This window comes from Triticum aestivum, chromosome 4A, assembly GCF_018294505.1.
Source record: "Triticum aestivum cultivar Chinese Spring chromosome 4A, IWGSC CS RefSeq v2.1, whole genome shotgun sequence".
In the NCBI taxonomy this organism is placed as follows: domain Eukaryota; kingdom Viridiplantae; phylum Streptophyta; class Magnoliopsida; order Poales; family Poaceae; genus Triticum; species Triticum aestivum.
The window spans coordinates 259,293,775-259,365,863 of NC_057803.1; positions in this window are offsets into that span (position 1 = coordinate 259,293,775).

The window sequence follows — 72,089 nt, forward strand, 5'->3', positions numbered from 1 at the left end:
AGCGAGCAAAAAGTTGCGTGGTTTGAAGACGAGGGACTAATCTTGATAAAAGAAATCACGGATAGGTCCCTGGTTGAAAATAAAATAAAAAGAAAAAACCTATCGAATGAACGTTCGCTAACATAACCAAATGAATAACGTGTTCGTTAAAACGAACTAAACATAGAACGTTCGCTACTTAGAACCGACCAGAAATAACTTAGAAAAACCGAGAAAACCGAAATAAACCGGCGAAACCCTAAAAGACCGATCTAGATTTTTACCTAAAAACTGGCGGGTCGGCGATGGGTTTTCCGGCGAGACGGCGGCTCCAGTGGACGGTGGCGCGGGGCTGCCATGCGGCGGCGCGACATTGGGCGGTGGCAGCGGCGTAGTGTGGCGGCGGGCGGCGGCGCGGCAGCGGCAGCAGCAGGCGGCGGCGGGCGGCGGCACGGCAGCGGCGAGGAGGCGGCGACTGCGGCGGCTGGGTGAGGTGAGCAGGAGGGGCGGCGGCGGCTCCGCCTTATAAAGGCCGGGGGTGTGTCTTGCGGGAGGAGGCGCCGGAGTGGCTCGGGAGTCGTGCCCCGGCCGGACTCGGATGGTGGCAGCGGGGTCTCTCCCGCGCGGGAGGAAGGCGGCGGCGCTGCAGGCCTGCCTGCTCGGCTGGGCCTTCGGCCCAGTCGGGCGGGAAGTTTTTTTTTTAAATAAAATTTTGCGCGAAGAAAATCCTAATGAAATAAAAAAAATTCTAAAAATACCAGAAACAATTTTCGCCGTCTAAACCTAATATTTACAACAAAGTGAACATTTTTCTGTCCTAAAATACAATTTTCAAAAATGCATATTTTTTTCTAATTCAAATAAAATAGCAAAAAAATTCAAATAAAATGTAAATTTGATTTTAAAATTTCTTCTCCAATATTCCTCTCTTTTGAAGAAGTCATTTCATCTTCTCTCTTTTTTTATTGGAAATAATTGGAGAGAAAAATATTAAAACCAAATTGATCGTCTTTCCAAATTTGAGAAAATTCAAATATGAAAATATGTGAAACCTCCAACTCTCTCCTTGGGTCCTTGAGTTGCTTAAGATTTCTAGGATCACAACCAAAATGCAAATAAAACATGATATGCATATGATGACCTATGTATAACATCCAAATTGAAAATTGGGATGTTACAAAAAACAAACAAACTATGCATTGAAAACAGAATCTGTCAAAAACAGAACAGTCTGTAATGATCTGGACAACAACCATATTTCTGCTACACCAAAAATTCTGAAAAATTAGGAAAACGTAGGGGATTTATATATCAATCATATGTAAAAAAATCAGAATTTTATCCCGTTCCAGTGAATTTGAACAATTGCGTTATTGGAAGCAAAAGTTTTTGTTTTTGCACAGAATTATGTCAACTATCGTCCACACTATCCCAAAGTGTTTACTTTGCACTTTATTGAAAAAGAAGCTATAAAACATGATTACTACATTAGCTTAATCATGTGAAGACACAAAAACAATAGGGGTAAATGTTGGGTTGTCTCCCAACAAGCGCTTTTCTTTAATGCCTTTTAGTTAGACATGAAGATTTTAATGAAATGCAATCGATACTAGCGGGTGTTCAGTGCTATGTATCCACGAAACTAAGCGTGAATCGTTCGCTTTAGCTTTTATAAAAACTATCTGTCCCAAGCGTTTTGATAAGTTTGCGTTTGCACTTCCATGGGTGCTTTGGGTGGCATTATCACAGTTTGGAACAGTTCTCTATTTGTGGGCACGACGTGGTTTACTGATTCCTTTGCTGTGGGTGTTTCTTTTGTTTCAACGCAATCTAATGAGGCTTGGAACTTAGTCAATGTTTATGGCCCTTGCTCTGGCTAGCGTCGGGCGGATTTTAGTTCCTGGCTTTTCGATCTCAATATACCCAGCAATGAAAATTGGTTGTTATTGGAGACATCAACTTCATTCTTTCCACAACTAATAGAAACAAACCTAGTGGTGATGCTGCTGATATGCTTCTGTTTAATGAAATGATATGCTTCTATTCAATGAAATCATACGTGCACAATCTCTGATGGAGCTGCTTGTCAAGGGAAAATCGTATACTTGGAGCAACATGTAGGATGACCCCTTTCTTGAGCAGATTGACTGGTTTTTCTCGTCATCTAATTGGACTACTGCCTTCCCGAACACGATGGTCTTACTTCTTGGCAAGCCAGTATCTGATCACATCCCGTGTGTTGTAGCCATTGAGTCCAAAATCCCCAAGTCGAAGCTCTTCAAATTTGAAAACTACTGGGTCAATCATGAGGGCTTCTCTGACATAGTTCAGTGGTCCTGGTCCAAGCCATGCCATACTCCCAACTCCGCGGCGCTTATTTGCAAAAAGATGAAAAATCTGTGCTATGAACTTAAGCGTTGGAGTCGGGGGATCTCCAAGCTGAAAATCATGATTCGGAACATCAATGAAGCTCTCTCTCAGTTGGATCTTCTTGAAGACAAACATGCTCTATTCATACAGGAAAAAAACTTCAGGAGAATCTTGAAACTGCACCTGAATATGCTACTGAAATATCAAAATGAGTATTGGAGAAAACGAAGCACTGTTAGATATTTCAGATTTGCGGATGAAAATACTAAACTCTTTCAATCCCTAGCGACTGAGAGGTTTAGGCTGAATTCGGTTGCGAACTTACGAGACGGAGACGGGGTTGTTAGTGATCACATTAGCAAAGAAGGGGTTTGTACAGCACATATAAGGAACGATTGGGCACCTCCAAACCAACTACCATGTGTTTCGACCTTCCCCGGATCATCAGACGGATCCCTGGTTTGGAAGAGCTATCAGTTCCCTTCTCTATGGAGGAAATTGATGCAGTGATAAAGGAGATGCTGGCAGACCGGGCACTGGGCCCCGATGGTTTTAATGGTTGTTTTCTTAAGAGTTGTTGGCATATTATTAAGGAGGACTTCTACAAGATGTGTCAGGATTTGCATGAGGGCAACCTTGATATCACCAGCATTAGTGAGGGATACATTACATTGATACCAAAAACCTCATCTCCTGAAATTGCAAATGACTACATGCCAATAACTCTGCTAAACTGTTGTCTGAAAATTGTCACAAAGATCCTGGCCAATCGTCTGCAGAAACTTATCCTGAAAATCATACACAGGAACCAGTATGGGTTCATTAAGGGGCAAACCATCCAAGACTGTCTTGCATGGTCGTTTGAATATATTCACCAATGCTAGAGGTCGTCGCGTGAGATTATTCTGCTCAAGCTAGACTTCGCCAAAGCTTTCGACACCATAGAGCACATCCCAATGATGGATATCATGAGGCACATGGGGTTTGATGACAAATGGCTGGGATGGATGGAAACAATCTTTGGATCTAGAGTGTTGTCTGTCCTCCTTAATGGGGTCCCTGGCAGAAAGTTTCAGTGCAAATGTGGGGTTCGACAAGGCGACCCCCTCTCTCCACTGATTTTTGTCCTCGCTGCTGATCTCCTCCAAGCCGCGGTCAATGATGCGTTTGCTCGTGGGATGATCGAGCTTCCCATCCCATGCAATCGTGACAGTGACTACCCAGTGGTGCAATATGAGGACGACACCATCCCGGTGATGCCAGCCTGCCATGATCAAGTTACTCGCATCAAAACAATCCTTAAGCACTATGCAACATCGGTTGGTCTGAAGATCAACTTCCACAAATCCACCCTCATCCCTATCAATCTTGATCAATAGCATGCATTGCAACTGGCTCAGGTGCTTGGCTGCTCGGTTGGCTCAATGCCGTTCACCTATCTTGGCCTCCCCATGGGCATGACCAGGCCAACATTGCTCGAGCTCATGCAACTTGTGCATGGGGTTGAGAGGAAAATGTCCACGGCTCTGTCTTTGTTGTCCTCTGGGGCAAAACTCACTTTGGCTAACTCGGCACTGACGTCGATGTTAATTTATGCCATGTGTACAATCAAGCTTCACCCCAAAGTGATTGAGCACCTTGATAAGCTGCGCAGGTACTGTCTTTGGGTGAAGAACTCTGAAGATGGTGTCAAAAACAACTCCCTAGCAGCCTAGGAGTTGGTCTGTAGACCCAAATGCAAAGGTGAGCTTGGGATCATCGATATAACGACATAGAATGTAGCATTGCTTCTGAAGCATCTGTTTAAGTTTTATAATCACCATGACGTCCCCTGGGTGACTGTGATCTGGGATACTTACTACACGGATAGAGTACCGCATGCGATGGACCATGTTTGCTCTTTCTGGTGGCATGATGTAATGCAGCTCGGCGATGTTTTCCATGGGATCACCAAAGTCACTCTGGGCAACGGATCCTCCTCCCTGTTCTGGAAAGACGTCTGGTTTGACGACGGTGACACCTCATTAATGGAGATTTACCCCAGAGCTTTCTCTTTTTGCTTAAACGAAGATGAGCTGGTTGCAAAAAATTTCACTGCCACGGACCCGAGCTTGATCTTCCACCTGCCGCTGTCCACACAAGCTCACGAGGAAGTCAGAGAAATTCAGCAAGGAACGATGCATGTGCTTCTTGACGAGGGGTGCACCGATGCCTGGGAATGCAACCTTGGTGGGGCTTTGTCCTCCAAGCGATATTACAATCACTGCTTTAGAGATACAGTTGCTGATGATGCCTTCCGCTGGCTATGGAAAGCTAAAAGCCCGATCAAATTCAAAATGTTTGGCTGGCTGTTGTTTGTTGATCGCCTTAGCACTAGGAACATGCTGAGATGCAGGCACTTTGTCGTGGCGGGCAACACTTACACTTGCATGCTTTACCAGAACCCCCCCTGAGGAAACGGTGGAACACCTCTTCTTCACTTGCCCGTTCGGCCAACAATGCTGGGCTAATGTTGGGATGCTTTGGCCAAGCACTGGGAACAGACTCGCTCTACTGCATGCTGGCAGACAACACTGGCGGCGACCACTTTTATGGACATCTTCTTGATGGCTGCATGGAGCTTATGGAAGGAGAGAAATAATCAACATTTCAGAGGGATTCCACACTCTTTTGGTTCATGGCTGGCTAGATTCAAAGAGCTTTTGACCCTGTTGGTTCACAGTTGTAGGGATGAGTTGCGTCCTTTCCTAGACTCATACATACAACAATTGTAATACTTGCCTTCGTAGCCTCATAGGAGTTTTGGTCGGGGGGCCACAAAACCCACTTGTAGCAATGATGTAACTGGTTTCTTTGTGAGTAATACAAAAGTTAGTGGGAGCCTCTCCCACTGTCGTTGATCTTAAAAAAAGATTTTAATGATGCTCACATAAAAGTAAAGAATGGAAACATAACAAGAGCATCATGAATCATAAGTTCCTCTCTCATAATAATTTTAGTAGCATCATGAATGGATTCTTCAATATAACTATCACACAAATTATTCCTTTCATGATCCACAAGCATACTATTTTTATTACTCTCCACACAAGCAATTTTATTCTCATTCATAATAGTGGGAGTATCATTGATGCGGACATCAATACCATTGTTACACCCACAGCCCATGCTGCTATACATACTGGACCAATTACTAGAGCTCGCGCACACCAATTGAATTATCAGGTACTTTTGTTTCTTGGTAACGATTCTAATGTTCATGAGAATATGATGCTGCCTAAATTGGATACATTTGTTTTGCTTACAAATGAAGGGCCTAGCTTGGACAAGAAAGATGAACCTTGGATCAAGTTCAAGCATGGAGATGATGGCATGCGCAAGGGGATCAAGAACGGAGTTACAAGTGATGATTTCAGGACTTTGAAGCCACCATAAGGAGTGGATGAAGCCTTGGACGAAATATACAAGATGCCACTTCATAAATTTCATCCAGAGGCTATTCTAGGTGTCGCGTCACCTTATTATTGGGCCAGGCCCATGTATTTTTGAAATACTTAAGTATAGGCTATTTTTAGAGTTTGTATGTGTGGGGAAACAAGCTTAGGGCGTCATTTAGGCTTTGGGTTTTGTTTAGATTAAAAGTTCGCCATAGGTGCAACTTCGCATACTTCGTTTGTGTCCAACGACCAGACCAATATGTCACAGAACCCCACCTTGATCAATAAAGCTTTCCTCTTATATTCGCAATATCCAGATTGCAATGTCAGTTTCTTGCTTGTTTTTCATTTGCCTGCAGGAAATAGAACTTCGTGGTCAGGTTGATCGTGCTCTGGCGTGGTCAATAACCTCACGGAGTTGGTTTAGTGATTGCTAAGGCGCGACATCCTCGCACGTTCGTAGTCAGATCGTCAAAGTCGACTTCCTCCAAAGCGATAGCCACCATCTCATCGAAAGACGGGACACCTTTGCCTCTATCAAGTGGTATCAGATTTTTAGGTTGCTCGGTGAGATTTTACAGTTTTTCGTAGTTTAGATCGAGTCTGTTCATCATACCTACAGTCCATGAAAAAGCCACACAAAAAATAGGGTTAGTTCATCATATCGGAACCAATCTGAGCCTTTGCATAATCTTTTTAGGGTTTTGCATTGTTGAGTTTACGGTTGCATCGTCGTGTCTAGTTGCTAGTCTTAGTGTCTAGTCCTTTAGAGTTTCAAGTTCTGTTCACAAGTAGTAACACCGCCACCGCATCCTCATCATCACCGCTGCCATATACCACCATCGTCGTCACCGCTGCCATATACCACCATCGTCATCACCGCTGCCACATACCACCGTCCTCATCGATGTTGCCATATACCACATATCCACCGCCTTCAGATAATCCGAGTCCACCTCCATCACAGATTCGCCACCAGTCTGTGTTCCACCGCCCTACATATATTCGCCACTAGTCCGAGTTCCACCAGATTCATCTCCGCCACCAGTCCTAGTCCCACCAGATTCATCTCCGCCACCAGTCCTAGTCCGAGTCCAGAATTTGTTGCTTTGCTTTCGAGTTCCAGATCACGCGATACTTTGAGTCGTGACAAAGTAGGACTCCCGAGATTCCGTGCTACCCGTAGTAGAAAAAATAGTTCCAGTTTAAAAAAAAACTAAGTCCGGAAAATTCTGGCTAGGCAGTTTTTAGACCATCTAGGAGAATCGCCGAAAAGAACTGGCCCGTAGACTTTTTCAAAAAAAAATTGTTGCAGAGCAAATAAAAAGAGGAAAAAAAGTGCAAAAAAGTGAAAAAAGAAAAAGGAAAAAAAATCAGAGCGTGCTCCTCCCTTGTTTACGTGCAGCGCCGTGATTTTGTTAGTGTTCTAGGCTCGCGTCTCTAGCACGGTCTAGCCTAGGACCGGTACAGTACCGTCGTTGAGCGTTTATTCAACTTTGCATCTCTGAATTGATTATTGCTGACCCTTTTTGCTACCATATTATAAGCCTTCCCAGCTCCACATACATCTACGTCGTGCGCTTGACTCTCCCTGGTAATCGCTCTATCCAAGCTTTGAGAGTTTTGACTATGACGGTTGCCGATCACCGCCTGCTACTGGGTAAGAACTGGTAAGAATTTGAGATTTGCTTGACGGATTTGTGACACCCACCACCACCTCTTATTAGTAGTCTGTAGGTTCATATTCTTGTGTGTTTCTATTGCTGCTAACCATGGCAGGATCACAAGCCGACGAGACTGACTGGGAGAACATGACGAATAAAGAGTTGCATGATAAATTTTAGCAAATGATGAGTGGACAGGTGCAAGATGTGCTAAACAGATTTGAAGAGGCCATGGAGAAGATAGATGGCATGGAGAAGTCGTTCGAAACAAAGCTCGATAACAAGTTTAATGAATTTCTCGCGCGTCTTCCACCACCACCATCGGCTACACCTAACGCACCTCTACAACAACAACAACAACAACAACAACAACAACAACAACAACAACAACAACAACAACAACAACAACAACAACAACAACAACAACAACAACAACAACAACAACAACAACGACGACGACGACGACGACGACGACAACGACACCTCCATGTCGCGAAATAGCCCTCCGCCGAGCGAGCCGTGTCCCTCTTGCGGCTGGTCAAACTGTTGGTGCTGCTGTTGATTCTTCTGTGGCTCCTGCTGTTGACGTGGAGCAGGATGATTATGTGGGAGATTACGAGGATGAGGTTGATCAAAATCATAACTACGTGCAACCACCAGCACCACAACCACCAGGTCATCCACATGCAAATAATGGCAATGGTAGGGCTCCCCCTCAGGTATGAGATCATGACCATCTCCCTAAACTGAAATTGAATATTCCACCATTTGAGGGTAGATATGTTCCTGATATATATCTTACTTGGGAGTTAGAAACTGAACAACGATTTACATGTTTACAATATCCTGAGGAGAGATGTGTTCCTGCTGCTGTTTGTGCTTTCACTAGCTTTGCATGTGTTTGGTGGTCTGAACATTGTAGATTATATCCTATTCCAGCTACTTGGGCTGCTTTGAAAACTGCTATGCGTACTCATTGGGTTCCACCATATTATCAACGTGAATTACTTCGAAAATTGCAGTGTTTAAGACAAGGAAAAAACTCTGTAGAAGAATATTATCAGGAATTACAAACTGGCATGATTAGATGTGGTATTGTTGAGGAGAATGAAGCTATGCTTGCACGTTTTATGGGTGGATTAAATAGAGAGATTCAGACCACTCTAGAGTATAAGGAGTATACTAATATCACTCGTTTATTCCATCTTGCTTGTAAAGCTGAATGTGAAGTGCGGGATCGACAGGCATTGGCGCGAACTAACTTTACTGCACGTCGATCTTCATCATGGACACCACGTGCATTCTCTACTTCCACTGGACCAGCACGTCCATCAGGTGCCACCTCCAGCCGTGATACAAGAAAACAAGCACAACCACCACTATCTGCCAAGAGCACACCTGCTGGCCCTACGCAGAGCTCTTCTTCTTCCATGGCATCAACAGGGCACACAAGTGATATTATTTGTCGTCATTGTAAGGGAAGAGGACATTTGCAAGAGAATGCAAATCTCAGCGTGTGATTATTGTTACTGAGGATGGTGGGTATGAGTCCGCTAGTGACTATGATGAGGAGACTTTGGCTCTTATTACACATGAGGAACACGGTGGAGATGATTCTGATCATGAGACGCAATACATGGTTGCTGAAGATGCTGACAGGTATGAATGTTTAGTTGCTCAACGTGTTTTGAGTGTGCAGGTTACACAACCTGAGCAAAATCAGAGGCATGATTTGTTCCATACAAAGGGAGTTGTGAAGGAACGTTCTGTTCGCGTCATCATAGATGGAGGGAGCTGCAATAACTTGGCTAGCATGGAGATGGTGGAGAAGCTATCTCTCACCACAAGACCACATCCACATCCTTACTATATCCAATGGTTCAACAACAGCGACAAGGTTAAGGTAACATGTACTGTTCGTGTGCATTTTAGTATCTCTACATATGCTGATTATGTTGATTGTGATGTGGTACATATGCAAGCATGTTCCTTATTACTTGGTAGACCATGGCAATTTGATAAAAATTCTGTACACCATGGTAGAAACAATCAGTATACTCTTGTTCATAAGGATAAAAATATTACTTTGCTTCCTATGACTCCTGATTCCATTTTGAAAGATGATATTAATAGAGCTAATAAAGCAAAACAGGAGAAAAATAAGAGTGAAATCAGATTGTGGCCAAAGAATTTGAGCAGCAAATGAAGCCTAATAATAAACCATCTAGTGTTTCTTCTGAAATTAAATGTAAAAGTGCATGTTTACTTGCCACCAAATATGATATTGATGATCTAGATTTTAGCAAATCTGTTTGCTATGCTTTTGTGTGCAAAGAGGCATTATTTTCATTCGAGGACGTGCCTTCCTCTTTGCCTCCTACTATCACTAACATTTTGCAGGAGTTCGCTGGCATTTTTCCACAAGATGTGCCACCTTGATTACCACCTATTCGAGGGATTGAGCATCAAATTGACTTAATTCCCGGTGCATCATTACCCAACCGTGCACCATATCGTACCAATCCAGAGGAGACGAAGGAGAATATGCGTCAAGTACAAGAATTGCTCGACAAAGGTTATATACGCGAATCACTTAGTCCTTGTGCTATTCCTATCATTTTAGTGCCGAAAAAGGATGGTACGTCACGTATATGTGCGTTGATTGTAGAGGCATTAATAATATTACTATTCGTTATCGTCATCCTATTCCTCGGCTAGATGATATGCTTCATGAATTTAGTGGCTCTACAATATTCTCCAAAGTTGATTTGCGTAGTGGATACCATCAAATTCCTATGAAATTGGGAGATGAATGGAAAACAACATTTAAAACTAAGTTTGGATTATATGAGTGGTTAGTTATGCCTTTTGGGTTAACTAATACACCTAGTACTTTCACGAGATTAATGAACGAGATTTTACGTGCTTTCATTGGACGATTTGTGGTAGTTTACTTTCATGACATATTGATTTATAGCAAATCTTTGGAGGAACATTTGGAACATTTACGTGTTGTTTTTATTGCTCTACGTGATGCACATTTGTTTGGTAACCTTGGAAAGTGCACCTTTTGCATGACCGAGTATCTTTTCTTGGCTATGTTGTTACTCCACAGGGAATTGAAGTTGATAAAGCCAAGATTGAAGCTATTGAGAGTTGGCCGCAGCCCAAAACGGTCACACAAGTGAGGAGTTTCCTTGTCCTCGCTGGTTTCTATAGGAGTTTTGTGAGAGATTTGAGCACCATTGCTGCACCTCTCAACGAGCTTACAAAGAAGGATGTGCCTTTTGTTTGGGGTACCGCACAGGAAGAAGCCTTCACGGTATTGAAAGATAAGTTGACACATGCTCCTTTACTCCAACTTCCTGATTTTAATAAGACTTTTGAGCTTGAATATGATGCTAGTGGAATTGGATTAGGAGGTGTGTTATTACAAGATGGCAAACCTGTTGCATACTTTTCTGAAAATTGAGTGGGCCTAGTCTGAACTATTCTACTTATGATAAAGAATTATATGCTCTTGTTCGGACCTTAGAAACGTACATGGCAACATTATTTATGGCCTAAGGAATTTGTTATACATTCTAATCATGAATCTATGAAACACATTAAAAGTCAAGCAAAACTGAACCATAGACATGCTAAACGGGTTGAATTCATTGAGACTTTCCCTTATGTCATTAAACACAAGAAGGGTAAAGAAAATGTTATTGCCGATGCATTATCTCGTCGTTATACTATGCTTTCACAACTTGACTTTAAAATATTTGGTTTGGAGACCATCAAAGATCAATATGTGCATGATGCTGAATTTAAAGATGTATTGCATAATTTTAAGGAAGGGAGAACTTGGAACAAGTTCGTTCTTAACGATGGATTTGTGTTTCGTGCTAACAAGCTATGCATTCCAGCTAGCTCCGTTCATCTTTTGTTGTTGCAGGAGGCGCATGGAGGAGGATTAATGTGACACTTTGACATCAAGAAGACAGAGGATATACTTGCTACACATTTGTTTTGGCCAAAGATGAGACGGGATGTTGAGTGTTTTGTTGCTCGCTGCACAACATGTCAAAAAGCTAAGTCACGACTCAACCCTCACGGTTTATATATGCCTTTGCCTGTACCTAGTGTTCCTTGGGAGGATATATCTATGGACTTTGTTTTAGGTTTACCTCAAACAAAGAAGGGGAGGGATAGCATATTTGTTGTCATAGATAGGTTCTCGAAAATTGCACACTTTATACCATGTCATAAAAGCGATGATGCTGTTAATGTTGCTGATTTGTTCTTTCGTGAAATTATTCGCTTGTATGGTGTGCCAAATACTATTGTTTCATATCGTGATACTAAATTTCTTATCCACTTTTGGAGATGTTTATGGGCTAAGTTGGGGACTAAACTGCTTTTTAGTACTACTTGTCACCCCCAAACTGATGGACAAACTGAAGTAGTCAATAGAACATTGTCTACTATGCTTAGGGCTGTTTGAAGAATAATAAGAAAATGTGGGAAGAATTCTTGCCTCATATTGAATTTGCTTACAATCTTTCATTGCATTCTACTACTAAGATGTGCCCTTTTGAAATTGTGTATGGTTTCCTACCTCGTGCACCTATTGATTTGTTGCCTCTTCCATCTTCGGAGAAGGTTAATTTTGATGCTAAAGAACGTGCTGAATTGATTTTAAAAATGCATGAGTTAAGTAAGGAAAACATTGAGCGTATGAATGCTAAATATAAACTTGCTGGAGATAAGGGTAGAAAACATGTCGTGTTTGCACCTGGAGATCTTGTTTGGTTACATTTGCGTAAGGATAGATTTCCTAATTTTCGCAAATCAAAGCTAATGCCACGTGTTAATGGTCCTTTTAAGGTGTTAGAGAAAATAAATGATAATGCATATAAACTTGAGCTACCTGCAGATTTTGGGGTTAGTCCCACTTTTAACATTGCAGATTTGAAGCCTTATTTGGGTGAGGAAGATGAACTTTCGTCGAGGACGACTTCATTTCAAGAAGGGGACGATGATGAGGACATCAATATCATTGTTACACCCACAGCCCCTACTGCTATACATACTGGACCAATTACTAGAGCTCGCGCACACCAATTGAATTATCAGGTACTTTCGTTTCTTGGTAACGATTCTAATGTTCATGAGAATATGTTGTTGCCTAAATTGGATACATTTGTTTTTCTTAGAAATGAAGGGCCTAGCTTGGACAAGAAAGAGGAACCTTGGAGCAAGTTCAAGCATGGAGATGATGGCATGCGCAAGGGATCAAGAATGGAGTTACAAGTGATGATTTCAGGACTTTGAAGCCACCATAAGGAGTGCATGAAGCCTTGGATGAAATATACTAGATGCCACTTCATAAATTTCATCCAGAGGCTATTCTAGGTGCCGCGTCACCTTATTATTGGGCCAGGCCCATGTATTTTCGAAATACTCAAGTATAGGCTGTTTTTAGAGTCCGTATGTGTGGGGAAACAAGAGTTAGCTTTGGTTTCAGACCCCTCCTCCAAGGGCCACGAAATTCCCCCCTCTTCCTCCATATATACAGCCCTTAGGGTGTCGTTTAGACTTTGGGGTTTGTTTAGATTAAAAGTTTGCCATAGCTGAACTTCGCGTACTTTGTTTGTGTCCAACGACCAGACCAAGATGTCATAGAACCCCACCTTGATCAATAAAGCTTTCCTCTTATATTCGCAATATCCAGATTGCAAACTCAGTTTCTTGCTTGTTCTTCGTTTGCCTGTAGGAAACAGACCTTTGTGGTCAGGTTGATTGTGCTCCGGCGTGGTCAATAACCTCTCGGAGTTGGTTTAGCGATTGCTAAGGCGCGACGTCCTCGCACGTTCGTAGTCAGATCGTCAAAGTCGACTTCCTCCAAAGCGATAGCCACCATCTCATCGAAAGACGGGACACCTTTGCCTCTATCAATCATATGATACCCGAATACTATAAATTGTTTCCACATTAAATGAGTAATGTTCAGTAAAAGGATATTCGAAATTATGACAGTAATTATCACTACTTTTTATAACATAAGTATCATCACAATAATCATCATAAGTAGCAACTTTGTTCTAATCATAGTCAATTGAAACCTCTTCCAAAATAGTGGAATCATTACTAAATAAAGTCATGAGCTCTCCAAATCCACTTTTATCATTATAATAAAATTCAACACCCTCCAAAATAGTGAGATAATTATTATCTAAAGTTGATACTCTTCCAAACCCACTTTCATCAATATAATCATCATAAATAGGAGGCATGCAGTCATCATAATAAATTTTCTCATCATAACTTGGGGGACTAAATATATCATCTTCATCAAATATAGCATCCCCAAGCTTATGGCTTTGCATATCGTTAGCATCATGGATATTGAAAGAGTTGATACCAACAACATTGCAATCATGCTCATCATTCAAAGATTTTTTGTCAAACATTTTATAGAATTCTTCCTCCATCAATTGAGCATAGTTTTCCTTTCCATCATTTTCATGAAAGAAATTATAAAGATGAATAATCTGACGCAACCTCAATTCCATTTTTTTGTAGTTTTTCTTTGTAAACCAAACAAGTGATAAAACAAGAAACTAAAAGATTCAATTGCAAGATCTAAAGATATACCTTCAAGCACTCACCTCCCCGGCAACAGCGCCAGAAAAGAGCTTGATGTCTACTACACAACTTCTTGTAGACTCGTGTTGGGCCTCCAAGGGAAGAGTTTTGTAGGACATTAGTAATTTTCCCTCAAGTGGATGACCTAAGGTTTATCAATCCGTGGGAGGCGTCGGATGAAGATCGTCTCTCTCAAACAACCCCGCAACCAGATAACAAAAAGTCTCTTGTGTGTCCCCAACACACCAAATACAATGGTAATTTGTATAGGTGCACTAGTTCAGCAAAGAGATGGTAATAAAAACTTAGTAATGGTAGTAGATATTGATTTTTGTAATAGTAACAATAAAAAATAGCAAGGTAGCAATTGATAAAACGGAGCACAAATGGTATTGCAATGCTTGAAAATGAGGCCTAGGGTCCCTACTTTCGCTAGTGCCATTTCTCAACAATGCTAGTATAATTGGATCATATAACCATCCTCAACGTGCGATGAAAAATCACTCCAAAGTTCTTATCTAGCAGAGAACATAAGAAGAAATTGCTTGTAGGGAACGAAACCACCTCAAAGCTATTCTTTCTGATCAATCTATCCTGGAGTTCGTACTAAAATAACACCAAGCTATTTTTTCCGATCGATCTATCCAAGAGTTCGTACTGAAATAACACCATATGATACACATCAACCAACTCTAATGTCACCTAGATACTCCAATGTCACCGCGAGTATCCATGAGTTGATTATACGATATGCATCAAACAATTTCAGATTCATAATACTCAATCCAAACAAAGAACCTCAAAGAGTGCCCCAAGATTTCTACCGGAGAAACAAAGACGAGAACATGCATCAACCCCTATGCATAGATTACCCCAATGTCACCTCAGAAATACGCGAGTTGAGTGCAAAACACATATCAAGTGAATCAGTATGATACCCCATTGTCACCGCTGGTATTCATAGCAAGACATACATCAAGTGTTCTCAAATCCATAGAAGTATTCAATCCGATAAGAATGAAATCTTAATGGGAAAACTCAATTCACAACAAGATAGAGAGGGGAAAAGACTATATGATCCAACTATATTAACAAAGCCCGCGATACATCAAATTGTGACATCTCAAGAACATGAGGGAGGGAGATTAAAGACATAGCTACTGGTACAAACCCTCATCCTTGTGGGTGGACTACTCCCTCCTCATCATGGTGGCCGCCGGGATGATGAAGATGGCCACTGGTGATTATATTCCCCTCCGACGGAGTGCCGAAACGGGGTCTGATGTCTGCTAGAACTACATCGGTATTTCCCCAAAGAGGAAGGGTTGATGCATCACAACAATAGTAGGTATTTCCCTCTGTGATGAGACCAAGGTTATCGAACTAGTAGGAGAACCAAGCAACACTACGTAAACAACACCTGCACACAAATAACAAGTACTCGCAACCCGACGTGTAAAAGGGGTTGTCAATCCCTTTTGGGTAACGTCGCCAGAAATTGGCAAATGGACGTGAGAGAGTTGTAAATATTGACAGATCGAACGCCAAATAAAATAAATTGCATCAAGGTATTTTTATATTTATGGGTTTAATAGATTTGAAAATAGATTGCAAAGGTAAATAATATGAGAAATAGACCTGGGGCCGTAGGTTTCACTAATGGCTTCTCTCGAGAAAAATAGCAAATGGTGGGTAAACGAATTACTGTTGGGCAATAGATAGGATTTCAAATAATCATGACGATATCCAGGCAGTGATCATTATATAGGCATCACGTCCAACATTAGTACACCGACTCCTACCTGCATCTACTACTATTACTCCACACATCGACCGCAATCCAGCATGCATCTAGTGTATTAAGTTCATGGAGAAACAGAGTAATGCAATAAGAACAATGACATGATGTAGACAAAATCTATTTATGTATAAATAGACCCCATCGTTTTATCCTTCATAGTAACGATACATACGTGTCCGTTCCCCTTCTGTCACTGGGATCAAGCACCGTAAGATCGAACTCACTACAAAGCACCTCTTCCCAATTGCAAGATAAATAGATCAAGTTGGCCAACCAAAACCCAAATATCGGAGAAGAAATACGAGGCTATAAGCAATTATGCATATAAGAGATCAAAGAAACTCAAATAACTTTCATGGATAAAAAGAGATAGATCTGATCATAAACTCAAAGTTCATGAGATCCCAACAAACACACCACAAAAAGAATTACATCATATGGATCTCCAAGTGACCATTGTATTGAGAATCAAATGAGAGAGAGGAAGACATCTAGATACTAACTACAGACCCGAAGGTCTACAAAGAACTACTCACGCATCATCGGAGATTTACCAATGGAAGTGGTGAACCCCTCCGTGATGGTGTCTAGATTGGATCTGGTGGTTCTAGACTCTACGGCGACTAAAATTGATTTTCGTCGACTCCCCTAGGGTTTATGGAATATTGGGGTATTTATAGAGCAAAGAGGCGGTCCAGGGGGCACCCGAGGTGGGCACAACCCACCAGGGCGCGCCGCGCCCTCGTGGGTTGTTCTCCCCTCAGAGCACCCCCCAGGCGCTTCTTCGGTCCATTGTATGTCTTTTGGTCCAAAAAAATTGATAAAAAGTTTCACTGTGTTTGGACTCCATTTGGTATTGATTACCTGCGATGTAAAGAAACATGCAAAAAATAGCAACTGGCACTTGGCACTATGTCAATAGGTTAGTACCAAGAAATGATATAAAATGATTATAAAACATCCAAGAATGATAATATAATAACAACGTTGGATATGTATCACCATCCCCAAGCTTAATTCCTGCTCGTCCTCGAGTAGGTAAATGATAAAAACAGAATTTTTTATGTGGAATGCTCCCTAACATGTCATCTCATATTCTTTTCTTTAAAGCATGGACATTTGGACTTTTATATTGTTCAAAGCAATAGTCTAGTTTTGACATGATAATTTAGATACTCAAGCATACCAACAAGCAACCATGTCTTTCAAAATATTGACGCTAAAATAAGTTATCCCTAGCCCATCATGCTCAATCATTAATCCATTCATGAAACTCACTCGCATATTAGTTATACCCAATGCTCAAGTACGATCATAGTGCCCCCTAGTTGGTGCTTTTTAAGAGAAGATGGAGAATCAAAATAAAAGTTGCATAAAGTAAAGGAAAGGCCCTTTGCAGAGGGAAGTAGGGATTTGTATAGGTGCCAGAGCTCAAAGCGAAAATTGAGAGATAAAAACATTTTGAGAGGCATACTTTTCCCACCAACGAAAATGACTTAGAGTTCCCAATACTCTCCATGTTAGATATATCATAGATGGTTTCCAAACAAAAAATAAAGTTTATTTCTTTTTCCACCATTCACTTTCCATGGCTAACCGTATCCACTGGTGTCTTCCACACCAACACTTTCCACGGAATTTATTATTTGACAACATAAAGTAAATTCATTTTTTCATTTCAGGACTGGGAATCCCTAATACCTTTGCCTTACTCTCGTGCAATGACAAGTGCATAAACACTCATCGTGAGAATAACACATCTAGCATGGAAAATATTAGCCACCCCTCACTGCCTCGCGAGCAGTACGAGCACACAAAAGAGAAATTCATTTTGAATATTAGAGATGGCACATACAAATTTGCTTAGAACAGCAAAATAATACCGCATATAGGTAGGTATAGTGGACTCATGTGGCAAAACTAGTTTAAATGATTTTGGATGCACAAGTAGTGATCATACTTAGTGCAAAATGAAGGCTAGCAAAAGATTGAGAAGCAACCAACCAAGAAACGAATAATCTTATAAGCAAGCATTAAGCATAATTATGCACCAGAAGTAGGATGTAATTTCATTGCATGACTATTGACTTTCATGCTTGCATAGGGAATCACAAACCTTAACACCAATATTCTTACTAAAGCATAATTACTCATCAACATGACTCACATATCACATCATCATATCTCAAAACTATTACAAGTAATCAAGTTTATTTTGTCCATTGATCGTCATGAAAGTTTTTATTATATCCTTCTTGGATATCTATCACTTTGGGACTAATATTCATGTGTTGCTTTTGATAAGCTCAAACAAATATATGTGAAGATCATGAGCATAATATTTCTTTCTCTGAAATTAATTTAAGTGAAGCACGAGAGAATTTCTTGAAAATTTTACAAACTCTCAAATAAATCTAAGTGAAGCAAGAGAGCATTTCTTCAAAAATACTAAAGAACACCATGCTAAAAAGATATAAGTGAAGCACTAGAGCAATTTCATAGCTCATAAAAATTTAAGTGAAGCATAGAGAGCAATTCTAACAAGTCATGACATAATTTTGGCTCTCTCAAATAGGTGTGTCCAGCAAGGGATCAAGACTAAAAACACAAAGAAAAACAAGCAAATACTCATATCATACAAGACGCTACAAGCAAAACACATAGTATGTGACGAATAAAAATATAGCTTCGACTAATAGACCGATGGTCGTTAGAAGAAAGAGGGGATGCCACTCGGGGCATCCGCAAGCTTAGTTGCTTGCTTCTCTTTGGATAATAGCTTGGGGTTCCATGGGCATCCCAAGCTTAGGCTCTTCTTACTCCTTATTCCTTCATCCATCGTAAGATCACCCAAAACTTGAAAACTTCAATCACACAAAACTCAACAAAACCTTCATGAGATCCATTAGTACAAGAAAATAAATCACTACTATAAGTGCTATTGCAAACCAATTCATATTTTATTCTTGCATTATATCTACTGTATTCTAACTTTTCTATGGCAAAAACTCATCAAAGAAAAACATAGAATCATCAAAACAAGCACACAATGCAAAGAAAACATAATCTGTCAAAAATAGAACAGTCTGTAGCAATCTGGATATTTCGAATACTTATGTAACTCCAAAAACTATGAAAAATTAGGACGATCGGAGAAATTTGTATATTAATCTTCTGCAAAGAGAATTGGTATTTTATCACTCCCTGGTTACAAATGAGAATTTTTATCGTGAGCGTGAAAGTTTCTGTTTTTCAGCAAGATCAAACAACTATCACCCAAGAAGATCCTAAAGGATTTACTTGGCACAAGCACTAACTAAAACATAAAAAATACAATCATAATAGTAGCATAATTGTGCAAACACTCAAGAACAGAAAGATAAGGACAAAAATAATTTTATTCATTGGGTTGCCTCCCAACAAGCGCTATCGTTTTATGCCCCTAGCTAGGCATAAGATTTCAACGATGCTCGCACGAAAGATAGGAATTGAAACACAAAGAGAGCATCATGAAACATATGACAAACACATTTAAGTCCAACATACTTCCTATGCAAAGGAGTTTTGTAAGCAAACAAATTATCAAGACAAGAAACATCTAACATATGCAAAAAAAGGAATAAAACATTGACAATCTCAACATAACAAGAGATATTTTAGTAACATGAAAATTTCTACAACCATATTTTCCCCTCTCGAAATAATTACATGTGGGATCACACTCAAATTCAACAATATAGCTATCACATAACATATTCTCTACATGATCCACATGCATACAAAGTTGACACTCTTTCAAAATAGTGGGATTATTTTTACTTAAAGGTGACACTCTTCCAAACCCACTTTCAGTATTATTGCAAGCATATTAATCATGAGGTTTAAATAAATTTTCAAGATCATGAGAATCATTATCACCCCAATCATGATCGTAGCAATAAGTAGTGGACATAGCAATATTAGCATCCCCAAACTTGGGGTTTTGCATATTATTAGCACAATTGACATTAATAGAATTTGTAATAACATCATTACAATCATGCTTTTCATCTAAGGAGCTATCATGAATCACATTATAAATTCCTTCTTTTAACACTTCATCACAATTTTTAGATTCATGAATCTCAAGCAAAACTTCATAAAGATAATCTAGTGATCTCAATTCTCTAGCAATGGGTTCATCATAATTGGACCTATTGAAAAGATTAGCAAGTGGATGAGGCTCCATATCAATTGATTTTTAGCAAGCGAAGATGCAAGCAAATAGAAGACACATGGCAATAGAAGCAAACATGAGATCTGACGAGAAAACGGCGAAATAAAAAGAAGGGCGAATAAAACGGCAAATATTTGTGAAGTGGGGGAGAGGAAAATGAGTGGAAAATGGCAAATAATGTAAGTTGCGAGGAGATGAGATTTTTGATTAGGAACCTGGTAGATGTAGATGATCCTCCCTGGCAACGGCACTAGAAATTCCTTTTCATGTATGCTAGAACTACGTCGATATTTCCCCAAAGAGGAAGGGATGATGCAACACATCAACGGCAGGTATTTTCCTCAGTGATAAGACCAAGGTTATCAAACCAGTAGGAGAACCAAGCAACACTATGTAAAGAACACCCGTACACAAATAACAAATACTCGCAACCCGACGTGTAAATGGGGTTGTCAATCCCTTTCGGGTAACGGTGCCAGAAATTGGCAAACAGACGTGAGAGAGTTGTAAATATTGATAGATCGAACGCCAAATAAAATAAATTGCAGCAAGGTATTTTTGTATTTTTTGGTTTAATAGATCTGAAAATAAAAGGCAAATAAAAAAGATCGCAAAGGCAAATAATATGAGAAAGAGACCCGGGGGCTGTAGGTTTCACTAGTGGCTTCTCTCGAGAAAAATAGCAAATGGTGGGTAAACGAATTACTGTTGGGCAATTGATAGGACTTCAAATAATCATGACGATATCCAGGCAATGATCATTATATAGGCATCACGTCCAAGATTAGGAGACCGACTCCTGCCTACATCTACTATTATTAGTCCACACATCGACCGCAATCCAGAATGCATCTAGTGTATTAATTCATGGAGAAACGGAGTAATGCAATAAGAACGATGACATGATGTAGACAAGATCTATTTATGCAGAAATAGACCCCATCATTTTATCCTTAGTAGCAATGATATATACGTGTCGGTTCCCCTTCTGTCACTGGGATCAAGCACCGTAAGATCGAACCCACTACAAAGCACCTCTTCCCATTGCAAGATAAATAGATCAAGTTGGCTGAACAAAACCCAAATATCGGAGAAGAAATACGAGGCTATAAGCAATCATGCATATAAGAGATCAAATAAAATCAAATAACTTTCATGGATAAAAAGAGACAAATCTGATCATAAACTCAAAGTTCATTGGATCCCAACAAACACACCGCAAAAGAATTACATCATATGGATCTCCAAGAGACCATTGTATTGAGAATCAAACAAGAGATAGGAAGCCATCTAGCTACTAACTACGGACCCGAAGGTCTACAAAGAACTACTCACGCATCATCGGAGAGGCACCAATGGAAGTGGTGAACCCCTCCGTGATGGTGTCTAGATTGGATCTGGTGGTTCTGGACTCTGCGGCGGCTGGAATTGATTTTCGTCGACTTCCCTAGGGTTTCTGGAATATTGGGGAATTTATAGAGCAATGAGGCGGTCCGGGGGGGCACCCGAGGTGGGCACAGCCCACCAGGGAGCGCCCGAGCCTCTAGGCGTGCCTTGGTGGGTTGTGCTTCCCTCGGAGCACCCCTAGGCGCTTCTCCGGCCCGTTGGATGATCTTCTGGTCCAAAACAAAATCCACAAAAAGTTTCATTGCGTTTGGACTCCGTTAGATATTGATTACCTATGATGTAAAAAAACATGCAAAAAACAGCAACTGGCACTTGGCACTATGTCAATAGGTTAGTACCAAAAAATGATATAAAATTACTATAAAATGATTATAAAACATTCAATAATGATAATATAACAGCATGGAACAATAATAAATTATAGATACGTTGGAGACATATCAGGGTCTAGATTGGATTTTTGTTGCTAAGAGGCTTGCGGCGGCGGAACTTCAGATCTATCGACTCCTCTAGGGTTTTTGAAATATTTGGGAATTTATCGGGCGAAGAGGCGGTGTGGGAGGCCACCGAGGTGGGAACAACCCACCTGGGTGCACCCGGGCCTCTAGGTGCGCCCTGGTGGGTTGTGCCCCCTCAGGGATCCCCTCTAGCACTTCTTTGGCCCACTAGATGTCTTCTGGTCCAAAAACAATCTCCAAAATTTTTCGTTGCATTTGGACTCCGTTTGGTATTGATTTTCCGTGAGGTAAAAAACAAGCAAAAAACAACAACTGGCACTGGGCACTATGTCAATAGATTAATCCCAAAAATGATATACGGTTGCTATAAAATGATTGTAAAACATCCAAGAATGATAATATAACAGCATGGAAGAATAAAAAATTATAGATACGTTGGAGACATATCACCTCTCATTTTCCTTCATTTTCATCGTGGGATCCCCTCCGAATCGTGAAAGATCAGCCCTAGGGTATCCACCCTACATCATCTTGGTATCATGAGCCAAGAATGATCACAAATTTGGAGCCCCTACCCCTTGTTTTCTAGCCTAATTTTGTTGGTTTTGTCCCAATTTCAAAAATCCCCACAAAAATATCCCCAATTTTTTGTGATATGTTGGTGTGATAAAGTTTTGTTGGATTTGATCCATGGATTTGCTTTTACATGAGTGGATCTAGCTTTCCCCCATCATTTCCCCAATTTCCATCCGCAAATTCGTCCAATTTCGACCAAAATTTGCTTCTCCACTACGAACCATAGTAGTTCATCCCGTGCCGGAAATCGCCTAGGCATCGGACGCCCGACCTCCACCAGACGTCCAACCGAACCTGACAAAACTGAAATTTTTTCTTCGAAAATCTTCAGCCGCCCACTACACCTGTCGCACCACTACTCCCATAACCCCAGTTTGCACCTCAACAAACTACCACCGCTTTCTGCAACCATCACCGCTTACCCGCTACCAACTCTGACAATTTTGAAACATTTGGTTTTGATAATTTGAGTTGCGGTTTCCGTTTCCTAACGTGTTTCGGCTACTTAGGGACGTTTCGACAACGACATCACCAGCACTCATCTTCGCCTCGGACTCATCATTGGCAACGACCACTTCACTATTTTGACACCATCAACCATATGCAAGGGTGGTAAGCTCGACGACACTCTCGTACATTCTCCCTTGACATTGCATTGTTAACCTCTTAGCCTTCCATATTGCGTCACTTACCTATCAAGACTAGCCTTTGAGTATCGTCACAACGCTACTTGTGCACATTAGTGATCATCATCTCATTGCATATATCACATCATCTTGGTATCCGTACCTTGGTATCATCTCTTGTGTGACAAGGTTGTAATCACATATACACAATTGCTATCTTGGTTCGTGAAGTTTTGCATAAGTGGCTAATGAAAGAGCTCGAAAGAGAAAGAGCCAACAAGCTTTTAAGCAAAAGAGAAAGATAAGCAAAGAGCTTTTAAGCAAGAACCATAGCATCATAGAACATTAAGATTTTTATACTCGATCATCTTGGATCATATCACTGGAACATCATACATATAACATATTTGGGATAGAAGTCATTGCATTTTTTCTTATAGGTTGTGCACAAGTCTTGTATCCGCCTTTTGTGCAATCGTGCTAGCATCTCTCTAGTGTTGTGCAAAAAAGCATTTTCCATGGTTTCCACATTTTGAGCTCCATCCTTGGTTGCACCGCCCCATCTATCTATCCGTGTGTGTGTTCCCGTGTGCCACATATTACTATTGGTCTACTTGTTGAATTTGTGAATTCATGAAATCTTTTCCAACATTATTGAGTCTCACTAACAATTGCATACGTTTAGTGCCACCATCCTAACCAAGCTATAGCAAATGCTTTATTTGTGTAGGTGTGAGAAATTGACGGGAACCGGTACCAATTGTGCTATTTCCTTGTTACATTATCAAGTGATCATTGATCCATTCTCAACAGGTACATTTGGTATAGTCCTTTAATTTCTTCCACTCACATATTTGCTTGGCATGATGGATAGGCCAACTACTTCTACCAACCCACTCTTCATCGAGCAAGATGAGGACCCGAACAACTACGTCACAAAGAACCACCTCTTCAGCGCGCAAACAGCTTTGCATCAAGGGAATGAAGCATTGAGTGAATGCCTCGATCTACTCACTACCGACTTGCGACAATCTGATCAATGTACAGGAGCCTACTTCGACAATAAGCTTGACACACAAAAAGACGAGAGCAATGCAGGGATGGACAAAATTCGTGCCTTGTTGGTCAACCTCTCTTCGACCTCTTCGTCCTACTCAAGATGGAGCCACTCAAGTTGACATTCTTCACAATCTTCTTCGGATCCAAGTCTTCCATGAGCTCGTTCACATCGTTGTCAAGACCATGAAGTTCATCAAGCTCCACAAAACCCATTCCATGGCAATGGTTTACAAGGCCGTCTCCGTGAACGCGAACGCCAACGACAACAGGCTAATGAACCTCTGGTCCAGGAGCAAGCTCCAATACGCCAAGACCAACAAGAATAACAAGATAGTGATGCCCTTCGACAATAGAAGCAACGTCATGAGGAACAAGCCCTTGAAGCCCAAGAAGGTCTACGTGCATCAACCCAAGCCGTCAATGCACGAAACCGCCAAGTACGTCCACAAGAAGAGGCCCTTCGATGAGAGCGACAAGAAGAATGATGCGGAGCATCCTATGGACATCACCATGTCAAGAGTCCGTTCGGCGAGTGACACATGTGACATCTACTTCACATACACAAAGGTGAATCATCTCCTTTACACGTGCTCACTTGACCCCTTCGAGGATGGTATACTACTTGACACTCCACTCGTGTGCATGCATAGGTATTGTCGGAACACTACAGATGAGGAGGAGGAGTGCAAGCGCCAAGGAACAACTACACCATCCGCGAGGGAAGCCTGGAAGCGACGACGGAAGAAGGTGGAGCTGCTGACGCTACAACGGCTGGACATCCGGCCCCTGGGCAGCCGCACAGGAGTTGCCCCAACAGACGGCCAACATCATCAGCGGCCGGACATCCCGTGCCAGCCCTGGACACCCGGCGCCTCAGCAACGCCTGGACATCTGGCGCCCAACCCCGGAAATCCGGACAGCAGCTATCCAGAGAGCAACAGTCTCGGCCACCGCCAGGCCAGACATCTGGCGAGTGCCCCGGACATCCGGCGCCCCGTGAACGGCCGAACAGCCGGGCCCCAGCCCGGACATCCGGCGCCTACCTGCGCGCATGGACAGGGCCCGAGGCCCATGTATCCCCTTTCCCACTTACCCCTTTGTGGCTTAGACTATATATACTACTCATTGTCGATGTCAAAACCGGCGGATCTCGGGTAGGGGGTCCCGAACTATGCGTCTAAGGCGGATGGTAACAGGAGGCGGGGGACACGATGTTTACCCAGGTTCGGGCCCTCTTGATGGAGGTAATACCCTACATCCTGCTTGATTGATCTTGATGATATGAGTATTACAAGAGTTGATCTACCACGAGATCGTAGAGGATAAACCCTAGAAGCTAGCCTATGGTATGATTGTTGTTGTCCTACGGACTAAACCCTCCGATTTATATAGACACCGGAGGGGGCTAGGGTTACACAGAGTCGGTTACAAGGGAGGAGATCTACATATCCGTATTGCCAAGCTTGCCTTCCACGCCCAGGAGAGTCCTATCTGGACACGGGACGAAGTCTTCAATCTTGTATCTTCATAGTCCAGCAGTCTGGCCAAAGGATATAGTCCGGCTGTCCGGAGACCCCCTAATCCAGGACTCCCTCAGTAGCCCCTGAACCAGGCTTCAATGACGATGAGTCCGGCGCGCAGATTTGTCTTCGACATTGCAAGGCGGGTTCTTCATCCGAATACTCCATAGAAGATTTTGAACACAAGGATCGTGTCCAGCTCTGGAAAACAAGTTCCACATACCACCGTGAAGAGAATAATATCTCCACAAATCTAATCTGCTGACACGTTTAGCAACATGACATCATGCCTTGGCCTAGTCATTATTCGAACCGTTTTTCTCAACCAACACTACACATATCGTGAGGCGGTTTTCTTGACACGTCTTGTCGAAGCAGAGATCATGTCCCCTTATCACGAGATTCTCATCAATTCGAGTATGGGTAACCAAACCGCGCCATCAATTACGGCGTTCAAGTAAAAAGCAATTTTACCAGGTAAGTGGGGAGGCGCATCGCCTCTTCCGCCCTTATAAAGGGACAAAGATTCACCCTTTTTACCCACACCTTCTTCCTCCTTGCTTATCCATTCTTGCACACTCGAGCTCCAGCGCCCAAGTTCGTGTCTTTCTCCTCAAACCACTCCAAGCATGTCCGGAGCGGGAGGCAAGTGGATGGTGACGGAGGAGAACATCACAAAGCTACAGTAAGCCGAATACCTGGCCGCGGACATCGCGCACCGGCTGCCAGATGCGGGGCAAATCATCCCTACGCCCGAACCCCATGAGAGGGTAGTTTTCCTTACCCACTTTGTCCGCGGACAGGGATTTCCCCTTCACCCGTTTGTCCGTGGGCTCATGTTCTAGTACGGGTTGGATTTTCATGATCTGGCCCCCAATTTCATCCTCAACATCTTGGCATTTATCGTCGTGTGCGAGGCCTTCCTCCGCATCAGGCCCCACTTCGGCCTGTGGCTGAAGACCTTCAATGTTAAACCGAAGGTGGTGGTCGGCCAGCAAGCAGAGTGTGGAGGCGCCATGGTGGGCAAAATTCCTAACGTCACCTGGCTCGAAGGCTCCTATGTGGAGACCATAAAGGGGTGGCAATCGGGGTGGTTCTACATCACCGAACCGCGCAACACCAACTGGGTGGCAGCCCCGAATTTCGATCCGGAATCCCACGCGGCTCACTTCCTGGAAAGAGAAGGGCCTGTCCTGGGGTTCCCCGGTAGAGCTGACCGGACTCCGGACCTACATCAAGAACATGATGAGCAAGAAAATCAAGCTCGTCAATATGGTCCAGGTCATGCTCTTCCGCTGGATCCTCCCGTGTCAACGACGGGTATTCAATTTGTGGGAGTTCGACCCAGCCAAGCACCAAACGCTACGAGAGCTCTTCGACACGATGCATAAGGACGTCTGGAAGGTGCTGTTCAAGGGCGCCGAGGTACCTCCTCCCCTTACTAAGGACCATGGACTCAGCGAAAAGCGCCATGCCAATCCGGTAAGTTTTTTATATCCCACAGGATATTTATTTGCCCCAGTTTAATCATGTGCTGGATCTAAGCTTCCATGCCATTAACAGGACTGGGTAGAGACAGCGGAGCAGATCAATTGCCCAGCCCCCCTGCCTGAAGATCCCGCAGATGCTCTCCTAACGGAGATGCTAGTTCCGGCGCCTTACGAGGTGCCGGTGAAGAAGGCCAAGAAGAAGGCCACGGGGACCCGAAAGAGTCTCCGGCGCAAGGTTATATCAGACTCATCGTCCAATAATTCCGAAGCGCACTCCTCGCATGAAAACGAGGAGGAGGAAGAGGAAAGTTCTCCCCCCCCCCTGAGGGAGTCCTGGATTAGGGGGTGTCCGGATAGTCGGACTATACCTTCGGCCGGACTCCTGGACTATGAAGATACAAGATTGAAGACTTCGTCCCATGTCCGGAAGGGACTTTCCTTGGCGTGGAAGGCAAGCTTGGCGATACGGATATGTAGATCTCATACCATTGTAACCGACTCTGTGTAACCCTAGCCCTCTCCGATGTCTATATAAACCGGAGGGTTTTAGTCCATAGGACGAACAACAATCATACCGTAGGCTAGCTTCTAGGGTTTAGCCTCCTTGATCTCGTGGTAGATCTACTCTTGTACTACCCATATCATCAATATTAATCAAGCAGGATGTAGGGTTTTACCTCCATCAAGAGGGCCCGAACCTGGGTAAAATATTGTGTCCCCTGCCTCCTGTTACCATCCGCCTAGACGCACAGTTCGGGACCCCCTACCCGAGATCCGCCGGTTTTGACACCGACATTGGTGCTTTCATTGAGAGGACCTGGTCGGTACCTCCCACTCAAGCTTAAAGGACCAGCTCGGCATTGGCTTAACAGCTTGCCAGCAGAATCAATTGGTTGTTGGGAGGACCTGGAAGCCGCATTCCTCGACAATTTCCAGGGCACTTATGTGCGACCACCAGACGCCGATGACCTTAGCCACATAATTCAGTAGCCAGAGGAATCGGCCAGACAATTCTGGACACGATTCCTAACCAAGAAAAATCAAATCGTCGACTGTCCGGACGCAGAGGCCCAAGTAGCCTTCAAGCATAACATCCGTGACGAGTGGCTTGCATGGCACCTAGGACAGGAAAAGCCGAAATCTATGGCAGCCCTCACGACACTTATGACCCGCTTTTGCGCGGGAGAAGACAGCTGGCTAGCTCGCAACAATAACATGACCAAGAGCCCTGGTAATTCGGATACCAAGGACAGTAGTGGCAGGTCGTGTCGCAACAAGCAAAAGCGCCGCATTAACGGTGACAATGCTGAGGATACGGCAGTTAATGCCGGATTCAGAGGCTCTAAACCCGGTCAACGGAAAAAGCCATTCAAAAGAAATACTCTGGGCCCGTCCAGTTTGGACCGAATACTCGACCGCTCATGCCAGATACATGGCACCCCCGAAAAACCAGCCAATCACACCAACAGGGATTGTTGGGTGTTCAAGCAGGCAGGCAAGTTAAATGCCGAAAGCAGAGACAAGGGGCTGCATAGCGATGACGAGGAGGAGCCCCGGCCGCCGAACAACAGTGGACAGAAAGGTTTTCCCCCACAAGTGCGGACGGTGAACATGATATACGCAACCCACGTCCCCAAGAGGGAGCGGAAGCGTGCACTAAGGGACGTATACACGATGGAGCTAGTCGCCCCAAAGTTCAACCCATGGTCTTCCTGCCCGATCACTTTTGATCGAAGGGACCACCCCACTAGCACCCGTCATGGCGGATTCGCCGCATTGGTTCTAGACCCAATTATTGACGGATTTCACCTCACTAGCGTCCTTATGGATGGCGGCGGCAGCTTGAACCTGCTTTACCAGGATACAATGAGGAAAATGGGCATCGATCCCTTGAGGATTAAACCCACTAAAACGGCCTTTAAAGGCATCATACTAGGTGTAGAGGCCAACTGTATAGGCTTAGTTACACTTGAAGTGGTCTTCGGATCTCCGAATAATTCCCGAAGCGAGGAGTTAATCTTCGACATAGTCCCGTTTTGCAGTGGCTATCACGCACTGCTCGGGCGAACTGCATTTGCCAAGTTCAATGCGGTGCCGCACTACGCATACCTCAAGCTCAAGATGCCAGGCCCTCGAGGCATCATCACGGTCAATGGAAACACCAAACGCTCTCTTCGAACGGAGGAGCATACGGCGACTATCACAGCAGAAGTACAAAGCAGCCTCTCAAGGCAATTCTCCAGTCCGGCCATTAAACGTCTGGACACCGTCAAGCGCGCTGGAGTAACCTACAACAAGACCGACTGGCACGTTCAGAGCAAGCGTAGCAATGCGGCCCCAACCCTAGCCCTCGGGAACTTGCGAAACCAGTGCTGCGCGTACATAACTACGCTCTGGAAATACCATGGGCACAAGGGGAGGGGCACCATCACGGCACGCCTGAAACGCGTCTTAAACCGCACTAGGGGCCGCCGATTTCTTAATTTTCTCTTATTTTCAGGACTCCATTCTTCGGAAGACTTGTCCGGCAGTACAATTGCCGCACAAACGATACAACCAGGGAAGCAGAAAACTACGCCACACTATGGAACTCTAAGGTGGTCTCTATAACGAGCAGTATACCTGTTTCACATAACATTCCACAGCTTGCCCCTGGAAAGGACATGTTAAATAGTCCCATCTTTTGCTTATTGCAGTATTTGTATCGTTCTGCTTTGATCGCTGCTTTTTTAAATAAACAATGCATAGCTTCCGTCTATTATTGCATTACTCTTTTTTACGAATATATGTTCATTAATGACATGTTGCACCCGTACACTTTGGTACGGCCAATACGCCAGGGGCTTAAGTACCCCACAATACGGTGTGAGAAGTCCGAACACTTTCACAAGTGCGGCACCCGAACTTATAGTATTATATGCATCGGCTCCGAATCATGTCTTGGGTCAATAGTTGGGTTTGCCCGGCTCCTATGTTTTGGTACCTTACGTTTCGTTATATCGGCTAAGGTAGCACTGGGAGAACTACTGCGATAGTGCCCCAGTTGAGCTGGGCTAAGCACCTCAGTAGAGAAAGCTAAAACTGACCGTCATGATGAGGCGAGAGCTGGTCGCTATTCGAGAGGTTTTCGAGTCCCTAAAGACTTATGTCGCTTAGAGCGAGGAGTCGGCTTTGTCCGGCCTAGGCGTGGATAGCGCCCCGAACTCGGTCTTCCGAACACTAGGGGCTTCGCCGAAATTTAAAATTATAAAATTCTATGGCTAAGTGAGAGTGTTCAAGCATTATAGTCCGATTGCCTTGTTCGTTGTGTTGAGTGCCTCCCTCGAAGGACCCAAGAATGGGAAAAAGAGCGCTCATGTTTATCCCGAACACCCCAGCACTCGCAGCATGGGGGCAGAAGTCAACGACTCGCCATCTCTCAAATTTGATAAACGGCCGCACAGAAGGTAATATTTTAAATTCAAAAGCGTTGCTCAGCGCATATGAACAAGTTTTCATCGTACAGGATCACAAATGCGAGTTTACTCAAATATTACATTTTTGGAGCATTCATCTGCTATATGGCGGGCACCCTTCAGGATGCCCTCATAATACGCTTCCGGGACGCGATGCTCCTTGCCCGGCGGCGGCCCGTCCTTCACCAGCTTCTCCGCATCCATCTTGCCCTGGTGCACTTTAGCACGGGCAAGCGCCCTACGGGCACCTTCGATGCAGACGGAGCGCTTGATTACTTCAAGCCCTGGACAGGCATCCACCAGCCGCCTCACCAGCCCGAAGTAGCTCCCAGGCAGAGCCTCTCCAGGCCAAAGCCGAACTATGAGGCCCTTTATGGCCTGTTCGGCCACCTTGTGGAGCTCGACCATTTGCTTCAGCTGGTCGCTCAAAGGCACCAGGTGTCCGGCCTCAGCATACTAAGACCAGAACACCTTCTCCGTCGAGCTCCCCTCCTCAACTCGGTAGTAGGCGGCGGTATCAGACGCACTACGGGGCAAATCTGCGAATGCTCCTGGAGAGCTCCGGACTCGGGTAAGTAACAAGTAATTCACTTTCACGTGCTTGCTTTGCATAATGAATGCCTTACCTGCCGCTATCTTCTTCATATCTCCAATTTCTTGGAGGGCTTTCTGGGCTTCAGCCTTGGCAGACTTCGCGCTTTCGAGGGCTGCCGCAAGCTCGGACGCTTGCATCTTCGAGTCAAGCTCCAAACTCTCGTGTTTTTTCACGAGAGCCTGGAGCTCTTTCTGCACCTCCTCCACCCGCGCCTCCTGCTTCCCTCTCTCTGTGCTCTCCGCGACCGCTCTGTTTTCGGCCTTGGACAGTGCTTTCTTATGGGTTGCCACCTCGGTCGTGGCCCCTATAATAGCACGTTGATCCTGTCATTTTTTTGCAACCACATCTTCTCTATATACTTGCGCAAGGTATTACTTACCTTCCTTCTCCTCGAGTTGCCTCTTGGCATGGCCGAGCTCGTTCTCGGACCGCGTGAGGCTTTGCTTCAGCGTATCCACCTCCGCAGTTAGTGCAGTAGAGGCCAGCAGCGAAGCCTGCATACGCATATTGACTTGATTATGTTAGACTCCTGCGAATGTTATTAGATCCTCTATTCGGCTTTTCTTTCCGAACGCCAAACAGAGCATCAGGGGTTACTGTCTATGCGGTAATATTTTTACATATTCTTTACTTACCTCGAAGCCTGTTAGAAGGCTGGCACAGGCTTCAGTCATTCCTCTCTTGGCGGACTGAACCTTCTAGATCACCACACTCATAATAGTGCGGTGCTCCTCGTCGATGGAGGCACCGTTAAGCACCTCCAGCAAATTGTCCGGTGCCTCCGGTTGGACGGAGGTCACCGGCTCGGTAGGCTTGCTCCTTTTGGAAGGAGGCTGCCTACCAGAGTCCGGAACCGTTGAAGGTTCCGGCGCGGTGTCCGGCTCAAAGCCGGACTTGGAGCCCTTGGGGGTTCTATCCCCTTCACGCCTGGAGTCCGGGAGGTCGCCTTGTGGCGCCTCCAGGATCTCCTCCTCCTGGCTTGGAACCTGTTGGGACGCCGCCTCGGCGTCGTCCGTAGGGTGGGGGAGGTAGCTGCCGGAAGCGAATTCACATCCGACGAATCCAGGGAGCCGCTCGATGACTCGTCGAGCCCGGCCTTGGGCGGACTGCATAGACATGTTCGACGTAAGGAAAAGTTGTGCAATGGGGGAATGCTATGAATCACTCTGGTATCCGGATACTTACGATCTCGCCAGGGGCTTGGCCCTGTGCGGTCACTCCTCTTCACCGTCGTCGGCGTTGGTGTAGTAGTCCGGAGGAGGGGTCTTCCCCCTCTTGGACCATTCGGCCTCCCCAGTTGGGGCGGCCTTCCTTTTCTTCCCTCCCTCCGCTGGAGGGGGAGAGGTCTCTTCTTCCTCCTCCTTGTCTTCATGGGAGGAGTGCGCCTTTGAGTCATCGGATGATGAATCCGACACCTCTTGGCGCGGGGCACTCTTTCGAGTGCCCGTGGCCTTCTTCTTGGCCTTCTTCTCCGGCACCACATAGGGTGCCGGAACCAGCAGCTTCGCCAAGCAAGCGTCCGTAGGGCCTTCGGGCAAAGGAGCTGGACAGTTGATCTGTCCGGACGTCTCCTGCCAATCCTGTCAAAGGTAAGGGAGCTTAGATCCCGCATGGAGTCAAACTATGAAAGACTAATACCCTGTAAAAGGTAAAAACAGCTTACCGCATGAGCGTGACGCTGCGTGCTGAATCCGTGATCCTCGGTAGCGGATGCGGGGGCCTCGGGGCCCTTGAAAAGCACCTTCCAGGCATCTTCGTACATCCTGTCGAAGAGCCTGCTCAGAGTTCGGTGCCGCGCCAGGTCGAACTCCCACAGGTTGAAAGCCCGTTGTCGACACGGGAGGATCCGACGGATGAGCATAACCTGGACTACGTTGACAAGTTTGAGCTTCTTGTCCACCAAGGTTTGGACGCATGTTTGGAGTCCGGTCAGCTCTCCTTTTTTACCCCACGACAGGCCCATCTCTTTCCAGGAGGTGAGCCGCGTAGGGGGTCCGGATCGGAACTCGGGGCTGCGACCCATTCAGGGTCGCGCGGCTCGGTGATGTAAAACCACCCCGATTGCCACCCCTTTAGGGACTCCATGAAGGAGCCCTCGAGCCATAGGACATTGGGCATCTTGCCCACCATGGCGCCTCCGCACTCCGCCTGGGTGCCGTGCACCACCTTCGGCTTGACATTGAAAGTCTTGAGCCGTAAGCTGAAATGGGGGCGGATGCAGAAGAAAGCCTCGCACACGACGATAAACGCCGAGATGTTGAGGACAAAGTTCGGGGCCAGATCGTGGAAATCTAGGCCATAGTAGAACATGAGCCCCCGAACAAACGGGTGGAGAGGGAAGCCCATTCCGCAGAAGAAATGGGGGAGGAACACCATCCTCTCATGGGGCCTAGGGGTGGGGATGAGCTCCCCCTCTTCAGGAAGCAGGTGTGCGATGTCATTAGACAAGTATCCGGCCTTCCTCAGTTTTTTGATGTATCCCTCCATGACGGAGGAGACCATCCACTTGCCTCCCGCTCTGGACATGGCTGGAAAAGGTTGAGGTGGGGTGTGCGGACTTGGGCGCTGGAGCTCGAGTGCGCGGAAATGGATAGGCAAAGGAGGAAGAAGGCGTGGATGAAAAGGTGGATCCTTATCCCCTTATATGGGTGGAAGCGACTATGCGTCCCCACCAGCCTAGTAAAACTCGCTTATCTCCCAAGCGCCGTAATCAATGGCGCGGTTGGGATACCCACGCCCGTATTGATGAGAATCCCGAAATAAGAGGACACGATCTCTGCTTTGACAAGACGTGCCAAGGAAACTGCCTTGCTAAACGCGCTGAGGTAGAACAGTAAAACGATTCGAATAAAGACTTGGTCATGGTGTGATGTCACGCTACGGAATACGTCAGCAGATTAGATTTGTGTAAATATTATTGTCTCTATGGCAATATGTGGAAACTTATTTTGCAGAGCCGGACACTACCTTTGTGTTCAAAATCTTCTATGAAGTACTTGGAGGAGGAACCCGCCTTGCAATGCCGAAGACAATCTGCGCGCTGGACTCGTCGTCATTGAAGCTTGGTTCAGGGGCTACTGAGGGAGTCCTGGATTAGGGGGTGTCCGAATAGCCGGACTATACCTTCGGCCGGACTCCTGGACTATGCAGATACAAGATTGAAGACTTCGTGCCATGTCCGGAAGGGACTTTCCTTGGCGTGGAAGGCAAGCTTGGCGATACGGATATGTAGATCTCCTACCATTGTAACCGACTCTGTGTAACCCTAGCCCTCTCCGGTGTCTATATAAACCAGAGGGTTTTAGTCCGTAGGACGAACAACAATCATACCATAGGCTAGCTTCTAGGGTTTAGCCTCCTTGATCTCGTGGTAGATCTACTCTTGTACTACACATATCATCAATATTAATCAAGCAGGACATAGGGTTTTACCTCCATCAAGAGGGCCCGAACCTGGGTAAAACATTGTGTCCCCTACCTCCTATTACCATTTGCCTAGACGCACAGTTCGGGACCCCCTACCTGAGATCCGCCGTTTTTGACACCGACACCCCCAGCCAAGGGAGACAAGAAAAGGAAGGCCGCCCCAACTGGGGAGGCCGAAGGGTCCAAGAAGGGAAGGACCCTCCTTCCGGGCTGCTCCACGATGGCCGCCTATAGCGGCGACGAGTGGTTACCCAGGGACAAGCCCCTGGTGAAGTCGTAAGTATCCAGACACCATAGTAATTCATGGTATGTTTTATTGCACTGCTTCTCCTTACACCGAATATTATTATGCAGTCCGTCCCGAGCCCGTCTCGATGTATCTTCGTCGTACGATTCTTTGGACTCGTCGGATATGAATAGTGATTCACTTCCGACCGCCTCCACCCTTGCCCTACGGACAACGTCAAGGTGTTGTCTCAAAAGGCACCGAGCCGAGGGGAGGTAGTCCTGGGGGCGCCTCGAGGCGACCTTCCGGACCCTGGGCGCAAAGGGAGCAAGACTCTCACAGGCTCCAAGTTTGGTCCCCAGCCGAACACTGTGCCGGAACCTTCAGTGGTTTCGGACTTCGACAGGCGATCCCCCATTAAGAGGGGCAAGCCGCCCGTGCCGGTGGCCTCTGTCTATCCACAGGTGCATGGACAGGGCCCGAGGCCCATGTATCCCCTTTCCCACTTACCCCTTCGTGGCTTAGACTATATATACTACTCCCCCTCCTCCTAGTTAGGGTTAGCATTGGTTTAGCTCATTTTAGAGATAGAGAATTGCTCATCCACATTGGATACTCCACAAGAGAGACCGCGACCTCTACGAAGAAGATCCCTTTGGATACAAGACCACCTTGCGGAGAAGATCATCAAGACCCCCTCTTGGGCGGTCCCATCAAGACCTCCTCACGGAGAAGACCATTACCTTTTGTATCGTCCGTTGTTGATTGTGGATCATGTATCTTCTCTTATGTACTTGAGGATCTAGCACATGTGTGACTATTTCTCGTTGGTTGAGTGATTCTCTCGTGTTTCCCCTCATGATTTCACTCGTTTCCCCCCTCGTGTTCCTCGTGTTCTTCGCGGGATCCTCTCCCTTCATGAAAGATCGGCCGTATAGGATTCCACCCTACATCATCTTGGTATCAGATCCACGTTGATCACGATTTTGGAGCCTCCCCTCGTTGTTTTCTAGCCTAATTTTGTTGTGTTCTTCCCCAATTTCGAAAATCCCCACCAAAAATAGCCCCATTTTTTTGTGATTTGTTGGTTTGAGGAAGTTTGTTGATTTTGATCCATGGATTTGTTTGGTTTCAAGTGGATCTAGCATATCCCCACTTTTCCCCACTTTCCATCCACGAAATCTCTCCAATTTTGCCTTTGGAATCATCCATTTCCGCCCCCAATTTGAAAATTTCCGCCCCAAACGAGATCTGGATTCGTCAGGCCGGACATCCGGGCCAAAGGCCGGACATCCGGGCCCTAAGCCGGACATCCGGCTCCTGGGGTGCCAAATCTGCACGGTTCTGGACATCAGGTCCCGGATATCCGGCCCCGAGCCCGAATGTCCGGCCCCTAACATCTCAGCCATCCCTGTTTCACCGTTTTGTCCATAACTAATTCATCCGGATTCTGATTTTCACGTTCTTTAGCTCTTTGAAAAGCTATTGACATCCCCCTTCCAACAAAAATACTACCATCACCATTTGACTCCATCAAAGTTTTGAAACTTTGGCATCTTTGCCTAGGGCTTACACCACATCATCTGCTACACGACCGCCGACTTCCACAACCTAACCAATTTTGTTCCCCATCACATTAGTGGTTTCTTGAGGAGTGATTTGAGTCTCCTAAGGTGTTTAGGCTACTTAGGGATGGTTGCTTGTTCATCAACCACCACCACCACCATAACTTCCGCATAGGCTTGTCCACCATACACTTCCACCACCCCGACTTAACCCAATTTTGTTTGTGTTGTGAGTTATGTCTCCTACGGTGTTTAGGCTACTTAGGGACCGTACTTCCAACTCCGACCGTGTATAGCCAACCTGACCCTCCACTTCCGCATTGCCTACTAGTATAACCCATCATTTCACTTCCACAAAACCACCACCGCATTCCCGCTACCACCATTTGACATTTGACATTTGAGATTTTGAGTTTGCGGTTTTTCCATTTCCCGAGGTGTTTGGGCTACTTAGGGACGACTCTACATCATCTTGGTATCTCCATCAAGATCACCGCCACTCATCATCGCCAAGGATGGTAACCTCCATATCATCTTGGTATCGTGGTATCCCTCCATTGTATATTCCCTTGCCATTGCATTGATAACCCCTAGCCCATTTTGCGTCACTTGCCTATCGAGACTAGCCATTTGAGTATTACCGGCAACATTAGTTGTGCACATTAGGGATCTACACCTTCCATTGCATACATACCATATCATTTTGGTATCATATCATCTCGTGTGCCTCAAGTTTGTTCCCGTATATACCCAATTGCTACCTTGGTTTGTGCATTTCACATTGTGGCCATATACAAAAAAAGAATAAGCTTTTAAGAAAAAGAGTGAACAAAGAGCTCGTAAGCAAGTGCCATAGCATCATACCACATTGCATAAGATTGCCATATCCGATCATCTTGGATCATACCACCGGAACATTATATACATATCATACTTGGGATAGAAAGTTCATAGATTTTGCATCTTATAGGTTGTGCACAAGTGTCGTATCCGCCTAGAGCAATCGTGCTAGCGTCTCTCTTGAGTGGTGCAACACGAGCGTTTTCCGTGGATTCCACATTTTGTGCTCATCCTTGGTTGCACGATCCCATTTATCTATCCGTGTGTATGTTTCTGTGTGCCATTCATTGCTATTGGTCTACTTGTTTCACTTGCGAATTTGTGAATCTCTTTCAACATTATTGACTCTTGCTAACATTTTACATCAAATTTTTGTGCTACTATCCTCACCGAGCTCCACCATAAGCCTTATTTGTGTAGGTGTGAGAAACCGACAAGAATTGGTACCAATTGTGCTATTTCCTTGTCCACATTGGAGTGATCATTGATCCACTTTCAACTTCGGTCAAGGTACATTTGGTATTCGTTCTTCTCTTTCTACCACTCACATTTTTCTCTTGGAGTGATGGATAGGCAAGGCATTTCATCTTCGGCTACAACAACGATGACGTGTTCGATGCCACGAACAACTCCAACGACGCCAAGATGCAGGCTCAAATGGAGGAGATCAAAGCCCTCATCAAGTCCTACAAGAGATCTTCCTCATCTCCTAGAAGACGCTCAAGAGCACATGCCTCCGAGCTACCATCTCCGGCAAGGTCACATCGGCATCGACACCATCACCACCACGAACATGAAGGTCAAGAGCTCAACACCAACAACCGCTCAACGACTCCACCATCTCCCTTGGCATCTTCGCCAAGTGACTTCAAGGCATCTTCGCCTATGGACATGTGACATCTTCGCCAACAAGCACTTCAAGAGAAGCTCCCCAAGCTCAAGTCCTCGACTTCCACAAGCTACTAGGACCTCAACATCGACCATGAGATTCCTTTCTATGGAACTCAAGAACTCGAGGAGTATCTTGAGTGGGAGTGCCTAATGGACGACTACCTCAAGCTACATCAAGTTCCTCCCGAAGATCAAGTGAAGTGCGCCACAATGAACTTCCACGACTACGCGTCCACATGGTGGCTTCACGCACCTTTGGAGAGCGATGAAATGAGTTGGCCCAAGACAAAGAGAGCTTTGCAGCGAGAGTTCATGCCTCCAACCTACACGGAACAACTTTAACGCCAATTGGAGAACACCATCCAAGGATCCAAGTCCATCGACGAGTACTTCAAGGAGATGAAGATTGCCTTACGACGAGCTGGCGTGGACGACCCCATTTTGATGAAGTTCCACTTCATGGTGGGATTACACAACGACATCTCCAAGACAATCTTCCTCGAGAACTACAAGTCCCTCGACGACAACAACATTGGTGCTCTCAAGGCGGAACAAGAACTCATGAAGGCCAAAGCTTCTCCACCCCAAGCTCACTTCGCGACGACCAAGCTCCATGAGAACGAGCATGAGGCTAGTACCACCAAGATGTCCAAGCCCGACGAGCTCCAAGACGATGCTCCCAAGTTCGACTTCACCGCCATCCCTCTTTGTGGCATTGATGATGCCGAGTCTACTTCGACTCTTTTTCAAGATGGTGCGGCGACAAGTACGACTACGGAGAACCTCAAGGACCAAGCTTTGGAGGCGAGCGACAAGGTGGCGAGCAAGGATGATGCTTCCATCTTAGGAGGCGAGAGTGATGATGTGCCATCTTCGGCCTTCATCCATGGCGACAACAACGAGATCGTTGAGCATGGGATTTTCCCTTCAACCACGGCGACGTATGATGACTTGAGTGACTTGTGCCACCATATTGAGAGTGAGAGTGACTTCACCACTAGCCCCATATATTTGTTGACACAATTCACATGTGAGGAGAGCCACAACCTCCACCACTTGAGTGAGATGAGTGACTCCACCATATGTGAGTTTGAGTGCACCTATTTTGAGGGAGTGAGTGAACCACCACATAGAGAGAGTGAGGTAGTTGATAGGTCATGTGAGGCCACTTTCAACACTAACGGCTTGACCTCTACCTCTATTGTGTCTTCTCATTTGGTGCTAGGTCCCTTATATGATGACACGCCGATTCTTGATGACTTCGTCCTACCTTTGGACAAGACGATGGCCATGGTGGAATGTGATGCACCCCCACATGGTTCCATAAGATGAAGATGACCACCATTTGGTCTTTCCCACCTCACCTACACCACATGAGTGGAATGACAAAGGTAACATAGGTGAAGGTGATGCTCTAGTCCCACTAGTGGACATTCTTGACGATGATTGCTTGCATGATGTTGATCAACCTATTTCCATGCTTCATGCTAGTGTGACTTCCCCATGCGATGGTTTACCCATTTATGATGAGTATGATGATTGCCATGTGGAGTCTATTAGTTGCGATGCCATGTTACATAGGATTTCTTGTTCTAATTCTCTCGGTCACATCATGTTTGCCAATCCGCTTGACTTGTCATATGCTATGCATGAGATCAATCATATGTCATATTTGCAATCTCTTCATAGTGACTATACATATGCTATTAAAATAAACCCAATTTGCACATATTGCATAGATGACAAGCCTATGGTTATTGGCATTTGTTTCTCTTGTGATGACATTGACATGCTACCTTTGCATTATTTATCTCATATGCCATGCCATAACCATCTAGCTACGGATATGCATTTTTGGATGCTGTCCATTTTCCCCATATGATGTTTCAAACATTGCTCATGAGGAGACCCCCATAGTTTCTCATACATTTTAGGAGATTTTGATTCATCCCATTCATTGCATGATCCCAATACTTGTGTGCACAATATGCTCCCCATGAATAAAAATGCTATTGTTGTGCCTTATACTTGTATGCTCAATTTGCATCACCATCGTGTTATACACAATAACTATTCTTTCATGATGGATGACATGTTCTTATACCATGCATCAAATTTCTTCGAGCATTTCTTCCCTTGTGCTAACTCACACGTGCACATACACATCATGATGGATGATGTGTACATTTACCACACACACAATTTCTTTCGCTCGTGTATTTGTTGTGTAGGTACCCATGAACATTTGTCAACCTCACAATCCCATGAGTTGACAAAACGAGCTATCGAGAGCAATGATGACTTCGGATACCATGGATTGCCTTTCCCACCGCTCTCTTCACGTGAAGTCTTCGCGCATCTCTTCTACATGACCCTATCTTGGCTATGGGTTATTGTCCATTACATATTCTATGCCCATCTTGCCATGTGCACTTTGCATGATATGATTATTCTTATGCCTTTGCCATGCATTTGTGACCCATGCTTTGCATTGCACATGATGATTGATTCTACTACTTGTATGTGTATTTGCATGCTTGGTGGAGATATCACTTGTTATTGCCATATTTGCTTTGTGCCCCATGCCTATAATGATACTATGATCTTGCTTTGTGTTCATGCTTGCAATATGTCATGTGCTTTGTCAATGCCTATTATTTGCTCACATGACATGATTGCCATGATTTCCTCTAGTATGGTGCATCTTCGCACTACTAGTTTGCACGACTTGATTACTATGCTTGCTTATGTTGCATCACCAATGATTCATACTTGCTCACTTCATGCGGTTGATGACAACCATCTACATGCTTTGCACATGATATTTATTGCTTCTTGTCATATATCTCCATATGTTGCCTCTCTCATGCTAGATGATTTTCCATGTATTGAGTGCAACATTGATTTTAGTCTTGCTAATGAGATTGCCCCCATAGCATTCTCACATATGATTAGAGATTTTGACATATTTTTTGTGAAGCATGCTTGTCTTCCTTGTTTGCACCATATACCTCGTGCCATGAATATTTCCATTGTTGCATCATATTGTTCATGCACTTGTGTTTCTAATGGTTATGTGCAAGAGAAGAGCACCATTATGATGGATGATGTGTTTATCTACCATGTGCATACGTTCTTTGCCTTGTTTTGTGCATGTGTAGGAAACTTGGACCTCGTGTCAACTTCCACGTCATGTGAGTTGACCATTCGAGCTCCTGAGAGTGAACCACCTCCCACCATGACGATTCTACATCGCACTTGCTTATACTTCGACATTGTGAAGGACGCACAAGGGCATGCTTTCAAGGTGATATCCTTCTCTTTTGAGAACCCCCAAACCATGCACATGGATATTGCGGATCACACTACTTGTGTTGCTTGCACCATGAGACTTTTAGATATATAAACAGTAGGGTAAAACACCACTGCAATTTTTATAAATAAAGTCCAAGGTAACAAGTAGTCTTAAAGGCTTGAGATAAGCCCACAGAAACAGAGAAAGAAAGGAAAAAAGGAAAGAAAAAAAGAGAAAGAAAAAAAGAACTAGGCTATGAAAAGAAAAGAAAATTACAACATGGCCTCAATCCAAAGAGAGAATTGTCTTTCATGCTTTTTCTTCATTTTGAACCTTAAAAGTTTGAGCTCCTCCAGGAAAATGAACTTCCATCCTTGAAAAGATGGTGCAATGCTTTCGAAAATTTTAATGTTTCTGGTTATCCAGATGGCCCATGCTCCAAGAATGATGATCTCCATGTAAAAAGGATAATTTAGTTTGTCCTTGAGATCTTGGAATGCTTCCAGCACTGACAGATTTGGTGTTCTTGTTGGACAAATAGAGTCCCAACATTGTTTCCCAAAGGGACATCCCCAAAAGAGATGATGAAGTGTTTCTTCCTATTGACATCCACTAACTGCACAATTGTATGCTTCCAACACAAAATTCTTTCTTCTAAGTAGGTTTCTTGTATTAACTCTGTCATGAAGCATTTTCCATAAGAATACTTTGTGCTTTGGCTGACATGAGCTTTGCCAAATCCAGTTGAAGTGAGGAGGAGTTTGCTTGTGTCCTATTAACACTTTATATGCTTTGATAGATGAATATATTTCATTTCCCCAAATGTAACTACATGTGTCCAAAGAACCCAGGAAGTCAGATTGCCTCATAGAGATGCAAATGTCCTCCATTTCCAAGAATTCCTCATATGCCTCTGTTGTCAGTGGGAGGAAGAAAAGATCCTGAAGGTATTCTGTCTGCAGCACCTGTTGTATGTTCAACTGTGGATTTCTCACAAAGGAATATAGGTGATGGAATTTGTGTTTGATTACTGCTTGTTGCCATAGATCATCCCAAAAATAAGCACGGACCCCATCTCCCACATTGCATCTAGCAATAGCTTTGTAATTATCAATAATGGCTAAATTGGATTTCCACCAAAAAGAACCCACCATGCTGTCACCTGGTAATTTTCCATCACTGTAGTAACTTCCCATATCAAGTTGACCCATGGTATGTCATGTCTGTTCAAAAATTTATGCAAATTCTTCATTAGAAGGGTTTTGTTATGGGTGTATATATCCAAAACACCTAGACCTCCCTGATCTTTGGGCCTACACACATTGTGCCAAGCTACTAAAGCAGGTATGCGGTCTTCCATGTCAGGGCCTCTCCAAAGACAGTGTCTTAGGTATTTTATTATCTGTTTCTTTATTGTGATTGGGATAACCAGACAACTCATGAAGAATACTGACAAAGAAGTGAGCACTAATTTGACAAGGAGCAATTTGCCTGCCTGAGTCATGAAGATAGAAATACCTGCTAATCTTTTTGCAATCCTGTTAACAAGAGGTAAACATTGTTCCACTGTGGGTTTGTATATTCCCAATGGAAGGCCAAGGTAGGTGAAAGGGAAATGCCCTCTGGCACATTGTGGTGTGTTTGTGAATAATTCAATCCTGTCTTCAGTGATGTTTAGAGGAACCATAAATGACTTCCCATAATTTACTTTGAGCCCTGTTGCAGAAGCAAAAGTATTGAGTAAGGCCTTCAAATAGAAGAGTTGTCTAGTATCTGCTTGCATAATCACCAGAGTGTCATCTGCATACTGCAATATTGGGAAATGAGGGCAAGAGCTGACTTGAAGTGGTGTAGGGAGTAGGTTAAACCTCACTACTTTGTTAAGAATAGATTGCAACAGGTTAGCAGCAAGCACAAATATTAAAGGAGAGTAGGGGTCCCCCTGTCTTACTCCTCTTTTGATGTAAATTTTTTTCCCTGGTACTCCACTCAGTAAAACAGAAGATGATGCTGTTGAAAAAAGAGCTTTCATCCATGAAATCCATCTGTCACCAAAACCTTTGGCTTTAAAAATATCAAAGATTGCTTCATGTTCAATTGTATCGAAAGCCTTTTCAAAATCCAGTTTAATAACTAAAATTTCCTCCCTTGACTTGTGGCATTGGTGAATATATTCATAAGCCCATCCTAAGCAGTCCTGTATCACCCTATCCTTAAGGAAGCCATATTGATTGATATGCACCATTTGCAGGATAACCCTTTGCAATCTATTGGCCAGAAGTTTTGTAATGATCTTCAGCACTCCATTGAGTAGAGAAATTGGTCTAAAGTCATTTGGAGTAAGTGGCACTTCTTTTTTAGGGATTAGAGTGATGAAAGATGAGTTGATACTCTCAAGATTTACATCCCCAACATGAAAAACCATAATAAGTTCAGTGACATCTGCTTTGATTATATCCCAACATTACTTGAGAAACTCATTATTAAAACCATCTAGGCCTGGTGATTTATCATTTGGCAGATTCTTGACCACATCATCAATTTCTTCCTGAGTAAAAGGTTTTTCCAAATCAGTGAATATGTGTGGATCCACTATGTTTTCATATAAATCATTTAGATCGAAGTGCATAGAATGTCCATTGTACTGTCCCAATCTACTCTTAAATGCTTCCCATAAATTGTTGCCTTTCCTTCATGATCAGTGACTTCAACTTGGTCTTTGTTTACCAGCATGGCAATTTGATTGTGTCTGTGATTAATAGAGGCTTTTGTATGAAAGAATTGTGTGTTCTCATCTCCAAACTTCACCCCTTTAATTTTTCCTCTTTGTTTCCAATAAATTTCTTGCACCATGAGACTTGATTGCACACATGTTAGAGATCTTGCTTCAACGTGTCATTTTCACCGTTCCATGCATCATGATATATATGCCTTGTGTGTTGCATCCAATTCTTGGATTACTTGCTCCTCTCATATGTTTGGTTGCAACAATGTCATCACTTCACATATGCCATGTCTCATTGATTGCTACATGCTTGCCTTGATTGCCTCACACATGATGAATTCTCTTTCTATTGTGTTGAGTGCCACACTATATTCACTACACCCTATGCACATTATGCTGGGATTGTCTTGCACTTGACCCATGTGTTTAGACACTTCATTTCTTTTGGTGTTGTGAATGATTCCTATGCCTACCAAAGACCTTTCATTGAGCGCTTTGCCCATGCTTGCTATGACTTTGAGGTACATGCTTATTCTATTGTTATACATACTTGCATCTCTACCTCACAATTGCATGCTTGTCCCCATGATATCTTTGCTTGTGCTGATTGATATGCGTACATGCCATGTCACAATCCTTTGTCACACCATATGCTTTGCATGATGACGACACTTGTTTGGTGACTCACCTCTTGAATGCTTGGTTTTGCACTAATGCTAACAACATTTGTTTTTCCAAGTGTTTGTTGTCCTTACTCCTTTTGAAGGAATCACAAGATGGCGCGACATTGGAGAGTGCCCATTTCGAGCTTCAAGATGACAAGTACTTGGTGGACGTCCACTTCTACATGGTGAAGCCATCTCTTTCCCATGGTGATTTGGTTTTCGATCCGAGGTCGGATCTTTCTCAAGGGAGGGGATATGATCCAGAGCATCCTATGGACATCACCATGTCAAGAGTCCGTTCGGCGAGTGACACGTGTGACATCTACTTCACATATGCAAAGGTGAATAATCTCCTTTACACGTGCTCACCTGACCCCTTCGTGGATGGTATACTACTTGACAATCCACTCGTGTGCATGCATAGGTATTGTCGGAACACTACAGATGAGGAGGAGGAGTGAAAGCGCCAAGGAACAACTACACCATCTGCGAGGGGAGCCTGGAAGCGATGACGGAAGAAGGCGGAGCTACTGACGCTACAGCGGCCGGACATTTGGCGCCTGGGCAGCCGCGCAGGAGTTGACCCAACAGACGGCCAACATCATCAGCGGCCGGACATCCTGCGCCAGCCCCAGACATCCGGCGCCTCAGCAACGCCCGGACATCTAGCACCCAACCCTAGAAATCAGGATAACAGCTATCCAGAGAGCAACAGTCTCGGCCACCGCCAGGCCGGACATCCGGCGAGTACCCCGGACATCCGGCGCCCCGTGAACAGCCGGACATCTGGGCCCCAACCCGGACATCCGGCGCCTGCCTGCGTGCATGGACAGGGCTCGAGGCCCATGTATCCCCTTTCCCACTTACCCCTTCGTGGCTTAGACTATATATACTACCCCCCTCTCCTTGTTAGGGGTAGCATTGGTTTAGCTCATTTTAGAGACAGAGCATTGCTCATCCACATCGGATCTACTCCACGAGAGAGATCGCGGCCTCTACGAAGAAGATCCCTTTGGATTCAAGACCTCCTTGCGGAGAATATCATCAAGACCCCCTCTTGGGTGACCCCATCAAGACCTCCTCACGGAGAAGACAGTTACCTTTTGTATCGTCCGTTGTTGATTGTGGATCGTGTATCTTCTCTTATGTACTCGAGGATCTAGCACATGTGTGACTATTTCTTGTTGGTTGAGTGATTCTCTCGTGTTTCCCCTCGTGATTTCCCTTGTTTTCCCCCTTGTGTTCCTCGTGTTCTTCGCGGGATCCACTCCTTTCGTGAAAGATCGTCCGTATAGGGTTCCACCCTACATCAAGGAAGCTGCACGCCTTGAGGAGGGCCAAGAAATGAGGAACCATGCAAGAATTCCGCAACCTGAACGACAAAACAACCAAGCGGAGCACGAAGAGCAAGCGGCTCAAGATCCTCCTCCATGGCAAGTGCATCCTCACCACCACCATCGTCCCCAACTCAATGACGAGCAACGCTATGTAAAGTTCAAGTTCACCATGCCTAAGTTCTCCGGAAGCAATGACCCCGAAGACTACCTTTCATGGGCATTGAAAGTTGACAAGATATTTCGTTTGCACAACTAAGAGGAAGAGAAGAAGGTCGCCATGGCATCTCTTGAGTTCCAAGACTATGTCCTCCTTTGGTGGGTGCAAGTCATTGAGTGCCAAGCTGCAAGAGGCGACCCACCCATCACAACATGGAACCAAATGAAGGATGTCATGCGAGCACGCTTTGTACCCATGTACTATAGCCGCGACATCTTCAAGAAGTTACAACTCCTCAAGCAAGGCACAAAGTCGGTTGAAGAGTATTATAAATAAAATGGAGATTGCCATGATTCGAGCAAATGTCACGAAAGATGAGGAACAAACCATGACACGCTTTTTGAATGGACTCAACCATCCTATCAAGAAGATTTCGGATTTCCAACCGTACAGAACCTCATCGAGCTAGTACACCAAGCTACCAAGGCGGAGCGACAAGTGTAAGAAGACTACAAGTATGCCAAGTACTCTTCCAAGTCCTACAGCTCCTCCTATAGCCAAGCTTCACCGAATACAATGACTCATATCTCAACCAAACCTTCTACAAGCAACAACGATAAGTCAAGTTACAAGATAACTTTGACATCTTCAAGTCGTCCTCCTACTATAAGAAACTTCAAGCCGAGAGCTTCATCATCATCTACTCCAACTGATGAGACCGTCAAGATGAGTTCCATCAAATGCTTCACATGTGGAGGCCGAGGCCACAAGACATTTGAGTGCACCAACCAGCACACCATGATCGCCAACGACGATGGCACCTACGGCTTCATGAGTGAAGAAGAAATGGAAGACATTGAACATGTGGCTATGCATCGACAAGTGAATGAAGACGAAGATGACCAAGTTTTTTGTGTCAATGATTCGAGCCCTGCTCTCGTTTTCTAAGGTCTTGACACTTCAACACCAACAAGAGGAAGACCAACATTGCCACATCTTCCATACCAAAGTGGGCATCTACGGTCGTTCCATTAAGGTCATCATCAATGGAGGATGTTGCCACAACTTGGAAAGTGAAGAACTATGCTCCAAGCTACAATTGGCTAAGATGAAGCATCCTCGCCCCTACAAGGTCCAATGGCTTAGCGACTCCGGCACCATTCAAGTGGAGCGCACCGTTCAAGTCTCCTTCAAGATTGGAGCATACGAAGACACCTTGGAGTGTGATGTGGTTCCTATGTTTGTTTGCCATCTCCTACTTGGACGACCATGGAAATTCGATCGCGGCGTCATCCACAATGGGAGAACACTATAGCTTCAAAATGAAGGGAAAGGAGTACATGCTACGCCTATGTCACCAAGCCAAGTGATTGCCGGCAAGCAAGCAACCACCCATCATTGAGATAATAGTGAGAGAGTGAGCCACCAAAAAGAGAGTGAGAGCCACAAGCCCAAAACAAGTTCTTCCATGATGAGCGACAAGAAAAACTTAGTGCTATTCACTACCAAAAGTGAGATGAGGTAAGTGTGTGAGAACCCATCAAGCATTATGGACTATGTCCTATTATGCAAGGATGCATCGCCAAGGAATAACACCTCTCACAATCTACCTTTCGTGTTGTTTTCTCTATTGCAGGAATTCCAGGACGTCTTCCGCGATGAGCTACCTCCGGGACTACCTCCTCTTCGCGACATCAAACACTGAATCTACCTCATCCCCGGCGCACTGTTACCGAACAAGGCACCCTACTGCATCAACCCCGAAGAAACCAATGAAATACAATGACAAGTACAACAACTCATTGACAACGGGCATGTACGTGAAAGCTTAAGCCCGTGTGCTATTCCGGTAATTCTTGTGCCTAAGAAATAGGTAGTTTTCACATGTGTTCTGATTGCCGTTGTCGGTGTCAAAACCGGCGGATCTCAGGTAGGGGGTCTCGAACTGTGCGTCTAAGGAGGATGGTAACAGGAGGCAGGGGACACGATGTTTACCCAGGTTTGGGCCCTCTTGATGGAGGTAAAACCCTACGTCCTACTTGATTGTTCTTGATGATATGAGTATTACAAGAGTTGATCTACCACGAGATCAGAGAGGCTAAACCCTAGAAGCTAGCCTATGGTATGATTGTATGTTTTCCTATGGACTAAAACCCTCCGGTTTATATAGACACTGGAGGGGGCTAGGGTTACATAAGGTCGGTTACAAAGGAGGAGATATACATATCCGTCTTGCCTAGCTTGCCTTCCACGCCAAGTAGAGTCCCATCCGGACATGGGACGAAGTCTTCAATCTTGTATCTTCATAGTCCAACAGTCGGGCCAAAGGATATAGCTCGGCTGTCCGGAGACCCCCTAATCGAGGACTCCGTGAGTAGCCCCCGAACCAGGCTTCAATGACGATGAGCCCGGCGCGCAGTGTTGTCTTCGGCATTGCAAGGCGGGTTCCTCCTCCGAATACACCACAGAAGAGTTTGAATACAAGGATAGTGTCCTACCCTATAAAATAAGTTCCACATACCACCGTAGAGAGAATAATATTTCCACAAATCTAATCTGCTGACACGTTTTGGCAGCATGACATCACGCCATGGCCCGGTAATTATTTGAACCCTTTTTCTTTAACCAGCCCCGCACATAACGCAAGGCGGTTTCCTTGACACGTCTTGTCAAAGTAGAGATCGTGTTCCCCTTATCACTGGATTCTCATCAATACAAACGTGGGTAACCCAACCGTGCCTGTTGGTATGACTACTAGATCTTAGGTAAGTCTCAAACGGCCACGAGGAGGACGCCTGATATTCACCCTCTTCATAAAGGGGACAAGGCTTTTTCTTTTTTTCCCTCCCGCGCTCAATCGAATCCTTCCCCCGCCTCGAGCTCTAACACCCAAAGCTCAGGTCAGGTGCTTCGGACCTTCAATCATGTCCGGATCCAGCCTTCAAGGCCGGTGGATGCCTTCCTCCATCATGGAGGAGGACATCAAGAAGTTGAGGGAGGCCAGATACCTGACCGCCGAAATTTCGCATAGGCTACCCGCCCGAGGGCTGGTTGTCCCTACTCCCGAACCCAACAAGAGCGTTCTGTTCGTCTCCCACTTCCTCCTAGGACTAGGCCTCGCTCTGGATCCCTTCATTAGGGGTCTTATGTTCTATTACAGGGTGGATTTTCACGATCTAGCCCCAGATTCCCTTCTTCACATCTCGTCATTTTTTGTCGTATGTGAGGCCTTCCTCCGCATTACCCCTCATTTCGGCCTATTGCTCAAGACCTTCGATGTGAAGCCGAAGACGGTCGAAGGGCAGTACGCAGCATGTGGGAGTGCTTTAATAAGCAAAATTGCTGATGCTCCACGGCCAAAGGGTTCCTTTCCAAAGGTGTCCGGATTGTGGCACCGGGAGTGGGTTTACGTCACAGCTCCCTAAAGCGCCAAATGGGTAGCTGCCCCCACCTTTCGCTCGGGCCCCCCACCACAACTGATGTCATGGATCAGCATGGGGCTGAGCTAGGGTCCAACCAAGGACGTGCCAATATTGCAGAGCCGTATCCGAGATCTCTTCGAGGGAGATTTCAGTCTGGTTATGGTAATGCAAGTTATGTTGGTTCATCGAGTCCAGTGTTGCAAACGCCGACCCCTCCGCATGTGGGAATTCAACCCGGAAGGACCGCACACTATTCAGCATTTCCTCGGCATGACGCACGAGGAGATGTACAAGTCGTTCTTCAGACCCCAAATAGAGTGTCCGGACACCATCGAGGATGTGGGCCTGAGCTGCAACCGCCCCATGCCCAACTAAATAATCCCATGGCCGAACACACTCTCCTTTTATTTATCATGACATCATTCTAAAGAATCGCTCTTTGACCAGGACTGGATAACAAAGGCGAAGATGATCCGGTGTTCGTCCCCCCTTCCTGAGGGCTTGGACAATCCGGTGCTGGAAAAGATGCTCGAGCCGGCGCCTTCACTAGTGCCCTCAAAGGAAGATGAAGGGGGAATAAAGAGGGCGAAAGCGGGCCTCCTTTGCTACCTATTCCAACCGAGGGAATGAGCACCTCCATGAGGGAGGATAACTAAGGGGAAGAATCTGACATTCTCTCTCCTCGGGGAAGGAAGAGGACTACCTCTGAAGATCCAGAAACTAAGGTTTCCAAACGGTAGAAGAAATCTTAGCCAGAGGGTCCTGCTTCGGAGGGTATTCTTGCTGCACAATGTCTGCGCGGGATCAGCCCTCTAACGAGCTGTAAGTAATCAAAAGGTACTAAATAGTGAAGATATCCTACCTTACTTCCAAAGACAATAACCGATGCTTATAAATTGTAGTCCGGATCGCAGCCCGTCCCAACAGAGTTCATACTCGGGGGATCTTCTTCCGGAGATGATGGAGAGCGAAACGCCTCCCCCGGACTCCCCCGCTCAAGAAGCGGGCGACCTTGAAGTGTCGTCGTGAAGGGTATCTCCGGATCCACTAGGGCCAGAGGATAACCCTTTGGCTACCCGGAATCCCCAGTATCCGGCTCCTAAGGAGAGCGACAGCAAGGGTCCGTACAGTGTGTGGTCGGATGCGCTGAAGGATCTTCTGAGGCAAGCTGCCGTCTCTGAAGCGTATCATACGCTAATGGGTACGGTAATTGAAAGGATTTCATCCGCTGAAAGCGGGTTGCATGAAGCTTTTATGATTTTGCTGAAAGGCTTCGAGGTACGTGAAATAATGTATGCTTTTAACAGTACCACATACGTTAGGTATGCCCATGCAGATAGTAGCCCCTGAGACTCTGGTTGTTGTCAAAAACAGCGACAAACAGAGGATCATAGTCCCAGGTAATAACTAGACCGCCTTTATGTGCAGGTGGTTGAAGCTCCAGTGGCTAGCCGGACTGATGGGTTTGCCGAACTAACGCGGCAACTGGATGCGGCAGATGCCGACATCGTGCTTGTCAACAAGCGGCTTGATGAGGCACAGGGTGAGTGATTTTCTAGTGATCGTCACATAATAAGAGCAGCATGATGCCAGTATCTTTAATATGTTGTGACTGCAGATGGAGCTGCCACCATGGAGACCCTTCAGGCGGAGCTTGCCCGAGCCAAGGAGCAAGCAAGGAGTAGCAATGCAGCCGCTTTAAAGGCGGCTGAAGAGTTAAGGGCTGAACAGGCCGCGCATTTTTTTGACAGAAAGACTATAAGGGAACCCCATACAGTATAATTGGTGCAACAAACCCAAATTGCAAGTACCATGCCTTGAACCTGGGTTGGTGGGAAGGCATCAGCCCCTTCTCACCACTAGGCTACGCCTTAGTCTGCAACAGGCCACGCATTGCGAGAGCAAGGAAAAAATAGCCAAGATGGCTATAGAGTTAAGAGATGCTGCTGACCGTTACCAGCTTCTTGAAGGAGAAAACCGGGCGAAGGCGACGGACCTGGAGAAGGCCCGGGTGGCTGACAAGGAAGCCCGCTCCAAAATTAGAGCGATGAAGGCGGAGCTGAATCAAGCTGCAGATATTGTGTCTGGGAAGCCCTTCTTGTTGCGGACTAAGTTCGGAGATCCAAAGTATGCTCCTCTGGACCGGTTGTGGAGTTCTGCGGACGCGTACATGGATTTGGCTACAAGTGCTGCTGATGTAGCCGAGTACTTCAAGGATCAGAAAGGTCCCGAAGTGGAAAAGCTGTCCTGGTCACAGTTTCATGCTCCAGTCCGTTCGCTGCTGCTGAATGAGTGATTGACTGGTTGGGCCGAGCTCCATAGGTTGTCCGGACTTGCCATGAGGTCCGTTGTGGATCACCTGTGGCCGGGAGGGCCAAGGCCGAATAGCTACTTTATCTTAGTGCAACAATTCCTTGATGTTGTGCCACGCATCGATGCTGTAAAGAGATCGGCGTGCATAGAAGGTGCGCAGATGGCCCTTGCCCATGTCAAAACATACTGGGTGGAGATGGAGGCCACCACTATTGCGGCACAGGGTTCGGCCATAGGCCGAGTGGCTGCCGAGCACTACTTTTAAGAAGTCCTTGAAGGCGCTCGTTCGATAGAGGCTCAGTGCTCGAAGAATATTATTTTCCAGTGACATGTAGTCCCTTTGTACAAACAATGTTTTTCTGAATTAACCAAGGTTGTATTTATACTTTTGACCGAAAGTACTATGATGTCTCCTATGCGGCCGTTTATGTATATATGTATATAACCTGAAAGTTTGCAGTCGTCGGCTTCCGCCCCCACGCATATAATGCGGGGGTGTTCGCAAAAGATGCATATCCACACTTGATCCAACGTCTTGGTCCGTTAAGGAGGTGATAGCGTAGCGAACGAGGCAATCAGACTATATTGCTTTAACACTTTCACTTAGCCATAGGAGTTTGACAGTGGGGCTACTATATAGCCCCTGGTACTTCTGCGCTCATCCGAATATGGGACGCGTACGTACATGACCAGGAAACGGCCCTTCGTTAATGCGGAGGAATCCCGAAGATTCCGATTAGTCATCGAGTGGTTGGCCAGTCTCTTGCTGTATCATGACAGTCAGTTTTCAGCTTTCTCTACTGAGGTGCTCATCCGGATGAACCAGGGCACAATCGCAGTAGTTCTCCCAGTGCTACCTTAGACGATATAACGGAACATAAGGTACCAAAACGTGGCAGCCGGGCAAACCCAAAATTTGACCAAAGACATGATTCAGAGCTGATGCATATAGGGCCAAACTCGCGACGCCGAACACTCCCTAAGGAGTTTGGTCTTTATAACATATACCAGGCTAAACAATGCCCTTTGTAAGAAACCCCATGTGTCCAGGTACGTGCAAAATCCTGGCGTGGCCACATGCTAATAACGTCGGCATCCTTTCTCGGTTGTGTGGAGTATCTGGAGGATGTGAGCAACAAGAGACAGTAAAAAGGTTTAAGCAGGGCCTTAATCTAAAAATAAACCTCTGGGTGGGTCCCTGCTGCACGTTTGCGTCTGTGTCTCCATTGTGCCATGTCCTGGACGGGTGTAGCACAAGTGTCACCTGCAAAAAGAAAGAACTTAGGTGAAAGTTATCATGCCACAAAGAAGAGTGAATTATCAAAATTCCAGAGAGGCCTAATTGAGCCGGGCTAGCCCTGATTACACGCAGGAAGCCCCTGGTATCATTTTATGAGGGTTCGAAAACCAATCTCATGCATGTATGATGGAATGCCGGACTCGTCTAACCGTGTCCGTGGTCTTGATGACCTGCCATTTTTTCTAGTTGCTGAGGCCGTCTAGTGTGCAGCTGTTAGAGCCGCCGCGTCCTCTTCCGTACATAAAGAATGGTTGGTATTTCTGCTAACTATAATGAAGCCTCGTGGACCGGGCATCTTGAGCTTGAGAAAAGCATAATGTGGTACTGTGTTAAAACGAGCGAAAGCCGCCCTTCCGAGTAGTGCTTGAAAATCACTTCGGAATGGAGCGATGTGAAAAGTTAACGTTTCGCTTCGGAAGTTATCGGGAGAACCGAATACCACCTTTAGTAGTAGAGAGCTCATGCAGTGGGCCTCTTGGCCTGGTATTACTCCCTTGAAGGTAGTATTACTGTGGCTTATTTGTGTCGGGTCTATCCCCATTTTGCGGACTGTGTCCTGATATATCAGATTTAGATCACTGCCGCCGTCCATGAGGACCCATGTGAAATGGTACCCATTTATTATTGGGTCTAACACCAAGGCCGTCAGTCCTTCGCGCCGGATATGTGTATCGTGATCCCTGCGATCGAAAGTGATCGGGCAGGCCGACCAGGGGTTGGGCCTAGGGGTGGTGGGCTCTATGGCGCGTGTGCATCAGAGTGCGTGATTGCTTCTCCTCTTTGTCACCTGGATCACGTTTATTGTTTTAACCTCTGGTGGGAACTTTTTCTGTCCTCCGGCGCTTTGCTGGCGAGGTTCATCCTCGTCTTCGCTTGGTGTCTCTTCCCCTTTGTGTTTGGCATTTAGCTTACCGGCCTGCTTGAAGACCCAACATTCTATGTGGGTATGATTTGCAGGTTTGTCTGGGGTGCCGTGAATCTAGCAGAGTTTGTCAAGAATTTTGTTTAGGCCAGATTGTCCTTCTCTGCTGCATTTGAAAGGCTTTTTCCGCTGACCTGGTCGAGAGCCCCTGAATCCGGCGTTTACCGTCGTGTTATCTGGGCTACCTTCTTTATTTCGATGCTTTTTTTTGTTGAGTCGTGGTTTACCATTGCCATCCCTGACTTCAGATGTGCTTGGATCGCTGGAGCTGCTACGGGCCAACCAGCTGTCCTCACCCGCACAAAAGAGGGTCATGAGGCTTATTAGGGCTGCCATTGTTCTTGGTTTTTCTTCACCGAGGTGTCTGGTGAGTCATTCGTCTCGGACGCTGTGTTTGAAAGCTGCTAAGGCTTCGGCGTCCAGACAGTCGACAATTTGGTTCTTCTTGGTGAGGAACCTGTTCCAAAGCTTTCGGGCGGACTCTTCAGACTGTTGGATTATATGACTTAAATCGTCTGCATCCGGAGGTCGGACATAAGTCCCTTGAAAATTGGCCCGGAAAGCGTCCTCGAGCTCCTCCCAACTTCCAATTGAGTTTTCGGGAATGCTTTTCAGCCAGTGCCTAGCTGGCCCTTTAAGATTGAGGGGAAACTATTTAATGGCATGGAGATCGTCTCCACGAGCCATATGGATGTGGAGGATGAAGTCCTCTATCCAGACTCCAGGGTCTGTGGTTCCGTCGTACGGCTCTATGTTCACCGGTTTGAATCCCTCTGGGAATTCATGATCCAGCACCTCATCAGTGAAACATAAGGGATGTGCGGCACCCCTGTATTGGGATGCACCATGGTGTTCGGACGGTTGTAGTATTCGGTGGTGGTTGTGTACCGTAGCGTGCTTCATAGATCCATAGATAGACCTGGTTGCGCCGGATTTTTGATGCAAGTTCTCATGTAGATCGTGTGTTGACTTATGCCTGACTTTGTTAGCCACTCTATCGCGTTCACAGGGTGGTGGATCCGGCCGGTTGGCCGTATCTCTTTTCAGCTGTATGGGCACTAAGGCCTCATCGTCGAATTCTGGTAATAGCTTGCGCTTTGGATGGATGGTAACTTCCACCATACTTTGTTACTTTGTTCCACTTGCTGTTGAGCGTATTTTGTGTGACCTTGAGCCTTTGCTTTTGTTTCTTCAGGCTTCTCGCTGTGGCAATAAGCCTTCTGCGGAGGTTCTCTTGCTCCAAGTGTGTTTCCGGGATGATGGGTGCATCTTTGTCCGGACTGTTTTCTTCCCTAGACGGGGATTGATGAGGCTTATCTTTGGCGTCATCGTGTTCGGACGTCGGATCTGTACTATGTTTGCAGTTTGCATCTTGATCATGTTCTGCCACTGGGGTGGTGCAGTTGTCGTCTCTTCCAGAGTCGCGTGGACTTTTATTATCGCTGTTCTTGCTATGGCGGGACTTATAGCAGCGCCGCTGACGTTGGCGCTTGGGTTGCTTCTTGGAGGTCTCATCCTCCGCTGTCTCATCGCCGTTGGCTTCTTTGGGGGTGTCCACCATGTATACGTCATGTGATGAAGTAGCGGTCCAGCGCCATGTGGGCGGTGGTTCCTGTTCATCTCCTGCATCATCATCCATACCGTTGATGTCTTCGGAGTCGAAGTCGAGCATGTCAGTTAAGTCGTCGACAGTGGCTACTAAGTGGGTGGTGGGTGGGCAGCGAATTTCCTCGTCGTCCGCATCCCATTCTAGCCGGACATAGTTCGGCCAGGGTTCTCTGGACAGGGAGAGAGACCTTAATGAATTTAGCACATCTCCGAAAGGTGAGTGCTGAAAGATATCCGCGGAGGTGAACTCCATGATCGGTGCCCCGTCGGTTTCGACAGGCACAGATGTAGGCGGCTCGGAGTCTGTGGCCGGGGATAAATCCAGTGGTTTGGCAACACGACTCTCGTACGGGGTGAAGTCAGTATCCGGCTCTATCGCCACTGAGAGTGTGGCCTCTATGGCAGGGTCCATCCCTCCGCTCTCGGATGGAGCGACTTGCTCCGGATTAAAGGCCGGAGTAGCTGCAGATGCAATCTCCCGAACAATGTCCGACAGTAGAGTTATGTCTTGCTCGTCGTGACTGCGCGGCGCGTCCGGCATGGGCTCGAATCCGTCGAAGATCAAGTCTCCGCGGATATCGGCCGTGTAGTTCAAGTTTCCAAATCTGACCTGATGGCCAGGGGCGTAGCTCTCAATCTGCTCCAGATGGCCAAGCGAATTGGCCCGCAGTGCAAAGCCGCCGAATATGAAAATCTGTCCAGGGATGAAAGCCTCACCCTGGACCGCATCACTAGCGATGATCGAAGGAGCCATCAAGCCTTATGGTGACGACACAATGGAACTCTCAATGAAATCACCAATGTCGGTGTCAAAACCGGTGGATCTCGGGTAGGGGGTCCCGAACTGTGCGTCTAAGGCGGATGGTAACAGGAGGCAGGGGACACGATGTTTACCCAGGTTCAGGCCCTCTTGATGGAGGTAAAACCCTATGTCCTGCTTGATTGTTCTTGATGATATGAGTATTACAAGCGTTGATCTACCACGAGTTCAGAGAGGCTAAACCCTAGAAGCTAGCCTATGGTATGATTGTATGTTGTCCTACGGACTAAAACCCTCTGGTTTATATAGACACCGGAGGGGGCTAGGGTTACATAAGGTTGGTTACAAAGGAGGAGATATACATATCCGTATTGCCTAGCTTGCCTTCCACGCCAAGTAGAGTCCCATCGAGACACGGGACGAAGTCTTCAATCTTGTATCTTCATAGTCCAACAGTCCGACCAAAGGATATAGTCCGGCTGTCCGGACACCCCTTAATCCAGCACTCCCTCAGCCGTCCCATTAATGCTATCACTGTTCGTTATCGCTATCCCATTCCACGCCTTGATGATATGCTAGATGAGCTTAGCGAAGCCACCATTTTCTCTAAGATTGATCTTAAGAGTGGCTATTACCAAATCCGCATCCAAGAGGGTGATGAATGGAAGACTGCTTTCAAAACCAAATTTGGCTTGTATGAATGGTTGGTCAGGCCTATGGGCTTATCCGAAGCACCGGGTACCTTTATGCGTGTGATGCGTTATGTCCTTCACCCATACATTGGCGTCTTTGTTGTGGTCTACTTTGACGATATCCTCGTATTTAGCATGTCTTTAGAAGATCATGTCACCCATCTTAGAACCATTTTGCAAACTCTAAGAAAAGAGTGCCTTTATGCTAATATGGAGAAATATCTTTTTGGTGTTAGTAAGCTTGTTTTCTTGGGTTTTGTTGTGTCTGCTAAGGGTGTTCATGTAGATGAAGCTAAAATTGATGCTATTAAAACTTGGCCACAACCAACCAACTTGCAACAAGTGCGAAGTTTCCTTGGCTTAGCCAGTTTCTATCATAGATTCTTTAAGGACTTTAGCACTATTGCATCCCCTTTACATACCTTGAGTAAAAAGAGTGCACCATTTGTTTGGGGACCATCCCAAGATACCACATTTGATGAGCTTAAGAATTTTCTTACACATGCTCCTTTGCTTGCTTTGCCCAATTTTACCAAAACCTTTGTAGTTCATTCTGATGCTAGTGGCAATGGTATAGGAGGTGTGTTAATGCAAGAGAAGCGCCCCATAGCTTACTTTGGTGAGAAACTTTCCAGCGCGCAACTTAACTATCCCATCTATGACAAAGAGTTATATGCTTTAGTTAGAGTTTTTCATGTGTGGGAACATTATCTTTGCCCTCATGAATTTGTCATCCATATAGATCCTGAAACGCTTAAATACCTTGAGGGTCAAACTAAATTGAATAAGCGACATGCCAAATGGGGTGAGTTTATTGAGTCTTTTCCTTATGTCATCAAGTACATTAAGGGTAAAGAGAATTGTCGCGGGATATCCGTGGCCACCTATGGAACCGGGCGGCCCCTTGCTGGTTCGGAGGGGGACATCGTGTTGCACAAAGAGCAGACCAACACGTGGCAGCATGGCAGAGAGCACACACGCAATTTACCTAGGTTCGGGCCGCCGCGAGGTGTAAGACCCTACTCCTGCTTTGGTGGATTGATGGTGCGAATGAACGTGGTGGTGCATGGTACACTTGCCCGACAAGGCTTGCCTCAAGGCTATGGTGACCACAAGCGTATGATGGCTTGGGTTTTGTCGAGTTTCCAAACCGCTAAGCCCCCTCCTACGATTGCCATGGGCCTCCTTTTATATATTAAGGGGTCACCACAGTGGCAAAACAGTCATTACCCACTGATATGATAGCAAACAGTACTATCATACCTAACTCTGCGGGCTAGCAGGGTGCATTAAATGCACCACTCGGTGTCACATCACTAGCTGCCAGGCAAGGCCTGTCGGACTTATCTTGCAAGCTTCGCTCCTGTTCTCTTGACACGTCGCTGGACAGGTGTCACCTGTGGGTTTATTCTATAGGAGATGGCTACCATGTGGCGAATGTTGCCACTTAATCACCTTGCGGCTTGACACCGCACTGATTGACGACATGGGTCATTCTTGTGTGGTTGGCAGGGTTGTTCATGCCCCGCAATCCCCGGCAGGTGCTGCCGGGGAGTCTTGGCTGCTTGCTTCTGGTGGTGGCCTGGCCCCTTGTCGGGCTCGTCTGCCCAGCAAGGGAGGCCCTTCTCTTGCTGATACCCTGTCCCTTTGACTCGATCTTGATCTCTTTGAGCTGCATGTTGATTCTTCAAGTCTCTTGGTTCTTCAACCTCTGACTTAAGTTGGTTCTCCAATCTTGATCTTGTGCATGTGCACAGTTGGGAAACATACCCGGGGTCTATTGCACTAACAGAAGACCCCGGGCCTGATCCCACGCTACTTCATCGTAGGCAAGCACTCGAGGAGACTCGTAAATGAGTTATGTGTGGATAATTGCTTCTGCCCCATAGACCAGGGAGAAGGGACTCTGCCCAGTAGCTCGATTAGGTGTCGTTCTGAGGGACCAGAGAACTACCGGCAGCTCCTCGATCCACCGCCTGTTGTGCTTCTGCAGCGTATCGAAAGTTCTTGTCTTGAGTCCACAAAGCATTTCAGCGTTTGTCCTCTCAGCTTCTCCATTGCTCCAGGGGTGTGCCACAGAGGCAAATGAGATCTTGCATCCGAGGGTTTGAACATATTGCATGAAGGCGTGGCTCGTGAATTGGGTGCCGTTATCAGTGATGATCCTTGCCGGAACTCCAAAATGACACACCAATTCTTTCAAGAACTTGATAGCTGACTCAGCAGTCACCTTCCTGATGATAGTCACTTCCGGCCACTTTGTAAACTTGTCAATGGCAATGAACAAGAATTCAAAGCCCCCGACTGCTTGGGGGAAGAGGCCGAGGATATTGATCCCCCAGACCGAAAATGGCCATGACAGAGGGATTGTCTGAAGAGCTTGGGTAGGCAGGTGTGTTTTCTTGGAATGGAACCGACAGGCTTCACATGTCATGACAAGCTCAACTGTGTCTTCGAGGGCTGTGGGCCAATAGAATCCTTGTCGGAATGCTTTCCCAACTAATGCCCTTGATCCAATGTGTGAGCCGCACATTCCTCTGTGAATCTCAGCCAACAGTTCCTTTCCATCCTCCTGGCAGACACACTTCAATTTCACACTGTTGGGCGTCCTTCTGTACAGAGTCATCAACAAACTGATACATACTGGCCCTCTGGGCTACTTTCTTAGCTTCATTTGGGTCGCCGGGGAGTTCTCCGGTTTGGAGGAAGCGGATGATGTGTCTTTCCCAAGTTGGAGCCTGAGGCTCAGCAATGAGGACTAGCGGCACCTCCTTGGTTGCGCGAGCACCAGCCTAGTTCGCGGGGTCCATAGGCCCGGCTGGAGGGGGTGGTCCGGTAGGCTGGGAGGAGTTGTTTCCGGCAGGGTCTCTACCGGGAGCGGATGGCTCGATCGAGAGACGCTTAGCATAGTCCAGCTTTCTCCTTTTTTGGGCCATTGTGGATGGTGATACGGAGGGTTGAGAGAGGTGGAGAACAAAATTTCCTGGTTCCACAGGAAGCTTCTGCGCGGCACACTTTGATAGGTGATCAGCTATGCTGTTTTCCGCATGGGGTATGTTCTCTGTTTGCAACCCGTCAAAGCTCTCCTCTAACCTCCTTACTTCCTCAACGTATGCTTGCATCAATGGGCTTTGATAATTCTTGTTGAATTGTCTCACCACCAACTGTGAATCTCCTCGAATGATCAACTTCTTGATTCCCAATTCTGCTGCAATCCTGAGCCCGACAAGGAGCCCTTCATACTCAGCTGTATTGTTGGTGGCTTCTTCCCAGGCAAAGTCCATTTGGATGACTGATGTCGCTTGAAGCTACGTCAGTATTTCCCCAAAGAGGAAGGGATGATGCAGCACAACGGCGATAGGTATTTCCCTCAGATATGAAACCAAGGTTATCGAACTAGTAGGAGAACCAAGCAACACAACATAAACAGCCCTTGCACAGAAATAACAACCACCCACAACCCGACGTGTTAAAGGGTTGTCAATCCCTTTCGGGTAACGGCGCCTCAAACGGTGCGTGGATGGGAGAAAGTTGTGATAGATTGAAATAATAGATCGCAAATAAAATAAAGTGCAACAAAGTATTTTTGGTTTAATAGATTTGGAAATAAAAGCAAGAGAAAATAGAATGCAAAGGCAAATATATGAGAAAGAAGACCCAGGGGCCGTAGGTTTCACTAGTGGCTTCTCTCGAGAAAAATAGCAAATGGTGGGTAAACAAATTACTGTTGGGAAATTGATAGAACCTCAAATAATTATGACGATATCCAGACAATGATCATTACATAGGCATCATGTCCAAGATTAGTAGACTGACTCCTGCCTGCATCTACTACTATTACTCCACACATCGACCACTATCCAACATGCATCTAGTGTATTAAGTTCATGGACAACCGGAGTAATGCAATAAGAATGGTGACATGTCGTAGATGAGATTCATTTATCTATGGCGGTAGATATAGATCCCATCTTTTTTATCCTTAGTAGCAACGATATACGTTCTGGTTCCCTTTCTGTCACTGGAATCAAGCACCGTAAGATCGAACCGACTACTGGGCACCTCTTCCCATTGCAAGATAAATAGATCAAGTTGGCCAAACAAAACCCAAATATCGAAGAAGAAATACGAGGCTATAAGAGATCATGCATAAAAGAGATCAAAGAAACTCAAATAATTTCATGGATATAAAAAGATAGATCTGATCATAAACTCAAAGTTCATTGATCCCAACAAACACATCGCAAAAGAGTTACATCATATGGTCTCCAAGAGACCATTGTATTGAGAATCAAGAGAGAGAGAGATGAAGTCATCTAGCTACTAACTACTGACCTGAAAGTCTACAAAGAACTACTCACGCATCATCGGAGAGGCACCAATGGAAGTGGTGAGCCCCTCTATGATGGTGTCTAGATTGGATATGGTGGTTCTGGACTCTGCGGCGGCTGGATGAATATTTCATCGACTCCCCTAGGGTTCTGTTATTTTTGGGGTATTTATAGAGCAAAGAGGCGGTCCGGGGGCACCCGAGGTGGGCATAACCCACCAGGGCGCGCTTGGGCCTCCTAGCGCGCCCTGGTGGGTTGTACCCTCCTCGGGACTCCTCCCCAGGTGCAACGAGGGCCCAATATCTTCCATATCGTCCATAAAAAATCTCTGTGAAGTTTCGTGGCATTTGGACTCCATTTTATATTGATTTTTTGTGATGTAAAAAACATGGAAAAAACAGCAGTGGCACTTGGCACTATGTCAATAGGTTAGTACCAAAAAATGATATAAAATGACTATAAAATGATTATAAAACATCCAAGATTGATAATAAAACAGCATGGAACAATCAAAATTATAGATACATTGGAGATGTATCAATGACGTACTTCAAGTGCTCCCTGGAGGGGGCAACAAGTAGCACGCCAGCTCCTGCACCTTGTAGGGGAAAAGCACCATCGAAATACATAATCCATTCTTGGGGAGATTCCTTGCTAGGGAGATCTCTTTCCATTGCTTTCTCATCAGGGGTTGGCGTCCATTCTGCAGTAAACTCTGCCAATGCCCTGGTTTGAATGGTTGAAGTGTTGTCAAACTTCGAACTAAAGCTGGATAACTCCAAAGCCCACTCCACTATTCTGCCAGTTGCCTCAGGGTTTTGGAGTATGCTTTGCAACGGAAAACGAGTAACGACCGTGATCTCATGGGCTTGGAAGTAGTGGCACCATTTCTTTGAGGCCATGACAAAGCCAAAGATCAACTTTTGCACACCAGAGTACCTCAATCTAGCCCCTTGCAACAAGGAGCTGACGAAGTACACTGGGCGTTGCACCACTTTCTTCCTTGCCTCGTCCTTGGGGTTGCACTCGTAGTGTGATTACTTGTGTTCTGATCCTCTTCTGACTCTGCTGCGGTCTGTCCGCTCTCTGCTTCACCCACTTCTCGCTGTGCTACCAAGGCTGCACTAACCACTTGGTTGGTTGCTGCCAAGTAAAGCAGTAACAGCTCTTGAGGTTTGGGTGCAACGAAGGTAGACACAGATGACATGTAAGTCTTCAACTCTTGCAAAGCTGTATCTACTTCCGGCATCCACTTCATAGGCCCTTCCTTCTTCAAAATTTTGAAGAACGGCAAGGCACGCTCGGCAGAGTTGGAAATGAATTTGCTTAGTGCGGCAATACATCCCGTCAAGAGCCTCACATCCTTAACCATTCCTGGTGCTTGGATCTGCTCAATGGCCTTGATCTTGTCGGGGTTGGCTTCAATCCTTGATGGGACATGAAGAATCCAAGTAGCTTTTCGGAGGGAACACCAAACACACACTTCTCCGGGTTAAGCTTCAAGTTGATCTTGCGCAAATTAGCAAATGTCTCCTCGAAATCCTGGATAAGGGTGGCCTTATCCTTGTTCTTGACCACAATGTCATCCATATAGGCTTCTATGTTTCTGTGTAGGTGTGGCTCAAAACCAATCTGGACTGCTCTTGCAAAAGTAGACCCGGCACTCTTTAATCCGACAGGCATGCGAACAAAACAGTATGTACCGCATGGAGTGATGAATGATGTTTTCTCTTCATCTTCTTTGGACATGAAGATCTGGTGATACCCGGAGTATGCATCAAAAAAGGAGAGCAAATCACACCCTGAAGTAGAATCCACAATCTGATCGATGCGCGGCAAGGGGAATGGGTCCTTCGGGCAAGCCTTATTGAGATCTGTGAAATCAATGCAAAGCCTCCATTTCCCATTTGCCTTCCGCACTACCACTGGGTTTGCTAACCATGTAGGGTGCAGTACTCCTCTGACCAATCCAGATGCCTCTAACTTCTTGATTTCCTCGGTAATGAACTGGTGCCGCTCCAAGGCTTGCTTCCTAACTTTCTGCTTGACGGGTCGGGCATGTGGGCAGACAGCAAGGTGGTGCTCGATTACCTCCCTGGGAACACCGGGGATATCAGATGGTTGACATGCAAACACATCGATATTTGCCCGCAGGAAGGCAACGAGCGTGCTTTCCTATTTGTCGTCAAGGGTGGCGCTAATGGTGAAGTTACCATCAACACCAGCCAGCCCTGCCGGGACCTTCTTCACTTGGGGTGCTGCAACCTTGGATCTCTTGCTATTGGAACACTCCGGCACGTCATCAACGGGTGCCGTGCATTTAGAGGGGGCATGCTTCCCGAACTCCTTGCCGGAGGCCCTACAATCCCTCTTCTCTCCTTTGCTTTCCTTGGCGGGGACTGTTGCCGCCGGGGCCTCCGCTGCAATGGCATCCTGATACATCCTGTCCACACAGAGGATTGCATCCTTCTCATCCGACGGGATGGTGATGACTCCCAACAGCCCAGGCATCTTCAAGTTGTTGTAAGCATAATGGGATGCTGCCATGGACTTGGCCAAAGTTGGTCGTCCCAGAATCCCATTATACGGCAGGGGGAGCTCAACCACTCAAACACAACCTTCTCAGTCCTATAGTTCAACTCTCCTCCAAACGTCACTGACAACGTAATCTTTCCCTTGGGACAGATCCTGCCGGGATCAACTCCCTGAAACGTGGCGGTAACCTCCAGCTCTTGTTCTCCTATCTGAAGCTTGTTAATAATTGCTGGGGAAATCAGATTCAACCCGGCCCCACCATCCACTAACATCTTTGTGACCTTGAGGTTGCGAATTATTGTGGATACCAACAACGACAAACACCCTACCGCGGTGGTGCGGCAAGGGTGGTCCTCCTCGTCAAAGATGATGGGCGTGCAGGACCATTTGAGCGGCTTCCGGGCCTCTGGCGCTGGCTCCACAACATTGACCTCTCTTGCCCATCGCTTGAGCTGGCAAGGGGAGGAGTGCAAGGACGCACCCCCATCAATGCATAGGGCATCAGTGGCCTTTTGAAATGCCTACTCACTGGTTTCCTCTTCATTCTGTTCATAAATCAAATCATCACAGGCTTCCTTCTCTTGGCCCCTGGCGGGTTTTCCTTGGTTTCAGAAGGGTTTGCCGGGACGACGTGCTTCACTGCCTCGCCCCTTTCTGCCAGCAACATTCTGACCTTTCTCCTTATCACGCTTATCATACTCTACTCTCTGTCTCTTGATAAGCTGCTCAACTTGATAACATTCATGGAGGTCGTGGCCCTTGGTCCGGTGGATCTTGCAGTACGACCCTTCAGCTTTCCTGGCTTTTTCCACGGCAGCGGCTTCCTGGCAGGCAATGCACGCGACAACTTCCTTGCCGGGGGCCTCAGCCTTGGCCTTCTTGCTGGTACAGGGCATGCCAGAACCTTCCACAGTCATCACTGTCTTATCTCTTGACTTCTTGTTGCACTTCTTGCCCTTTCTTTGACAGCTTGATTCATCTTCTTCCTCTGAATCAACATTGATGCGATCCTCCACTCCGGGCAACTTTCTTCCTTCCTCCATCTGAGCACACTTATCCACTAGTTTGTACAGCTCCTTCATAGTCTTGGGCCACCGCACATCATCTTAGAACGAATGCGACGATTGCGCACATTGGACTAGAAGGCTGCTATAACAGTTGCAAGATGGATATTCGGAATATTCATATGGACTTTACTGAATATTTGTAAATACTTACGGAGAGTTTCTCCTTGCTTCTGCTGGAGAAGCTGTAGGTCACTAGGCCTGCCGGGCTCCTGGTGGCCACCGGTGAAGGCAGACCACCGATGAACTCGTGGCATAGGTCTGCCCAGGATGAAATGGAGTTCTCCGGCAGGTGCATGAGCCAAGATCTAACATTGTACTTGAGAGCCAATAGGAAGTAGTTGGCGAACACCTTCTCGTCTCTTCCCTCGGCAGCCTGAACAACGATGGTGTAGATGCTCAGGAACTCTGCCTGGTTCAGTCTCCCGTCGTACTTCTCAGGTATCTCCGGCTTGAACGTGCGGACGGATGGCTAGCGGACTTGCCGCAACTCGTGTGTAAAGCCAGGGCAGCCGACCTCGAAAGGTAGGCACCCGCCAACATCGAGTGAAGGCTCATCGATGTTGAGGCCGCCACACCCGTCGGTCTGGCGGGGGTCATCGAGAGGTCGTCCCACAACGACGCGCGCGTCTCCCCGCCGCCTTTCTTCGGGGTTCCGCCATTGGCCCGGACGTGCTCGAGGGTCGGAAGAGGCCATCGAGATGTCGTCGGGGTCTTGTTCTTGTTGTGCCCGCGCCTGCTGCCGTGGTGGGGACTGCACGATAGGGATAACCCTCTCCATTCGGCCAGCAGTACGAGCAGTAGTCGTTAGTTGGGAAGTCGTGGCGGGCCGGCGTGTCACGAGCCCCCAGCCTCAGCGAAACCGAGCAAACTCTGGATGGTGGCATGCCATTCATCCATTTGCTTGGCTGCTAGCGGGAACCTTATTAGCAGCTAGGCCCGCGCCATAGCCTCTGTGGATGTGCTTGGCATGGAAGTTGATGACCTCGACCGCACCGTCGCCTGGCTCCTGACGATGTGTGCGGCAGTGGCGCGCCCGCTCTACGGCGGAGTGGCCATCTGGGCAGCGGAGTCGCGCGGTGATAGCGCTCGAGGGTCCGCGGCTCCACTGGTGGGAGGAGGGATGTAAACAGAGTCACCCTCCCGTCGACACCTTGCGGAGCTTGACCGTCGACACACTGCTGAAGTTGTTCTCCTCCAACGCCTTCAGCCCCGTGCCCGCCGCAGGGGGAGTGGCGATGGCGCCACCTGCTCCTACCACGCCGCCAGTAGCGCTCACCACCTCGCTTGTCCCCGCACCCCCGGCGGCATGTGGGGCCACGGGCGTCGGAGCCTTCGAGGTAGATGGCTGGGCCGAAAGGCCGAACTTCTTCTTGGGTGCCATGGTCGATGGCGTCATCGAAGACGAAGATGGCGATGAAGATGACGCGCTGCGCACGCTTTCAGGTTCGCACAAGCGAGCCCCCCTGCCCGGCGCACCAAAGATGTCGCGGGATATCCGCGGCCACCTATGGGACCGGGCGGCCCCTTGCTGGTTCGGAGGGGGACGTCGCGTTGCACAAAGAGTAGACCTGCGCGCGGCAGCACTGCAGAGAGCACACAAGCAATTTACCCAGGTTCGGGCCGCCGCGAGGCGTAAGACCCTACTCCTGCTTTGGTGGATTGGTGGTGGAAATGAACGTGGTGGTGCATGGTACACTTGCCTGGAAAGGCTTGCCTCAAGGCTATGGTGACCACAAACGTATGGTGGCTTGGGTCTTGTCGAGTTTCCAAACCTTTACCCCCCTCCTACGATTGCCATGGGCCTCCTTTTATAGCTTAAGGGGTCTCCACAGTGGCAAAATAGTCATTACCCACTGATATAATAGCAAACAGTGCTATCATACCTAAATCTACTGGCTGGCAGGGTGCATTAAATGCCCGCTCAATGTCACATCACTAGCTGCCCGGCAAGGCCTGCCGGGCTTATCTTGCCAGCTTCACTCCTGTTCTCTTAACACGTCACTGGATGGGTGTCACCTGTGGGTTTCTTCTGTAGGAGATGGCTGCCATGTGGCGAATGCTGCCACTTAATCACCTTGCGGCTTGACGCCGCACTTGTGCTTCAAAGTAGCACCATGATCTTCATGATAGAGAGTCTCCTATGTTGTCACTTTCATATACTAGTGGGAATTTTTCATTATAGAACTTGGCTTGTATATTCCAACGATGGGCTTCCTCAAATGCCCTAGGTCTTCATGAGCAAGCAAGTTGGATGCACACCCACTTAGTTTTCTTTTTGAGCTTTCATACACTTATAGCTCTAGTGCATCTATTGCGTGGCAATCCCTACTCACTCACATTGGTATCTATTAATGGGCATCTCCATATCCCATTAATACACCTAGTTTATGTGAGACTATCTCCTTCTTTTTGTCTTCTCCACAACCACCTTCTATTCCACCTATAGTGATATGTCCATGGCTCACGCTCATGTATTGCGTGAAAGTTGAAAAAGTTTGAGAACATCAAAAGTATGAAACAATTGCTTGGCTTGTCATCGGGGTTGTGCATGATTTGAATATTTTGTGTGATGAAGATGGAGCATAGCCAGACTATATGATTTTGTAGGGATAAACTTTCTTTGGCCATGTTATTTTGAGAAGACAGAATTATTTTGTTAGTATGCGTGAAATATTACTGTTTTTATGTCAATATTAAACTTTTGTTCTGAATCTGATGGATCTGAATATTCTTGCCACAATAGAGAACATTACATCAATGAATATGTTAGGTAGAATTCCACATCAAAAATTATATTTTTATCATTTACCTACTCGAGGACGAGCAGGATTTAAGCTCCGGGATGCTTGATACGTCTATTATATTATCAATCTTGGATGTTTTATATGTATTTATATGCTATTTTATATAATTTTTGGGACTAACCTATTAACCTAGAGCCTAGTGCCAGTTTCTGTTTTTTCCTTGTTTTTTGAGTTTTACAGAAAAGGAATACCAACCGAAGTCCAATTGACGTGCCAATTTTTGATGATTTTTTATGGACCAAACGAAGCCCCCGGAGTAAAAGAGTTGGGCCAGAAGAGTCCGGAGCCATCCACGAGGGTGGAGGGCGTGCCCTACCCCTTGGGCGCATCCCCCTATCTCGTGGACCGCTCGGAGACTCCCCTGACATGAGACCGACGCCAAAAATTCCTATAAATACAAAAACCTCCAGAAAATAACCTAGATCAGGAGTTGCGCCGCCGCAAGCCTCTATAGGCACCAAAAACCAATCGGGACCCTGTTCCGGCACCCTGACGGAGGGGGGATCCATCACCGGTGGCCGTCTTCATCATCCCGTCGCTCTCCATGACGAGGAGGGAGTAGTTCACCCTCGGGGCTGAGGGTACGTACCAGTAGCTATGTGTTTGATCTCTCTCTCTCTCTCTCGTGTTCTTGATATGGCACGATCTTGATGTACCGCGAGCTTTGCTATTATAGTTGGATCTTATGATGTTTCTCCCCCTCTATCTCCTTGTGATGAATTGAGTTTTCCCTTTGAAGTTATCTTATCGGATTGAGTCTTTAAGGATTTGAGAACACTTGATGTATGTCTTGCATGTGCTTATCTGTGGTGACAATGGGACATTCACGTGATCCACTTGATGTATGTTTTGGTGATCAACTTGCGAGTTATGTGACCTTGCGAACTTCTGCATAGGGGTTGGCACATGTTTTCGTCTTGACTCTCCGGTAGAAACTTTGGGGCACTCTTTGAAGTTCTTTGTGTTGGTTGAATAGATAAATCTGAGATTGTGTGATGCATATCGTATAATCATACCCGCGGATACTTGAGGTGACATTGGAGTATCTAGGTGACATTTGGGTTTGGTTGATTTGTGTCTTAAGGTGTTATTTTACTACGGACTCTAGGGTTGTTTGTGACACTTATAGGAATATCCCAACGGATTGATCGGAAAGAATAACTTTGAGGTGGTTTCATACCCTACAATAATCTCTTCATTTGTTCTCCTCTATTAGTGACTTTGGAGTGACTCTTTGTTGCATGTTGAGGAATAGTTATATGATCCAATTATGTTATTATTATTGAGGGAACTTGCACTAGTGAAAGTATGAACCCTAGGCCTTGTTTCAACGCATTGCAATACCGTTTCGCTCACTTTTATCATTAGTTACCTTGTTGTTTTTATATTTTCAGATTACGAAAACCTATATATACCATCCATATTGCACTTGTGTCACCATCTCTTCGCCGAACTAGTGCACCTATACAATTTACCATTGTATTGGGTGTGTTGGGGACACAAGAGACTCTTTGCTAATTGTTTGCGGGTTTTTTTGAGAGAGACCATCTTCATCCTACGCCTCCCATGGATTGTTAAACCTTAGGTCCTCCACTTGAGGGAAATTTGCTACTGTCCTACAAACCTCTGTACTTGGAGGCCCAACAATTTCTACAAGAAGAAGGTTGTGTAGTAGACATCAAGGTCTTTTCTGGCGCCACTGCCGGGGTGGTGAGTGCTTGAAGGTATATCTTTAGATCTTGCAATCAAATCTTTTTGTTTCTTGTTTTATCACTAGTTTAGTCTATAAAAGAAAACTACAAAAAATGGAATTGAGGTTGCCTCATATGCTTCATCTTTTTAATATCTTTCGTGAAAATAAGGATTCTGATAATTGTGCCAAAATGTTAGAAGAAGAATGCATTAAAATGTTTGGCACTAAATTTTTGAATGATGAGCATGATTGCAATGTTGCTAGTATGAATTCCTTGAATATCCATGATGCTAATTTTATACAAAGCCACAAACTTGGGGATGCTATGTTTGATGAAGATGATATTTTTAGTCCCCCAAGTTTTGATGTGGAAATTTATTATGATGAGCATGCCTCCTACTTATGATGATTATTGTAATGACACTTATGCAATAAAAAATAGTGATGATTATATTTATGAAACTTGTCATCTTGATTTCAATTTTCAATCACACGATAGTTATTTTGTTGAGTTTACTCCCACTATTCTGAATGAAAAGAATTTTGCTTATGTGGCGAGTAGTAAAATTTCTATGCTTGTGCATCATGAAAATAATGCTTTATTTGATGGTTATATTGTTGGATTCATTCATGATACTGCTGAAAATTATTATGAGAGGGGAACATATGCTTCTACATATTGCAATAATATCAAGTTTCCTCTCTATGTGTTGAAAATCTTGAAGTTTTGCTTGCTTTACCTTCCTATGCAAGTTGATTCTTGTTCCCATAAGTTGTTTGCTCATAAAATACCTATGCATAGGAAGTAGGTTAGGCTTAAATGTGTTAGTCATATTCTTCATGATGCACCCATTATCTTTCAATTATTATCTTTTATGTGAGCATCATTGAAATCATTATGCCTAGCTAAAAAGGCATTAAAGAAAAGTGCTTGTTGGGAGAAAACGCAATATTTACCCCTACTATTTTTGTGTACTCACATGATTATGCTACTATAGTAATCATTTTTATAGCTTTTATTTCAATAAAGTGTCAAGTAAGACCTTTGGGATGATCTATGGTGATAGTTGCTTTGATCTTGCTGAAAAACAGAAACTTTTGCGCCCAGGAGATTAGTTTTAATTTTTAACAGAAGCGCGATGAAATACTAATTCTTTTTGAAGACGATTAATAAACAAATTGCCTAGGACTTCCTAATTTCTGAGGATTTTTGGAGGTACGGAAGTATTCGAGAGTTACAGATTACTACAGACTGTTCTATTTTTGACAGATTCTGTTTTGGATGCATAGTTTGCTTGTTTTCTAGTTTCTATGGCTTATATTGCTTAATATAAATTGTAGAAATGATATGGTACAGTAGGCATCATGTGAGACAAATCTGAATCTTGTCTTAATAGTACCTAAGTGGTGATTTGCTTTCTTATACTAACGGAGCTTACGAGTTTTCTTTTGAGTTTTGTGTTGTGAAGTTTTCAAGTTTTGGGTAAAGTTTTGATGGACTACTGAATAAGGCACCCCAAGGTAATATTCAAGGACAACCAAGAGCCTAAGTGATAGAGGCGATGGTGTCCCGAAGTTTCGATGAGATGGTGGCTATCGATTTCTGTGGGAGTCGACCTTGACGATCCGACTACAAACATGCGAGACGTCGCGCCTTAGCAATCGCTAAACCAACTTCCTAGGGGTTATTGACCACGCCGGAGCACGATCAACCTGACCACGAGGGTCTGTTTCCTACGAGCAAACGAAGAACAAGCAAGAAACTGAGATTGCAATCTGGATATTGCGAATATAAGATGAAAGCTCTATTGATCAAGGTGGGGTTCTGTGACGTATTGGTCTGGTCGTTGAACACAAACGAAGTACGCGAAGTTGCAGCTATGGCGAAGTTTTAATCTAAACAAAACCCAAAGTCTAAACAATTCCCTATGGGATGTATATATGGAGGAAAGAGGAGGAAATTTCATGGCCCTTGGAGGAGGGGTCCGAAACCAACCCTAACTCTTGTTTCCCCACACATACGGACTCTGAAAACAGCCTATACTTAAGTATTTCGAAATTACATGGGCCTGGCCCAATAATAAGGTGATGCAACACCTAGAATAGCCTCTGGACGAAATTTATGAAGTGGCATCTTGTATATTTCGTCCAAGGCTTCATGCACTCCTTATGGTGGCTTCAAGTCCTGAAATCATCACTTGCAACCCCGTTCTTGCTCCCCTTGCGCAT